The 71,499-nt window shown below is 36.5% G+C and overlaps 5 protein-coding genes and 1 long non-coding RNA gene across 7 annotated transcripts; 4 read left to right on the plus strand and 2 right to left on the minus strand.

The window, feature by feature from the left end:
- Positions 1-4,850: 4,850 nt before the first annotated feature.
- On the plus strand, positions 4,851-7,689 carry LOC112750118 (uncharacterized). The gene is made up of 4 exons (XM_025798675.3): positions 4,851-5,074; positions 5,223-5,376; positions 5,987-6,295; positions 7,288-7,689. Exons 1-4 carry the CDS (start codon positions 4,977-4,979, stop codon positions 7,402-7,404), a joined length of 678 nt encoding a protein of 225 aa, XP_025654460.1. The 5' UTR covers positions 4,851-4,976; the 3' UTR covers positions 7,405-7,689.
- Positions 7,690-8,588: 899 nt separating this feature from the next.
- On the minus strand, positions 8,589-13,150 carry LOC112750117 (serine/threonine-protein phosphatase PP2A-2 catalytic subunit). The gene is made up of 6 exons (XM_025798674.3): positions 12,212-13,150; positions 10,672-10,786; positions 10,041-10,149; positions 9,888-9,965; positions 9,240-9,431; positions 8,589-9,138 (listed from the first exon to the last, which is right to left on the minus strand). The coding sequence occupies exons 1-6, from the start codon at positions 12,462-12,464 to the stop codon at positions 8,965-8,967; spliced, it is 921 nt and encodes a 306-aa protein (XP_025654459.1). The 5' UTR covers positions 12,465-13,150; the 3' UTR covers positions 8,589-8,964.
- Positions 13,151-21,507: 8,357 nt separating this feature from the next.
- On the plus strand, positions 21,508-25,031 carry LOC112750119 (uncharacterized). The gene is made up of 6 exons (XM_072218991.1): positions 21,508-22,000; positions 22,798-22,890; positions 23,044-23,259; positions 24,241-24,348; positions 24,527-24,586; positions 24,683-25,031. The coding sequence occupies exons 3-6, from the start codon at positions 23,173-23,175 to the stop codon at positions 24,686-24,688; spliced, it is 261 nt and encodes an 86-aa protein (XP_072075092.1). The 5' UTR covers positions 21,508-22,000; positions 22,798-22,890; positions 23,044-23,172; the 3' UTR covers positions 24,689-25,031.
- A 2,514-nt stretch (positions 25,032-27,545) lies between these two features.
- On the plus strand, positions 27,546-28,335 carry LOC112748227 (delta(3,5)-Delta(2,4)-dienoyl-CoA isomerase, peroxisomal-like). Its single transcript, XM_025796440.2, is given in 2 exon segments — positions 27,546-27,746; positions 27,749-28,335. Coding segments are annotated over 2 exon segments (777 nt in total). The 5' UTR covers positions 27,546-27,556.
- Positions 28,336-34,061: 5,726 nt separating this feature from the next.
- LOC112750120 (DNA-directed RNA polymerases II, IV and V subunit 12) lies at positions 34,062-37,510 on the minus strand. 2 transcript variants are annotated; one of them, XM_072218993.1, is made up of 5 exons: positions 36,692-37,042; positions 35,827-35,918; positions 35,330-35,444; positions 35,082-35,174; positions 34,062-34,216 (listed from the first exon to the last, which is right to left on the minus strand). In XM_072218993.1, the coding sequence occupies exons 3-5, from the start codon at positions 35,367-35,369 to the stop codon at positions 34,194-34,196; spliced, it is 156 nt and encodes a 51-aa protein (XP_072075094.1). In that variant the 5' UTR covers positions 35,370-35,444; positions 35,827-35,918; positions 36,692-37,042; the 3' UTR covers positions 34,062-34,193. The 2 variants fall into 2 exon arrangements, with proteins under 2 accessions (XP_072075094.1, XP_025654464.1); XM_025798679.2 differs by lacking the exon at positions 35,827-35,918 and having other exon boundaries at positions 36,692-37,510.
- Positions 37,511-38,289: 779 nt separating this feature from the next.
- Positions 38,290-38,866, plus strand: LOC140179646 (uncharacterized). Its single transcript, XR_011873362.1, has 3 exons — positions 38,290-38,431; positions 38,525-38,578; positions 38,798-38,866. It is a non-coding gene; the product is annotated as an uncharacterized lncRNA (long non-coding RNA).
- Positions 38,867-71,499: the final 32,633 nt, after the last annotated feature.

Here is a 71,499-nt window from a genome sequence, read left to right on the forward strand (position 1 = left end):
GATCTACTAGAGAGTGCCATCCTTCTAAAAAATACTCTCCTTATGAGTATGTGATGAACATTGAGACTGGGGAGCCAGAGAGCTACCAGGAAGCTATGTCTGATGAGCATAAGGAAGATTGGTTGAAGGCCACGCAAGAAGAAATAAAATTCTTGTATGAGAATCATATGTTTGAATTGGTAATGCTACCGAAGGGTAAGAGAGAATTTAAGAATAAATGGGTGTTCAAATTGAAAGCAGATGAAAATGTCTCATGACTAAGGTACAAAGATCGATTGGTTGTGAAAGGCTTTGAGCAAAAGAAAGGTATTGATTTTGAGGAAATTTTCTCTCCAGTTGTGAAGATGTCCTTTATTCGAGTTGTGCTTGGATTGGCAACTAGCTTGAATTTAGAGGTTAAGCAACTTGATGTGAAGACTGCATTCTTTCATGGTGACATAGATAAATAAATTTATATGGAGCAATCAGAGGGTTTTGAGATTAAAGGAAATGAGCACCTTGTATGCAAGTTGAACAAAAGCTTATATGGGTTGAAGTAAGCACCAAGGCAGTGGTACACAAAGTTTGATTCCTTCATGGAAGGTCATGGGTATAGTAATATTTCTTCTGATCATTGTGTGTATCTTAAGAAATTCTTTGATTGTAATTTTATAATTCTCTTGCTTTATGTTGATGACATGTTGATTTTTGGTCATGATACTAAGAAGATTGAAAGTCTTAAGAAAGACTCGAAAAATCCTTTGCTATGAAGGATTTGGGTCCTGCAAAGAAAATCCTTAGCATGAGTATCACTCGTGATACTCCACTTGCTAGTCATTTCAAGCTTCGCGGCAATCTCCTACAAATGAGAAAGAGAAAGCATAAATGAAGAAGATTCCATATGCATCTGCAGTTGGCAGTTTGATGTATGCTATGGTTTGCACCAGACCAGATATTGCTCATGCCGTTGGAGTTGTTAGTCGATTTCTCTCTAATCATGGCAAGGAACACTGACAAATAATGAAGTGAATTCTCAAATACCTTGATGGTACTTCCAGAGTTTGTTTATGCTTTGGGAGTAGCCAACCTGGTTGGATGGTTATACAGATGCGAATATGGCTGCGGATCTTGATTCAAGAAAGTCTACTTCTGGTTATATGATGACTTTTGTAGAGGGACTGTGTCGTGGCAATCTCAACTTTAGAAATGTGTTGCTTTGTCTACTACAGAGGCAGAATACATTGTTGTTGTTGAAGCTTCTAAAGAACTCTTGTGGATGAAGAAATTTTTACAAGAATTAGGCATCAATCAAGAGAAATTTGTGTTATTTTGTGACAGTTAGAGTGTTATCCATCTCAGCAAGAATCCGACGTTTCATTCCAGATCGAAGCACATAGAAGTGAGGTATCATTGGATATGTCAAGCGCTTAAGATGAAGTCATATGCACTTGAGAAGATCCATACTTATGATATAATGGTTTAGATATGATGACTAAGAGTTTACCTACAGTAAAGTTTGATTCCTACAAAGAGAAGGTGGACTTCGTGGAGCAGCCTATCCCCACTTGAGTTGGTGAGGGAAAAATTTGTTGGTGGGTCCCCAACTAAGTGGGGCTACAAGTTAAAAACAAAAACAAAAATAAAATAAAATAAAATAAAAAGTGGCATATAACCACGGGAAGGGAGAGAGAGAAAATGAAATCTCTCTTTTTTTGAAACAAAGCAAACAGAGAGAGGAGAGAGTTTTCATCGACGAAAGAGGAGAAGAAAAATAGGGGAAAAGAGCATGCCATTTTTTATTTGATTAAATCAGTAAACTTGCTCTATTTTTTATGAAATTTTAGTATGTTATTTTTTGTGTAGAGATGAACATTAGGTTATAACTTGCTAGTTGTATTGTCTTCTCTTTTGTCTGATTTGAGATACCTACTTTGAGGAGGGTTTATGTTGATTCCATCAGTTTTGATGATGTATTTTGTTGATTGTTGAGATGCCCTAGTGCCACTAAGAAGACTGATTGTGTACCCATTATTTGATAGTGGAAGATTTTACTGGATTAGGTCCGTGGGTTTTTTGTCCCTCTTTAGGGGGTTTTCCACGATAAAATTCTGGTGTCTGATTATTTAATTTCTGTCATTATATTTGTTGTTTAGAGTATTTTTGGTATTACCTATTTAATCACACAGATTGTGAAAAAATTATTTTTAGTGCTTTTACTGTTAAATAGATTCTTATTGAACCTCAATTTTCCCAACAGATGGAACACAGATTCCTATGCCATTGATGGGGATAGTATTATCAGTTTGATGTGCTGAAAAGGGTTCATAGTTTTTGGTTCACTAGTTCTAGCTGTTGTAGTTGAGGGAGTAGGATCTAAAATGATAGATTCTGTAGTGCGAGTGTTGCCTGGAGCAGTAGGGATACTTTTTGAATATGAAATATTGGTGAATCTACAATATCAACATTAGAAGTTGTACATATATTTTGAGAATTGCTAGAGAACATATCTAAATATGAAAATATTGACCCATTAAATATAACATGTCTAGCTAAATACACCTTACCAAACAACATGTAATAGCAATTCCAAACAACATGATCATTGCGGCTACATAATTGCCATTGGATTCTTGAATTATTATCATTGTTGTTGAAACCATATATATCTGCCTCCTTTCTGATTGTTTCGTCCTCCACGTCGATGCCGGAAATGATTATTTTTAAAATTCTCAAAGGATGGTGTTGATTGTGCTAGATGTGCTACTGACATTCCTGATGCAGGTCTCTTAAATCATTCCAACATGTCTTCAAAGGAAATTAAAAATGTTTCTGCCTCAACTACTTTGATTGATCCTAATATTGACATGATAGAGTCAATGTAGACTGAATATTCTTCAGTAAGACCATTAATGATGGATTGAAGATGATCTGCTGGTGGTACTTCATAGCCAATCGTAAATAGATAATCAACGATTTTGTAAATATTAGTTAGATATTTAAATGATGTCTCAGTTTTCTTGCAAGATCTGAGTTAGAATTTGAGACATTGTTCTCTTGCAGTCGAAACTGTTTGAAAATACTCATCAATCTTGAACCAAACCTCATGCAGACTATGAAGGTGTACAACTTTATTTTTAAGAGGTGTAGCCATGGAAGCTACTAACCAAGTAGTGAGAGTGAGGTCTTGAAGTTTCTATGTTTTGAAGGTTTCTAATTGAGTGGTGATTTTCTTGGCTTCATCATGTATGAATTATTGAGGAATCTTGGTTGCATCAGAAAAAGAAATGTATCATCATTAGTTATCAGTAATAGTACAACTCTCTCTTTTATACTAATACAGACCTTCTATGCAATACTAAATCAAAACTAAAGGATAAATACTAGTTAAGATCAGTTCATAACTAACCGAAACCACTTGCACCTAACTAACAACTAATAGCCTAATCTAGGGATATGGAGGCTAGTGTTGAGGAAGCAGACAATGGCCTCCTAAATTAAAAATTTTAATGTATAAGGTTATTAATTTTTATATTAGTCCCTTTTAATTTTAATTTTTTCTTTTTCTAAAATTATATTTTTATATTGACTCCTTCTTAAAAATTGTTCTAATTTCATTTTTGGCCTAACCAAATATATCTTTAATAGCATAAATAATTATGTTATTATAGTTAACAATACATGTAAATATTATTATTAAATTTTATATGAAAAATTGACAAAAAAATAACTTATTTTCTATTTATTATTATGAATGATTTAATTAGTATTTTTTTAGAAGCTAATTAGTTGAGATCAAAATCTTGCTAATTTTACTTTGTCATTTTACTCTATTTCTTTTAAACCGATTTGTTTTTCTTTTTTTTTTTTTATTTCTATTTCTAAACTCCTTTCGAGTCATTTCTTATGTAAGAATAAAAATCATATATGATGAATTGATGATACACCACATTTGTGTTTTGGTTTTTTTCAATTATAGAAATGATATCCTCCATAACACAGATAATATAAATATAGTTTAAACTATCTTCTCCGACTCCACTCATATATATTTTACGATTTATTAGCTGTAGTAGTGCTGTACATTAATTAACCATTAAAATTAATTATTAGTATAAAATATATATTAAAAATAAATTAAATAACTATAGTTGTAAAAATCGGATCGGATCGGTCGGTTCGATCGAAAAACCGATACGAACTGATCGTCAGCATGCGGGTTGGAAAATTTAGAAAAATACATTGCAGTGTGTAGGAGTCAAACTTGGGTCTCCTGAAATACAAACCAAATTGACAAGCACTGCACTAACCCGTTTTTTTAGTATTTCTAATGCTTTTTTTACATAGAAATACTTAACTCAATATTTTTTAAATTAATTATTTTTTAATTGAAGTATAAATTAATTAATTTTAAAAATAAAAAATAATCATGAATATAAAAATAAAATAAAAATTATTTATTCTGAGAAAAAAATTAATTTATATAATTATTTAATTATATAAAAATATTTAGACCTTGAAATTATTCTTTGGATATAATTCATAGATTGTTATTTTTATTGTGTCTAATTAAGATACTATATAGTAGTGTGAACTAATTATATGTCTATTTTTGTATTAGTTATTTATAGAATTCGACTTAATTGTTCTTAAAATGTTAGTAAAAATATGTATTTTTCAAAATTTAATTTTAGGTTTTTGACTATTTTTATTTTTTATTTGCATAGTACCGAGTCAACCGGTTTAACCAGTGACCCACCAATTGAACCAATGACCCAATAACTTAATCGGTTCGATTATCGGTTCGGTTCTGACAACTATGTAAATAACATATAATTTATACATAAATACATAATTATTGATTTTATTAGTTTATTTTAAAATATAAATAATATTTTTGTTTTAGATTTCATAAAAAAAAAAGCAACAGACAATGCGTTGCAAACAAAACAGAGGAGAGGGGAGGGAAGTAGAAGAAGAAAGACAGGGCACTGAAAGCAATGAATTCTGCAAATTCACCATTGGTTCTTCCATTCCTCTTCTTCCTCGTCACCTCTTTCTTCCATGATCCTCCCTTTCGCGCCTCAGCGCAGAAAACGTAAGCTCTTATATTTTTTCCATGGTTTTTTGCTCGAAGTGCGCACACACCCTAATATACCCGATATTGTTGATTTATACAATTGCTTTGATATATGATCTAATTTTTGCTAAAGCTGGAAAGTTTGTTTTGTATTTGAATTGGCTAGGGATTGGATCAACAAAGAGAATCAAAATGGGAATGAGTTTGGGGAGCGAAGAGGTAGAGTTCTTATGAGCTTCAAAGAAAAGCCCTCAGGAAGTAACGTTACCTTTGAATGCACTCCTTCTGGTCCCTGCGTTCCATGCCTCTACTCCGAAAAGGTTCCGTTTTTTCCATCTTGATCTTATATAAGATAATGATTTTCTTTTCCTTTTCAATTTTGTAATATAGTTGTTGTTGTTCTTAAATAGAATGTCATTTTTTTAAAAAATTTTATCAAATTGAGGGGTTAGGGTTTCTGTTTGTCTTCTGGATTTAAAATATTTTCTGTGTTATTACAATAACAGTTATTTCATTTTGCAACTAGATATATAATGAAGCTGTCTAATTGATAAAGGCTATGTGAAAATTATGAATAAATATAGATCTGGCTTCAGTTTCTGTTTTGTTACTACCTGGTTTTATGTTGATTTAAGACTATTTGAGGAGATTGTGTGTATCGTTTTGTACACGTTTGTTCATGAAAACTTGGGCCAAAGCAAAAGTAGGGTCAGTGGTGAATGTTTATTCAAGTTCATAATCTTCAGTGTTCCTCATCCTAAGAAGTTTTATGAAGCTTTCAAAAGAAATAAGATTCTTAGGATTTCCAACATGTTGTAACCCCGTGGTTAAGTTTGATTGTAGCTTTCTTCATGGATAGCCTTTTTCCTTCTTGTTACCTATGGGCCTCTTTGATTTTGTTTTATATGGAAGCTCTTTTGGGGATTGCAGGGTGATGAGAAATATCGTTGCGGTGAAACTGGCTACCGTATTCCATTCAAATGCTTAGAAATCAAAGACACAACTAAGGGAAAAGAGAAAATAAATCCCCGTGAAGGTCGGTCTTTGTTTGAATTCTCCAACAATATCGAAATGTCAGACGAACTGTCACATGCTTCTGGAGAGTTTACTACTACGCAATCACATAGACATTTGCTAGATGATTCGTCGGCTTCAGATAATAAATCACAGGCTTACATCACTTATAGAAGCTGTATACCCCCAGCTAGTGGAGAGAAGTTGTCAGTTCTAAATTTTGAGGTAATGTTCAGTTCTAGCTCTCCATTAACGTTGAATTTGATTAATAGCTTCTGAACTTGGTTGATTGGAAAAATTGAATCGTTTAGTTAGTGGAACTAGTATATCAGATAATCACATCCAGTAAAGGAAACTAAGATGTTACATGGCTAACCTGTGCTGTTTTGTCTGCTGCTAAGTGTTTGTACCTGCAAATTCATGTGTTCGAAATGAATAACAAATTATCAAACAATAATCATTATCCTTGAGCTGCTGGAAAAGCTGTCAGTCATGAATGTCTTTTTTATGTGACGGATTCAAGTGGTAAATGTTTGAATTTTCCAATCAAGGGGCTATTCTTTAGATCATAAGATGCATCTTTCAGGTTCTACTGCCAAATAATTCCGTCTGAAGTTTTCCTACGTGTTTATCAGCCCTAAGCACTCAAGTAAACATCGTGTTCATTGCTTGAAATTACAATTATAACCGCAGTCAAGGATTTTATGCAGCATATTTGCAAAATGTCCCATTTGATTAAAAAACTATTATGACTCGTTGACATATAGCAATAGTTATTTATCAGAATTCAGAACTTTTGGGGATTATCAATGTGCTGTCACTGCTGTGATTCATCTCATTTTCTTAGCCATCAATAGTCTCTTGGCTTTAGAATTACCCCTTAGTGATTCATCAATGAAATCAGATCTGAGCTGCAAATTTAAGTCATTTTACCACGATAAGGTTTTTTTCTTTTTTTCCTATATGCCACCTTATTTAGATTTTCTTATCGGGACAAATTCAACCATGTCTTTTGAATGCATAATGCCAAACAAAATGCAAGCAAACGGCCTCCGAATTTGAAAAAAGATGGTTGTTCAGCCACATTTACTGCAATGTAGATATTGAACAGTAGTAATTTGTTTGTCACTTATATTTATTGCTTTGCATTTTTACTTGTTGAACAACATATGATGAACATTAGCGGATCATGCTTTTTTTTTGTGTAAAATTGACAGGCGATCATGCTTTTTTTATTGGCCATTAGTGGATCATTCATATACCTGAGAAAGAAGAAGGCGGTTTCTGTTTCTGGCTATACAGCTGTAAGGTCTCAAACAAACTCGCGCTTTTGAAATAGACAACTTCTGTATCATGATTCATGAGATTTCTTCCCCACTGAATCTTGTTATTTTTTGCTCATTTTTCTAGTCAAAATGTATGATATTATTATTGATATAGGCTAAATGTTTGGATTTAGCAGCAACCAAATATATTCATTGTATTTTGTAGCTATTCAATGTGGTACAGTTTTAGGTTCTGTTTCTTTTTTTTTATTAAATGGGCATCTTTGCCTGTTGCCACTATAGTCGAAGACTCAAATGTCATTGAAAGTTCCTAAATATTCTATTATTGCTAAATATTTTGATTCATTCCAACTTGATTACTAAGAAAAGAATTATAAAGCCTGGTTGTGAAGTCAAAATAGAAGCTATAGTAGATATAGTTATAATATTGTATTATGAATGAGATATGTTTACTTTATTCGCACTAGGTACTAAGATAAGAAATATGACGATGTCAATGGGAAAATATGTTGATGCCTTGATGGCGCATCAAAATAACAAACTCCGCATTTCTGTATTAAAAGTTTTCACATCCGTTATTGCCTTTCATAACACTCAGTCTCTTCGACATTGTAAAATGTAAAGACTCTTTCTCATGATTCTGCTTTCAGCATGATCATGTTCTAAAATGGGTATATATATTTTTAAATCGAATCCTACAAATATTAGGCAACCTCCACCCATTGGGAACTCTTGTTTTAGTTTTACAAGAGAGGCTAAATTCCTGTCCCCAGGTGAGGGGTCTCTAACCACCTAAAGTGGTACCAACCGAACTAATTGACATCCATTAGGAACTCTTATGACCGTTGATTTTAGAAACATAATTATGACTATATTACAAGAGTCCCGAAAAAACCCAAGACGAAAAGGTTCCATGATAACTCAGCTCAAGCTTATAAGTGATCATTTCAGCTGCTGTCATTATAGGGTGATTCCGTTATTGCAATAAAATTGGGCAGAAAATGAAAATATGGGAGAACATTTATCCTATTTCACATTTTCTTTTAATTACCTTTTAATCTTCTTGACTTTGAACCTATTTTCCGAAGTTTCTCAACATATTTCAAATAAATTCAAAGCAAACTAGTACACTCAGCATTCTAACTTCTAAATGAAGAAAGCAAGTTCCGTCTCGATGCAACGTCCCTCTCAAACCCCTAGGCAGTAAGCAGAGGACTCGTGATATCATTCGATTATGTAAAGATAAACACCTGCACTTTCATTTGTCACCATCAACTATCTCAAATAAACATGATGGGATATTGGACAGTCAACCCTCAAAAATCTCCCTTCCCTAACTTAAGATTTAATTGCCAAAAAAAAAAAATGACAGAACAAGATATACCAAGTTATTGCCGCTAAAAAATATACAATACCAATTGGAAGCTTGTGTCAGTTCTATAGGTTTCTTTGTCCAAATAAGATGGAGGTAGCAGCAGCAGCAAGAAAGCTCCAGTAGAAAGAATTATATTGTCGATAACCTCCACTTAACAGTGAAACTCCCTTTTTCCTTAAAAGACACATCTACAGTAACAGCAGAGCAGTAACTACAAACAGAGAGATATAAAGTCACAAAAAATAGTCTGGGGTCTTCCGCGTAGTGTCGGGCTCAATTTGCCTGGGAGCTGGATCAAACTGCAGAAAATTCTGATCCATGTTCTCTCCAATTTCCAGTATGGCTGCCATATTCCCACATCGGTAACAGTAATTTGGAGCGCTAAAAACGGTCACTACATTCTTTTCCTTAAAGAGTCATCAAAACAACAGTCAATACAAAGAATGCGACAGGTTATGTTTAAACATAAACACACTAATCACACGGAATCAAATACAATGTCAATCACCTGGCACCAATTGTACCCTTCCATGACAAGCTGGTGAGCCCTAGATATCAGGGAGAGACCATTGGTATGATTGAACTGAGCAGCAATATCCTGGCCAAATGTGTATCCAGCACCACGTGGAGATATTCCCCAACCACAGCGATCATCTGGATCAGACCACAAGAGGTCACACATTGGTCCTTCATGCGGAACCTATAATGCATGAAGACATCTGTCAGTCAACTGATGAAGCAATCTAAGAGCCTAACCACACAATGCTGAAGTAAATACTTAATGTGTGACCAAAATGAAGTGAAACATTTCCATCACAATACAAGCTTATTATAAACCACAACTAACAGTTACAAAATCACATAGGAAGAATTTTAAGTATACCAGGTACACCAGTGTTCCAATAATTTTAACCATTGATCTCAATTATAAAAAATATATACAATATATATTAATTAAAATCAACGGTTAAGATTATTAGACCGGTGTTAGGGTACATTTGAAAACTTTCCAATCACATAATCTATAATTTATACCAAATTGCTTTTCACAAAAGAATAGCTCTGAAGCTCAGAAACAAGCTTCATCGAAAATGTTGTCATACCAAATAAATCATGAGAGCTTGCAATTGCAATAGCCATTTAATAACACACAAACCTCCTGTATGCGGTCCAAGGCACGGATATTATCCAGCGTATCCAAAGAAGGTGACAGGCCTCCATGCAAGCAGAAAATCTGAAACATGCATGGAAGTTAAGTTAAACTGGCATAAAGAAATAGGAAACACTGTGCAAGATATTTAACTCAAACCTGACTCTCAATGAGGGCAGTTAGTGGTAAATAATCAAACAGGTCGGTAAAGTACTTCCAGACATTGGCATTCCCATATTTTCTCAAGCATTCATCATAGAAGCCATACCTGAAAGCAGGTGAGGTGAAACGTTATGAAAAACCATTAATAAATTGCTGTCAGCATGTGTAACCATGAATTTGGTATTTGCCGCATTCATAAGCACCCTATGCATGCACCAACGTTCTTTTTGGTAAGGTATGCATCATGGAGTTCACAACTCTTTTTACAAAGTAATAAAAAAAATATAGCTCTAGCATCTAAACTCAGAAACATGAAAACCATTAGCAACAAAGTACATATATCTGCACATCAAATTCATTTATTTTGATACTAAATAATACATCAGAATAATGATGAGAAACACAAAGATAAGAGAATATCATAGCGTCGTTACAAAAACCAAGTTGCTGATCCTAACCAAGACAATTAACATTTCCTTCACCTATGGCCAAGTTGTAAAAACAATGAATGCATGACGGCAGCAACAATTAACCTATTCTCAAACTTTTTGCAAGGTAATGTTAAAAACATGATCCATCACACAAGTTGCAGTGAGTTAAACATAAAAAGAGAGTAAAATGTTCTTACACTTGAGTAATTTGACGGCTTTCATGATTTCCCCTAAGAATTGTAATTCTATCTCTATAACGGACTTTTAAGATCACCAAAAGTGTAACCGTCTCCACTGAATAGTACCCACGATCTGCAAATAGCCAGCGCCATGAGGACTGGTAGCAATTCCAACATATGCAGAGACTATAATTTAAACATCATTAAAAGCAATGACAGGAAAGAAGGGGGGAAAGATGATAATGGCCAATGCAGGGTACCTTATTATAGCTAAAGCCTAAAACTTTTAACAGCCTAAAATATTAAAGTTATTAAGCACCATATCCTTCCCTAAAGACATTTCTATGACGCCGGATTTTGACCCCTCTTTACTAAAATGAACAAGTGCTTGGGATGTTCTGCTTCTTTTAAAGCTGCCAGCAATTTGTCAAATCTCAAAGGCCTGGTTCACTGCTCATGAACATTTACCCCATTAAATCTTTCCATGCAACTTATGATTTCATTTATCCATCACCATCAACAATTCGAACAACAACCTTTTTCCTTCAGTTCACCAGTCTTTTAAAATTCGAACTTAAAAATATTTAGAATAATCACAACTAGCAAGAATGATTGATATGCTTTTCCCCCCTACTTAGTCTTGCTATTTATATCTCCACAGTTTATCACCATTGTTACCCTACTCCACATATTTCATAAGATAATCTAACGGCTAGATTTTCAATTCCAAGCTTGCCCCATGCACAATCCTATCATGGATGCATCGCAACCACTCTAGCAAAAGAGAAGAGTGGAGTTACGAAGGATGCAAGTTTCACCAAGCATATATCGTTCCAAGTTCCACCAAGCATGTGTTAAGGCATAACTAAAAGGAACTAAAAAGATTGAGGTTTATATAGATTTCTACAGCAGTATCAATGCTATAAACACAATACGGTGCTTACAGATGGAACTAATCAAGTTTGTTTCATGCAAAGAACGCATCAAACACATTAACAAACTACCACAATATGCCAAAACAAGTATGAAATGATGGAAAAAGACTTGAAACTAGTTCAATTGCTAACTTAGAAGGAAAAGGAGAAGTAAAGCTCCCCTCGTTTTTCTTGCTGAAAAACAATCTGTCACAAACATACACGGTTGCAAAACATGAAAACAACATAACAGTTTTGAACAATCAGACGCCTCCAGTTAACAACGGATGTAACCTGCTATAAATTTCAAGAGGAATACCAAAAAAAAAAAAAAAAAAAAGAGAGGGGGGGGGGGGTCAGATCGCTAAGAAAGTCATCCCAAAATGCTCCAGAACCCAAAACGATGAAGCAGTATCCCAACACAAATCAAATAGGAAAAAATAAACACATAAAAGCTTTAAAGTCGAACCCAATATACAACAAAGCTATGAACCTCGTTATTTTCCTTAATCTCCATAAAAACCAAGGCTTAAAAAAATAAGTAAATTATTATATCAACCAGCAAACATTTCTTTAGGGGAAAAAATGACAGAACCAAAAACAGAAAGGGGAATTTTTGAAGGAGAAAAAAAAAAAAAACTGACCTACATAGTCGCCCATGAAAAGATAATTAGTGTCAGGAGCGCTGCCTCCTATCCGGAACAGCTCGATGAGATCGTAGAACTGGCCATGGATGTCACCGCAAACCGTAACGGGACACTTCACCGGCTGCACGTTCCACTCCTCCACAAGAATCGCCCTCGCCTGATCGCATAGTGCCTTCACCTCCGCCTCCCCCAGCGGTTTGCACTCCATCAGCTGCTCTATCTGCCGGTCCAGATCCGCGTTCGACGGCATCGTTCCTCTCTCTCTCTCTATCTCTCTCTCTCAGATCTGAAAAAGCTTTGAGATCTTCGATCGATCGGTTATTTTTGCGAAGAGACGTCGAATCGGTTTTGAGGGTTAAGCTGACCGGAGTGTCGCCGGCGGCGAGAGGAGGAGGAGGTGCTTCGGGGAAGCGGTTCCGAGGCGAAAAGCGGGGAGCGGAACGATACGTTTCGGAGGAGAAGGGGTTGGGATTGGCTTCTTCGGCCCCTGAATCATTTCATTTTTTTTTCCTTCGACCTCTCTGTTTTTCTTTTTCCTTTTTCTTTTTTTTTTTCTTCTGCGTGTCGCAGTTATTATTATTATTATTATTTTTTTTTGTGCTTCTCTTGAAAAAACAATAAAAATTAAAAGAAAGAAAAGCAGGAGAACAGAAAAGAGAAGTATTGGGGAAAAATATTTTTTATTTTATGATTATTTTATTATATTTTAAATTTACACTCAGAATGAAAGAAAGTAACGCGGAAATTGCCGGGAAGGTGGGGGAGCCTGGCTAGTGGCTGCCATAGCGCATAGGCAAAGTGGCGGCTGATATGAGTAGATGTCTCCAAATGACCTGCGACTTGCTGGTCGGTTCGGTTCGCTCAGAAAACTGAGATTTTGGTGACTAAACAAACCAAAAAAAAACAAAAAACAAAGAAAAACAAGCCAAATTAATTGGTTACGATCATATCTAAATTAATATAATATTGAAAATTCCTCTAAAATTGAAGCAACAAGAATCCTCGTCAGAAACAATTATTTTGGTCATTCAGTCCGTTACGTTATTTGCATCTGTTTTTTAAATTAAGACAGTAATTACTTTTTAATTTTAATTTATGATATTTTTAATTTATTTTTTAAATTTTATTATGGAATATCATTACTAGATATTTATTTGTTTATTAATGAAAGAGTATCTAAACAATCACTTTCACATAGTACTTTTCAAAATCTATTATTTTAAGATAGAAGTAAGTTCCTCCAAATTGTATATAGCTCTATAAAAAAATATTACAAACTTCAACTTTTTCGATGCAATCTTTTACCCACAACCATCAGAATTACAAAAAATAAAGCTAAAATCGGCTAAACTTTCATAAGCAGAAAAGCTAGCATCACAATTCAATTTAGTAGACTCGGCAGAAGGAAGAGTCCAATGCAAGCAAAGGGAGGGAGGGGACAAAGCTCGATGCATTGTGAAAATAGAGTGCAACTCTCTTACTGAGTTATGAGTCAAACCGGTCACTTTACTAGTACTCTAATGATCATCTGGACTAAATAAGTCATTATTCGTGCTTCTCCAAATTCACCAGATAGTCGAGTAGAAAATAAAAACATCCCAAAAGTAAGACCCAGCAAAGTTAGTGTCGTAAATTCAAGTGATCAGAATATAATCCAAATAAAGTCTAAATCTCTTTGGCACTGAGGCAATCCTGTAGATAATGAATAACAGTTTCAGGACTAAGTTTACATTGATGACAAGTATTCGACTGAGCTAAACCACAATCAAATCAAAACTCCGCCGTAGAGAGTACATTATGAAGACTAAGCTAAATCAAGAACTTGAACATCTCTGGAATATGAAGCCCCATACTTACAACCAATTATCATGCTCATTCCAACCAAACTTTTTCTTAGCCAACCAACTGTATTCACTATTAGCTGAATAAAGTCTAGAGGATGTTGGGTGCCAAATCTACCTAAGTTTCTCCCCCTCTTGTAAGTCAGGATTATACCCGTCTAAATGCTGTCTGACCTCCTCCAGAATAAGAGAAAATATCCTGAAAGTTCCATTAACCACCCCGCCAAACATCCTTAATAGTCAAATCAGAATTAGAAATATGCACAAAGAAAATATCATTAGTAATTGGACCCTCAAGACATCACTTATCAAACCAGAAAGGTTGATCACAAGATTTGATACACTAAGAAAAATCATCCTTGAGAACTCTAAAGGCCTTAGAAATACTTTTCCAAACATAAGAGGCATTACTTGAGAAAGGTCTGTCTAGAGCTCCATCGTTCCTCATGTACTTTGCCCTGATAAGAGCAACCTAAGGTTTGTCTTGACAGTGAAATAGTTACCAAACAAGTTTTTCAAATAAGGATATATTAGCACAAGCATGATCTTTAACACCTAGACCAACAAACTTCTTGGAAATGACCACTTTTTCCCAATTAACTAAAGAAAGACTTCTACCATTCACTTTATCCTTCCAGAGAAACTGTCGCATTATAGAGGATAATTTATCACAAACTCAGTGGGGAAGAGAGATACTTGCATATGATAAACCGAGATGGATGCCGCGATAGAATTAATTAAGCAAAGTTTACCATCTTAATTAATTGAGAAGTCTACCTTTCCAGTTAACTAATCTGTCTCTAACCATTTCAATCACCGAATAAAAAGAGACCCTATTAGCATGAGAATGATTGAGATTCACATCCAAATATTTTCCTAAGTCCAAACAAATCTAATGGAAGAAACCGTAGTAAAGACATTTCTTCTACGAGCAAACACATTCTTGGAGCATAAGGCTTTGAACTTCTCAAGGTTGATTTTCATTTCTGAGGCCTTACAAAAAGTGTTTAGGAAATTCATCACCATTTGAACCTGAGTCTTAGAAGCCTGATAAAAAAGAAGTAAATCATCTGCAAACATCAAATGAGAGAACTTCGGGCTACACATAGAAATAGAGACTGGCTTCCACATGCCTTCTTCCACCTTATGAGAAATATAACAAGCAAGTCTCTTCATACAAAGCACAAATAAATATGGAGACATTGGATCATCTTGTCTCAACCCCCTTCTAGGGGACAATACTCTCCAATTTATTACCATTCCACAAAATAGAGAGAGATGAAGCACGAACACAAGACATAATCAAACTAATGGTGTTCATAGAAAAACCAAAAGCAATAAGAATACTTTGTAGAAACCTCTAATCTAACATATCATAAGCCTTTTCAAGATCAATTTTGAAATCAAGAGTACTTTTTTTGGATTTTGTATACTTCATGAAGTGAAGGACTTCTTATACCACAATGATGTTCTCAGGAGCACCTCAGCCTCGGCCTGGAATGAAACCACCCTGAAGCGGACTAACAATATATGTCAAAAAAGGTCGTAGTCAGTTAACCAGGATTTCAGTGATAATTTTATAAATAATATTACACAAGCTAATACGCCTAAAGTTCTTCATGAAAGTTGGAACCTCCACTTTAGGAATAAGAACAATAAGAGTTTCCATGATACTAAGGTTCAAAATGTCGCCAGAAAAAGCCCTCTTCTGATAATATTCCAAATCTCACTACCCACTATCTCCCAATATTCTTTGAAAAAAATGCTTGAAACCCATCCGGACCAAGAGCCTTAAAAAGACTCATACTGAAGACTGCTGACTTCACCTCTATAAAAGAGACCAGCGCAATAAGCATGGCCCCCAGTCTCATCACTCAGAGAGGGTATAGGAACCTCTCACAGACAATCAACCTTAACCTCCTCAATTGTGCCAAAGAGATCCTTATAAAAATTAAGAGCCTCATGTTGGAGAAGATTTGGATCAATAGACCAAGAGCCATCCCTAATAAAAAGTCCATGAACTCTGTTATGATTCTTGTGTATCAAAGTCTATCGATGACAAAAATTTTGTATTTCTTTCCCCATGCTTAACCCACTGCTTCTAGATTTTTGGTACCAAAAGAGCTCCTCTTGTAACAACAATCTGTTATAGTCTTCTTGGTAGCACGAATCCTCATACCTTCGTACTGTTGTACCAGCAAGTGCACTGGGTCATCCAAGTAATACCTGAGAGAGTCAGGGTCGATCCCACGAAGATTGTGGTTTAAAGCAAGTTATGGTTATCTTGCAGGTCTTAGTCAGGCGAATCAAAAGGTTGATGGATAATTAATAATAATGTTGTATAATTTAAATTCAGTAATGGGAATGTAGTTGAGGGTTGGAGTTGCCTTGTCTTTCTGAATTAACTTTGATATTACTGTCTTCTTTGCTTGTGAGTGATTTCTTCAATGGCAGGATGTATGTGATTGACACTAGTTTGAGCAACTGCCAATACTCCTCCAGATCTGAACCCCAGATTTAGTGCGGATCCATTCTGATTGAGGGTGAAGCTCCTGTAGTTCATTCTCCTTAATGATCCTACTCAAAACGCCACAAACAAGGTCGAATCTTCCGGATCGGAGGATGCTGTGCCTTAGGTACCAGCCTCTACCACAGAGACCATAATCTCCCCGTAAATCGGCTGAACTGATGTCTCGAGAAGTCCCCAACGAAGTCGTGGATTAGCCGTCTGAGAGACATATATTCAAGCTGGTGGTTCATCATTGTCCGATGAAAGATGCACTCTGAACCCATGTAGAATGTGATAAACTTATGCCAGTTCAACGCATTCATATTGATGAAGAATGACTATACATCTTAGAATTAATCAAACACGGATCGAAGAGAAACAGTAATACTTTTATTAATTCATAGGATTCAGCAGGGCTCCTCCCCCTCATCCTAGGAGGTTTAGAAACTCATACTGAAAGGAAAATATAATGTGTAAACAAATATAGGGCTGTAAAGTGTGCGTGATGTTCTTATGATTATGTAAAATACACTTTAAATACTAAACAGATGACTAGTAAGGGTAAAACAGTCTATTTAGTTCTAAAATCCGCTTCTAGGGCCCACTTTGTGAGTGTTTGGACTAAGATTTGATGAGATCCACGTGCTATGAGGCTTCTAGGGCATGAAACGCTAGCTAGGGGGTCCTCTCTGGGCGTTTGGACGCTGGTTCTGCTCTTTGAGCGCTGGACGCTGGAAGGGGGCAGGAAGCTGGCGTTGGACGCCAGTTTTGGGCCTTCTAATCCGAAGCAAAGTATGGCCTATTATACATTTCTGGAAAGCTCTTGATGTCAGATTTTCATAGCCATTGAGATTGCTCCATTTGGACTTCTGTAGATCCAAAAAAGGTCTTCTGAGTGCAAGTAGGTCAAATCCGGACAGCATCTACAGTGCTTTCTCTGTCTCTGAATCAGACTCTTGCTCCAACTCCTCAATTTCAGCCAGAAATTACCTGAAATTGTACAAAAATACAAAAACTTATAGTAAAATCCAAAAATGCGAATTCAACACTAAAACCTATAAAAACTTAATAAAAACTAAACAAAATATACTAAAAACTATATGAAAATGATGCCAAAAAGCGTATAAAATATCCGCTCATCACAACACCAAACTTAAAATGTTGCTTGTCCCCAAGAAACTAAAAACACAGTAGGATAAAAAGAAAATTAAGATACAATAAATTTCAAAGTTTTTAATGAAGCTCAGTTACAATCAGATGAGCAGGATTTAGTAGCTTTTTGCTTCTGAATAGTTTTGGCATCTCACTATCCATTGAACCTTAGAATGGTTGGCATCTTTAGGAACATAGAATCCAAATAATATTATTAATTCTCCTAACTAAGTTCTTTTTTATTCTTGAACATGGATTTTTGAGTCTTGGCCGTGACCCTAAGCACTTTGTTTTTCAGTATTACCAACGGATACATAAATGCCACAGACACTTTAACTGGGTGAACCCTTTTGGATTGTGATTCAACTTTGCTAGAATCCCCAGATAAAGGTGTCCAGAGTTCTTAAGCACACTCTTTTTGCTTTGGACCACGACTTTAACTGCTCCGTCTTAAACTTTTCACTTGACACCTTCATGCCACAAGCACATGGTTAGGGACAGCTTGATTAAGCCGCTTAGACCAGAATTTTGTTTTATTTAGGCCCTCCTAACCACTGATACTCAAAACCTTGGGTCCATTTACCCTTTCCTTTTGGTTTAAAGGGTTATTGTCTTTTTTTGCTTGCTTATTTTTTTCTTTTTATTTTTTGCCACTTTTTTTTCTTTTTTTTTTTCGCATGCAAGCTTTTTCTTTTTCTTTTTGCTGCTTTTTCTTACTTCAAGAATCAACTTTTGGATTTTTCAGATTACCAATAATACTTCACTTTCATCATCATTCTTTCAAGAGCCAACATTCATAAATTTCAACTTCAAATATGCACTGTTTATTCATACATTCAAAAAACAAAAGTAATGCCACCACATCAAAATAATTGAACTATTCTTATTTTAAACTTGAAATTCATGTATCTCTAAATTCTTTTCAATAATTTTTTTTAAGTAAGGTGAGAGATATATTGAACATTTTACATCTTTAAGACATCAATGCAAATGATCATGCAATAAGAACCCGTACATGCGTTACACATAGCCATTCATTATGAATCTTTCGACGGAGTGCCTGAAAGTTGATCATCTTCTTTGTACCTCCGAAAATGCTCCGTTGTAACCATATAACATTATCTTTTGCCACTGGAATGTCTAATTTCTTAGACCATCCATTCTTATTTGGGTCCTTAACATTCGCATCTCTTGACGACTTTTCCACCTTCTCTTCCACTTTTCTTATATCTCTATATTGCTAACGGTTACCTTCTTCACCTTGTCTTGTGGATTCCTGCACTTCTTTTTCTTTGATGTCCTTTAGTTCAGATCTTCTTTTGTACATTGCTTCTGCTACGAAAATTCTTTTTCCTCTCAACACCATATGATTCATTTCTACAACAGCCTTCAAAGCTCCCCCCTTTGATAGTGGTGTTGAAGGATTGGTGATTGGAGATAAAGTAGTATTATAGTTGGAGTTAGTTGGATTTTATTAGAGGATAATTTAAAAATTTTAATATGTTTTTTGGATTTGGATAATTTTATCAATAAAATCCTGTGGGTATAAGGTTAGATTCATTTTCTCGTAAGTAGATTTGTAACATTATGAAATACCTTTGTGAGAATCTTGTACATGGATTTCACTGCATACTTTCTCACTGCGCGTCCAGCATGTTGCTGTAGACATAGCCTTTTAGATTCATACTGTGTGGTGTTGTGAGGTTCATGGCAAAAATGGCAGAGGAAGAAGGGCAGGAAGAAGCGAGACCGCCATGAATCTTTTGGTCGAAGCCGTGGGAGGCGAGAACGGAGTTGAGATTCTGCATGGCTTTTGAACAATGCGTTGGCATTGAGGTGGTTGTCATTGTTGTCAACGGTGGTGGTGAACTGCAATAGTAAAGGCGGGGTTGCGGAGGGTGCACATTTGACACGCGGATGGGTAGCACGAAAGATGACGCACGGAGCGATCGGACATTTGCGGAGATGCTTGGGCGGCGTCCATGGGCGGATGGGGGTGTCGGCTGGAGGTTGGGCGGCGTCAGATCGGAGAGAGGGGAGTGAAGCGGCTCTTGGGGGTGCCTCTACAGACCGAAAATGGTAAATAGAGGAAGGGGGTCAAATTTAAATTGAGTGTAACTGCGAATCCTTATTTTATTAAATTTCAAAATTTAAAATTAAAGATAATTAATTAATGATTTGATTTATAATTTTAATTTTTTTCTTTTTTTTACTCTATTGTTTATATTGTTTACTCCTTTAGGGAATTTGACAATGTGTATAGTGGACTGGTAATTTAGCCTAAATACATATAAAAAATAAAAAACACTCCATAAATTATCGAAATAAAAAAACTCACTCATTTATTTTTAAAAAATAACCATTCCAAACTCTAATTTATCAAAGCATTTCACTCCAATATCTTCTCCTTTTTCAACCGGCTGCTACCCCCACTTTTATCAATAATCATCCTACTTCACCGTCGCTACTTGACTTGCCACACACCGCCACCGACATCACTCATCCACAGTGAAAATAATCATCAATTTAAGGATAAAAATAATCATCCAAATATCTAATAAATTGAACATCCAACATATTTTAATTATATATAACTAAACTCAATCTAATTAAAATAATAATCTACATAACAATTAAAATAACCATCCGCATACTTATTAAAATAACCATCCTAAACTGGTCATTAAATTAATATAATCCGGAAGTAATCCAGGAGTAGAGGAAAAAATTATTGGTCCCATATCATCAACTCCAATCAATTCACCAATTTTTCATGGGTCAGGTGGATCCACCATCACTACTCCGATAGTAGTAGGGTGGTTAATCCAAAAAAGCTTCACATGCAAACACCTTAAGTTGGCAACAAAAAATTTTAAGAGACAGCATTTTCTTGGTGAGGGAGGATTTGGAAGTGTTTTCAAAGGATGGCTTCGTAGAGATTATCCTATGACTCTAACAAAACCTGAAATAAGGATCCGTATTACTATAAAATCTCTTAATCAATTTGGTCTTCAAGGCTATCAAGAATGGCTCGTATGATCACCATTAACTCCATGATGTAGCAACAATTCCACGAGAGGGTTGCACAACACCGCAGTAACGCGGTCAGGGAAGAGTGGTGCGAAAACTGCAGCAGCAGCGTTGGACTGAGCGCTGGAAGGCGAGGCGAGTCGGGTTGACCGACGGAGGTGGAGGTGGAGGCGGCGTCGGTATATTTTGCGGGGAGTGCAGCGGCGTGAGGTGAGGACCGGAGAATATGACGGTTTTAGACGTGTATTGGAGATTATGGTGAGATTAGAAATAACCGTAGTGTGAATGAATTTAAATACAAATCCTAATTTTTTGTTTGAATTAAAAAAGAGTAATTATTAAAAATTAATTGAACTAATTATTATATAATCCTAATTTTCTTTTTACTCCTATTATATATTAAAATTATTATCTCCCAATACTTTTTCATAAAGATATTAATGAACAAGTACCTGTAGATAGTGAGTTATTGTATGAGATTATGAGAGTAAGAGACTTTAGTTATAATTTTGAATTTTTATGTATTTTTGAATTTACAAAGAAGGTTTTTTTTACGACTGTGTTCATATTTATGATTTAATAATTAATATATTATATATCATTTTATTATAATCTAGTTATTCTAGTTGAATTTTGGTTAAACCTTTTGAATTGTTAAAACTTTAACCGCCCCGAACAGTTTGATGTCCAGACTATGGTTCTGAAAATCAAACCGATCTGCAAACTGACGACATAAATGGTTCCATCAAGTATACAAAACCATCGGAAAAAAAACCAATAATAAACTAGTGAACCAGGCGGGAATCGGCCGGTTGGATTGGATGGAAAACCGGCCGATTTGGTAAAAGTGGCGTCGTTTTTTGCTTAAACGTTTAAACAAACTAACCCTAGCTGCACATCTCTCACTCTCTCATTGAAGATGTAGACCTCTGAATCACTCCCCCTTCTCCAGCCCTAGCTGCTGCCGTCGCCAGTCTGTCGATCCACTCTCGCCGGCCGTCCGTCCGTGTAGCCACTGCCCCCAAGTCTCCAACCCCTGCTCTCTTCTTCCGCGAACTCTCGGGTCTCTCACTCTCCTCTCTTCCGTGATACCCCGCACATGCCGCTCCCCCGCCGTCACTCTCGCATGGAGGAAGACATGTCGCTGTGCTCGCACGGAGGAAGACACGTCGCCGTCGCGCTCATATAGAGGAAGAATCATCGCAAGCGCCATGTTTCCTCCTCCTCTCTGTCAAGCCATCATCTGCTTCTCAGGTGCGCCGCTGTCTGCTTCTAAGCCGTCCTCCTCGCCGCAATCGTTGTCGTCCGCGACCCTCATACCGCGTCCTCCATCTTAGGGTTTGAGTCTCCTCTTGATTAGAAATTTGTGGTATGTTAGGTGGCAGCTTAGATTTAGGCGGTGATAGCTTTGAGCCTGCAGCTATGGAAGAATGAGGTTTCGAACTTCTAGTTTTTGTTAAATGATGTGGACTGTACAATTGCTACTTCGAGGAACCTTTATTCTTTTTTTTTTTGTTGACGAAACCTTCATTCTTTTTCTTTGTTGTTTGGACAAATTTAAACCAAAGTTAGAAATGGTTTGATATGTTTTCGATGTAATTGTTTTATTGATTAATGTCATCAAAGCAAACATTTATAGGATGAAGAAAGGATTTTGATTTCTCTTATAGCAAACTTTGAAAGCAAAAGTTTCTGTTCATTAAAATATATAAGTTTGTACTTTATCTAAAGATCTTAAGATTGTGGTTGATGACATTTCATGTAATGTTTTAAATTTAAAAGATATTTTAAAGTTTATATAGACTATAATTATATTTTAGAATGTTTATTTATAATTTATTTTTTATTTTAATATAAAACCGATTTTTTGATTGGACTATAGTTGAATTGGTTTAACCATTAAATCAATAAACCAGTAACTAGAGTGATTTGATAATCGGTCATGTTGGTCCAGACTAGTTTTCCAAACCTTGATTCAGATATTTGCATCTCTTATCCTTCTAACTTTCTCAGCTTCTCTCTTTACTGTAGCATTGTTTTATTTCTTTCAGAGGCAAGGTTCTTGTCCTAGAATCCTAGATTGCCGATTCCAATATTTATTGGACTGAAGAATCATCTTTCGACACAATGGTGATGTTGATATAGTGAGTAGTTTTGAATCTGTTGGTTTGGTCTGTATTGCGTTGTTTTGGAACATTGATGAGCACAGATATTGCAAAATCTTTCTACAAACAAACAAAGGAAAATCATCATCTTCCTTCCAAATTCCAATTTCCTTTCCTTTACTCTTGTTTCAGTATTTCCTTTAAAACAAACAGTGTCAGTGCCTCATTTCTTTCTTCATAATACCGAACCATTAGAATCTAGCCTGACTTAGGGATAAAGGAAAAGAAAAAGAGAATTCCATCAAACCCCTTGCTTCCTTGATGGTCATGGCTGCGATTCGGAGTATCAACACAGTGGCAGAGGCTATGCCCCAACTCACCAGATTCTCTCTTCAAGCCCCAAAATTGGTTAGCACTTCTTCCCCTTTTAAATCAAAGAGGAAAATTTTCAATTTTTATTTGCTATTTTTTTAATATTGTTTACTGCATGATTGGGTTAGAATATGAAAGTTTGTTTCTTAGCTTGCCTTGAAAAAATGTACATTCCTTTTTTCCAAGAATAGAGTAGATTTGAATTTTTCTTATAAGTCGGAGTTTAGAAGGAAAATTTAGCTACAAATATAAGAAAATGTTACTTAATATTAGTAAAATATTCCTGTAATTTACTAATTTATTTGACTTATGCACCTTTAATTGAATCCCGAAGGAGAGAGACTATGGAATATTGACTGTTGTTTTGTTTGGGTTTTTCATGGCTTGAACACTTTTGGTGACCAAATATATTAAAGGTTCATTTGATTCAATATATGAAGGCCTAAAAGAGAGAAACAAATCTTTTTGCCATAGTGCACTATACACCATATCTGAAGTATTTGGTTGGAGTATAATTCACCATGGGATAGGATGAGTTGTTTGGCCTCTATTTGGTGTAAAGGTCATGAATTTTTTGAATGTGTTTCTTTCACAGACATGTTGAGAGATTAGAGATGTACACACTGTAAGTACTAAATGATATTCTTCTTATATATAGAAAAAAAAAGTAGAGAAAAAAAGAAAGAATGTTCTGTATTTAACTAGGGTATAACTGGGTTTAGTATTGTATTATTTGGGTTTCAAAGGGTGTTTTATGTTGTATCATCATTACACAATTGGAAGCTGTAGAAAAGAAGGAAAGCATTATTGTTTTGTGTTTTGTGTTTTGTGTTGATTACACTAAACTCTCCAAATGTTACTTGGTGTTACACTCTACACACGACACGTAGTGGTTAAAGGCTTTGCTTCTGTTGTATTCTTACTTATCATATTGTTCTTGCATCTTGAAACATCTTTCTCTTGGAGAAATTATGCTTATTTCCCCTACCTTATCCATGATTCCTGGACTGTTCTCAGGTGGAGGTGGAATTTGCCAATGGTCGTGTATTCAAGTTGTCGGCTGAGTTTCTAAGAATAAACAGTCCTGCAGTTGATGGAAAAATCAGATCAATTGGAGGTGAAAAGGTACTTGCTTTCTGCAACTCAGAATGCTTTTTCAACTGCACCATTTGGAAACTCTATCCTGGGTTTTAGTACACTTTGATAATTGAATCAATGAGATCTCTTGTCTGATTAATCTTCCTTGTTACTTCTTTTTCTGTTGTTTTGATACGACTACATTCCAATTGATCCCTCGAACCAGGTAATATCGGGGAGACGGCATGTGGGAATCATGTCTGCAGAACCAGTAGTCAACTACGGGGTAGGGTACATCAAACTTAGACATTAGATCTAAATTTCAATATCTAAATCCCTCAAACTGAAATGTGATGCATAGTTGCTGAATTGGATTGTTCAGGCTTAATTTTGATGACTTGCACAAAACCGGAAGCTATTCGTGGGATTATTTCTATCACCTGGGAAGTAACAAGTTTACCCTCATGAGAAATTACATCAAAACACTGAAGAAATATGGGCTAAGCCGGGATCCACGCAGAAAAAAATGATGCAGGCATCCGCTTCTTGATTGGCCAAAACTGGTTTGAAATTGTGTCAGTTGACATCATGAAACTTGTGCTTGTCGTTGGATAGCTTCATCTGTTGAAATTGAAAAACTGAATTTTGTATTAGGTGAAGAATAGTGTTTCAGGGAAGTATTCACTAATTATCAAAGGATGAAAGAAATAAAGGAGTGTTCTTCTTGACCCTTTTCTTTTCTTCCATTACAATTATTTGCTAGAGTCATCTGAACCCTGCCAAAATCCCTATAGCGTTCATGTTTCTTATTCTGCATGACTATTTCCGTAAAATTGTCGTTATAATCTGTTCAAAAAAAAAAAAAAAAAAAAAACCAATTAAACCAGTAATCATTACACGAAGATGAAGGTGGAGAGTTTAATGAATTTTCAAATCCAAAAAGAATTCATGATAAGTAATGCATTTTCTGTACTGCCTTAAAAGAAAAATAAGAACAAATATTATTTGCTCATTAGAATATCTTCTATGTTAGTTCTAGTTTTAATTTTATTTTAAATCTTACAAGATGACACATAAACATTTGTAGGATCATACGTCATAAATAGTAGATTTAAAATTAAAAGTAAAATTTGCCGTTTTATAAATAGTAGATTTAAAATTAAAAGTCTAATGCTTTATCTTAAGGTGAATATTCCCATGACATCTTCACATGAAAATAGCATTGTGGACCATTAGATGAGTTGATATGTTTGGCTATATATTTGATTAACTATCTAAGGGTTCACAATGTCATCTTCATATGAAGATGTCAATTTTCATATGAAGATGTCATCATGTAAGTATTTCTCTTATCTCAATTCAATTAGAATTTTATATTAGGGATAAGTATGATTTTGGTCCCTAACGTATGAGCTGAAAATTTTTTTCGTCTCTCGCCTTTTTTTCGCTCTAAAGTGGTCCCAAGGTTTCGGTTTGTTTTAAAATTGTCCTTTTTACCAATTTTATTTTTTTATTACCAAATTACCTTTTATTAAAAAAATTTTAAAATAAAATAAAAAAAGGAAAGGAGGATACAGAAGCGAGTGGGAGGGAGGCCAAGAAAGAAAGAAAGGGGGGGGGGGGGGGCGAGAAAGGTGGGGGGAGGGTGGAGGGTGGAGGGGAGAGAGAAGAGGGACGCCATGCCGCCGCATCGCCGCTTCTTCTTCTTCTTACCGCCGACCCCACCGCTGCACCGCCGCCCGCGGCCGCCGCTTCTTCTTCCCGTCGCCGCACCGCCGTCCATTTCTTCTTCTTCTTCTTCTTCTTCTTCTTCTTCTTCTTCTTCTTCTTCTTCTTCTTCTTCTTCCCGCCGACCCCACTACCGCACCGCCTCCCGCCATCCGCCGCTTATTCTTCTTCTTCTTCTTCTGTTAATTGAATTTTTTGTGAAATTTTTGGATTTTTTGTGAAATTTGTTGTAGAATATTGTTGTTGCTGAAATTTTGATTTTGGAGTATTGTTGTTGCTGAGTTGAGTTTGAGTATTATTGTTGTTGTTGTTGAAATTTGTGAAATTCTGGATTCTTGGAATATTATTGTTGTTGCTGAAATTTGATTTTGGAGTATTATTGTTGTTGTTGCGGAAATTTGTGAAATTCTCGGTTCTTAATGATGATGATGATTTTCTGAGTTGAGTTTTTGTTTGTCTAAGTTTGAATTCTGGACCTGAGTCCTGGGTTTTGATGAGGATGAGGATGATGATGTTGATTTTTTGAGTTTTGGTTGGTGTGATGCAGATGGTGATGGAGTGGCAGTGGATGAAGGGTGGTGGTGGTGGTTGTTGTAGTGGTGCTGGTGCTTTGCATGATGATGATGATGATGATGATGGTGGTGGTGGTGGTTGGTGGTGGGTGGTGGTGGTTGTAGTGGTGCTGGTGTTTTGCATGATTTTGGGGAAGAAGGGATAGAAGCATTTTGGTTTGAAGGACGGTTTTAAAACAAACCGAAATTTTGGGGACCATTTTGGAGCGAAAAAAAGGCGAGGGACGAAAAAAATTTTCGGCCTCTACATTAGGGACCAAAATCATACTTATCCCTTTATATTACGATCAAATAGTCATTTCTGATCATGAAAAATTGAGGCGTTGTCCGTGTTAGTTATCATTTTAGGTGGTTGTCAACTGTCCAACGTGATAGGTAATGATCCAACATGTCAATACTTTGTTTTAATTTAAAAATTAAATAATTATAAGTGAAATTTACATATTTAACCTAGAGTAAACTACCATTTGTACCCACGAAAGTTGAAAACGCTGACATATTTACCCATAGAAAAAGAAAATTACCATTTGTACCCATGAAATATGGATTTCGCATAACAAAATTATCCAAACACTAAAAAATTACTTAAAATCCCTAAATTACCCCTATCTCCACCACCACACCACCTCCTTCACCCAATCACCTTTCTAACCCTAACCCTCTTCACCCAGCCACCACCCCTCTTTCCCTTTTCAATCTCAAATCCCACCACCACCCTCTTCACCCAACCACCACCCCTCTTTTCCTTTCTAACACACTCTCACTATTACTTCCCACTCAGTCCCCACCACTGCTCCAATGGCTCCTTGCCACACCCTCCTCTCTTTCATCCTCACAGTCACAGCAACACTTGCTGCCGCTTCGCCGGAGAAGAAGAGCACCTCAGCAGAAAGAGTTTCAACGACCGCGACCTCGGTCCTGTTCCTCCCAACTGGAAAGGAAAATTAGGAAAATCAATGGCGGAGGAGAAATACAAAACCCTAGAGGTAGTAGAGAAGAACCCCAAATCAGGGGTGTTCCACCTTTACTTGAATCGTCCGAGACAACGCAACGCTCTGACGCATGATTTCTTCACTGAGTTCCCCAAAGTCCTGTATGCCCTGGACCACAACCGTGACGTCAACGTCATCGTGTTACCCGGCGCCGGTTGAAATCTATCACGTAGTCCTACCACGATGCCGGGGAGAGTATCCGTCGGCAGATCCTGGCGATGCAAGATTCCGTCACGGTGTTGGAGCGGTGCCGGAAGCCAGTGATTGCTAGTATCCATGGCGCTTGCATCGGTGGTGCAATTGACATCGTGACAGCCTGTGACTTAAGGTATTGCACGGAGGACGCGTTCTTTTCGGTGAAGGAGGTTGATTTGGCCCTGGCTGCTGATCTCGGCACTCTTCAGAGACTGCCATTAATTGTTGGCTACGGTAACGCCATGGAGTTGGCCTTGACAGCTCGCCAGTTTTTCGGTTCTGAGGCTAAGCAGTTGGGCCTTGTTTCTCGCGCTTTCCCTTCCAAAGATGACCTCGATCAAGCTGGCAGCTGCGTCGCTGAAAGGGACTTCCCCGCCGCCTTGTGCAACAGAAAGATTATTGGGGCTCGCTACTTCTCCGCCAGCTACGAGGCCACCAACGGCAAGATGAATGACACCCTTGAGTACCGTTTTCCCAGGGACTCCGATGGCCATGGCACCCACACCGCTTCCATCGAGATTGAGAGAGAGAGGAGGGGGAGGAGATGATAGTGGTAGTGGTGGAGAGAGGGGGTAGTTTAGGGATTTTATTTAATTTTTTAGGGTTTGGATAATTTTGCTTGTAAAAATTATTTTTCATGGGTACAAATGGTAATTTCCTTTTTCTATGGGTAAATATGTCAGCGTTTTCAACTTTCGTGGGTACAAATGGTAGTTTACTCTTTAACCTAAGAAGAGAAAGCTTTAAAACATAAGAGTTAGGGGAAGAGTGGTTAGGTGCAAAGAGAAGAGAGAGCTTCCCAACAATGGCGATTTCCATTCCAATCAATCCAACGGAATTGTCGTTTTGAACCGTCATTCGTCGTTTTGCGAGTCGGGTTTATGCAGTCGTCAGAGGCCACTTGCGAGAAGGGAGAACAATCGCAGGGGAGCAAGAGCCACTGATGGAGGAGACAACACTTGTGATTATGTAAGATAAGGTCTGAAATTTCATTCTCACTTGATTATGTAGTTCGTTTGAGTGATTTTCTACATGCTCTTCATCTATGCATGTAATCGGGGTTAGGATTTGCATTGTTATTGTTCCTGATCCTCATTGCTGTATATTTTTTTGTCTATTTTTAGTTTGTGATTAACGGCATAAAGCACCTCCCGTCGACCTTATTCTCATTCTTTCTCTTCACAGTTGAATTTCTATCGACACTGAAACTCGCATATGATGCAGGTGAGTTCGTCATTTAGCACCTTGAAATTTTCTCTTCAAAATTATCTATGGTCTCTCTTTAATCTTCTATCCCTCTGCCTTCACAAATTGGGGCTTAGGGTTTAATTTGGGTGAAGAAAATGAGAAGAAGAAAGAGTTCTTTCGAAGAAGGAATGAAGAGGGAGAGGGTTTGTATGACATTGTTAACATCATCTGTCACGTTGGACACTTGACAGTTACCATGGATCATAACTAATGCCCTCTCTCACTGGTTTAACATTTGGTTAGAAATGTCTGACGGAGATAAACGTCGACAGTGACAACCTTTTATATTATTATTTAAAATGAATATTCAATATGATCCTGACAATTATTTCGAAGGGATTACGAAATTTTCAAACAAAAAAAAATATCCAACCAAACTCCTGATCTTTATTTTTTTGGAACTGATTAGCCCTTATCCAAAAAAAAAAAACCACCGACACAGGGACTAATCAGTCCGATAAAAGTAAAGCTCAGCAGTTGAAAAAGTATTATTTTATTAAAAATCTCGTTGTTTTTCGAGATAATTATAAGGATCATTTATGATTTTTCTCTATTTTTTATTATTTCATATGCTTATACGAATAACGTCTTTTTATTAATTTAAAAAAAAATAATATTACATTTTTAAGGTGATACTAGTTTTATTTTTTCAATTAATTTTAATATAAATTTTAATTTTAAATAAATTCACTTTTTGAGAATATAAAAAATATACTTTAAAAAGTAAAAACACTCGGTGGATTCTTTGGTGTAGAATGGAGGAACAGTTCTACACATGTAAAAATATGTTGGATTCTGTCCTTGTGCAACAAGTGTCTCAATAGAAGACAGTTTCTGACGCTACACAGTACCATTGTCCGGTGTATCACGTGATGAGTTTAGGTCAGAATTTGTTAATTTTGCTTAAATCTGAATAATTAACCTAAGCTAATTGTTGGGCTTATAACGTTGGCTGTTTGGGCTATAATGTTAGAAGGATGAGGTGTTTTTAGCGGATTGAAATGCCTTTTAAGAATATATTATCTCATGTCCCAAAAAAAAAAGAATATATGTTTTTTTTGGTTAATTTTGGGTCTTGAGATATAATAGCCTATGTGAATAATATGTGAACACCCAACGGCTGGAGGTAAGTTCTTAGTGGTATATATTATTTAGGTGGATTGAAAAATGCCCTCTCAAGTGATAAGTAAATTTTTCAGTTTAAAAAATAGTATGTTTATACTTGTCTATACATATTTAATTATTAGTAGTTTAATATTTAAAATGAATTTTGAGTATGTAATCTAAATAAACCATGATTAAGACAAATTTATTGAATAAAGATTGACTAATATTAATAGCTCATCCTTAAAAGCTCGTTATCAAATAAAGAGTGCAGCACATTAATTTTTTATTTATTATATTTTATATTAATAACTTAAATTTAGGATTTAAAATTTAGTATTTATGATTTATGATTTAGATTTTAATATTAAAAATTTATAATTTAAAATTTAAATTTTAGTATTCAAGAAGCATATTTTCTATTGAACGGATGAAAGTATAAGCATTTGTCAATATTAACCAATTAAAATTAATGAATAAAGTGACAAGTAAATTTTTGAGAATTTATAGTTTTGATAGATTAGTTTTTTTAAAAAAAAAAATATTAATAAAATATTTTATAGTAGTAAATTTAGAACAGTATCTTTAAATTACCACATATGGTTGAGATAAAAATTTTAATTTGAACTAACTTATCTATATTTATTATCTTAAAAAAATTTATTAATATTTTTTTAAGACTAATTTATTCAAAATATAATTTTTTAGAAGTTTATTGTCACTCTATTCAATTATGTATGATAATACCTGCTTGCACTTAGTTTATTTGTCACTCTATTTAATTAATTAAAGTATGATAATATCTACTTGCACTTAGTTTTAGTGGTACTCTATTCAAATTTAATAGTATTTATCTTCAATGAATTTTGAGTATGTAATCTAAATAAATCATAATTAAGACAAATTTATTGATTAAGACAAATTTTGAGTATGTAAATTTATTGAATAATTTTGCAAAAATGTATAAAATCATTAAATGTGGCTAATTGAATGTAAAATAATTATAAGTAATTTAGAAAGTGGTTAAATCATATTATTTTTAACCATTCTCTAAATTACTTATAATTTTAAATTTCTCACTCTTTAAAATACGTAATCAATTTTATCTTTATTCAATAAATTTGTCTTAATTATGATTTATTTAGATTACATACTCAAAATTTATTTTAAATATTAAACTACTAATAATTAAAATATTTTTTAAACTGAAAATTTACTTATCACCTGAGAGAGGCCTTTTTCAATTCACCTAACTCATATATACCACTAAGTACTTACCTCCATCAATTGGGTGTTTACATATTATTCACAGGCTATTACATCTCAAAACCCAAATGTAACCCAAAAAAAAAATATTCTTAAAGGACATTTCAATCCGTCAAAAACACCTCATCCTTTTAACATTATAACCCAAACAGCCAACCTATAAACCCAACAATTAGCCTAAGTTAATTATTCAGACCTAAACAAAATTAATAAATTCTTACCTAAACCCTTCACGTGACACACTGGATAAAGGATACTGTGCAGTGCCAGAAACGGTCTCTTACTGGGACACTTGTTGCACAAGGACAGGATCCAACACATTTCTACATGTGTAGAACTGTCCCCCCATTCTACACCAAAGAATTCACCAAAACACTCCCTTAAAAATACTCTTGTATCTATTTTCTTTTTATCAATCTTAAGTTATATCTTTCTGTTGTTTCAGTCAATAACATGAGAACGTATTCCTGTACAAATCCATAAATGCACATTACAATTGGGAGTTGGAAACAATTATTAAAATTAGACGTTATCTAATTTAGACATGGCAAATTAAAATATTGGCATGACAAGATATAGTTTACCAACATTTAACCGCCAAATGATCACTTAAACATAGTAAACAAACAACAAAGAATAAAATAGATCCTTTTTAAATTTTATTGGGATAAACTCTTATCTTGTATGCATTTTATTATTTTTGATTTGGTTATTTATTTGGCAGAGATTATATGAGCAAGGTGCAAGGAAATTTGAAATTGCGGGAATTGGTGCAATTGAATGCTGCCCTTCAAATAGGCTTAAGAATAAAACAGAATACTTCTCGGAAGCCAATTATTGGGCACTTAAATATAATGAAGATCTTAAAACCTTGTTGAAGAATTGGCAATTGGAGAAAAAGGACATAAGATACTCCTACTTCGATACTTATGCTGCTATCCAAGATCTCATTCAGAGCCCAATTTCTTTTGGTATTGTTATCACATGCATACTTATAAATCATAATGACAAAAAAAAAAAAAAAACCTCATTGCATATATTTCTTTTTAGTATAGCATATATATTGGAAGTTAGGATTAGGACACTAGGAAAATACCTACAAAAATATAATTTCAATCTTTTTCTTTTAAAAAAGAAAAAAGTTAGTAACAAAATAAGAGAAATAAACAACACAAAACAACAGTAACCGCAATTGGTACTTATCAGCTCCTAATCATTTCTGCGGATTTAATGAGTATTTATTTAAACTTTGCCATATCAAATCAATTCTAAATTTTGTAAATTTTCTTAGATTGATTTATATAGTAAGATGTTAGAATTTAACAGCTCGATAGATAAAATTTATCGTGCATAAGAAATTATTCAATTGTGTAACTCAACAAAACCTACATTGAATATAAATAAATATTATATATATATATATAATTTTAAGCTTTCTTCTTAAAAGACACTTTAATTTCTAACTCATTAAAAAAGATACTGAAGTAATCTTGAATGAATTTTGGTGAAAAAAAATGTAAAACTCTACAAGTTGTTGTCCTGTATGAATTTGTGAATTTTGATTCTAATACCCATTAAAAGAAATAATGTTCCAAAATTTTAAAAGTATTTAGATTTTATCCCTAAGTTTTATTTTTAAGAGAGTTCATATGTGCCATTTTCGAGATTTACAGAAATAAAAACTGCTAGTGAAATTGGTAAGTTGAATGCTGAATTTCCATGTTTCCCAATTTCTATTATTTGTTCCAACAGACAACCACCTTTTCTGGGATCCTGTCCATCCTACGGAAGCTGCTACTCGCATCTTTGTCGGTAGACTTTTTGATGGACCTTCAAAATATGCATCACCTATTATCATAAGACAGCTTGTATCTGCTTGAATTTCTTTTTTTTTTTTTGGCATTTTATATCTTAATTTGTCCTCACAATTATATAATGTTTTTTTTATCGTGTGATTATCAAGTAGCTTAAAAAGTTAAAAAAGGCTGACGAAAAGGAAATAGAAGAGAGTGAGTGGGGGATTGAAACAATGATAAAGACTAAAGAAGAAACATAGTTTACGTGTATGTGTAGTCTTTATAAATTTGGGTAATGTTGATTTTTTATTCTATTTTTTTTTTGTACTTTTTCTTACCATTCCATATAGTAGTAGGCTATGATGCAGGGACACTGACACGACACGGGACACACGCGAATTTTAAAATCTTACATAATACGGAGACACGCATATATATAAAATATAAAGTATTTTTTAGATAAATTGTAATGATATTTTGATATTTTATTGATATTAAAATATAAAATAAAATTTTTAATTATTTTTAATGTCTTATTTTAATTATATCAAGTATTTAAAATATTTTTTATTTTAATAAATAATAATATATACTATATCTAAATTTATTTTAAAAATATATGTTAAGAATAAAATTGGACACGCGAACACGTGATGATATTTAGGTGTGTCCAAGCGTGTTCGGAAAAGAATTTTTTATTTTTTATTAAGACACGGTTGGACACAGCAAACACGCGTGTCGGATGAGTATCGGTGAGTATCGTGTCCGAAATATGTCTGACACGTGGACACGATAACTCAGCGAAGTGTCCGTGCTTCATAGATAGTAGGTGATCCATTTGTTCAAGACTCGAAGGATCATTGATGGTTAAGTTTCAGTTTCATAAGACTTCAATAAAACTGTAAACAGAACAGCACATTCACATCACAATTTCATTACAAGTCTATAACGGTTGCATTGGAAAATACTTGCCAACGCCACAGCAGTTTTCGTCAACGTGCCTCATACTGGACAACTGCATAAAAACCAAAGAAAGAAAGATGTAAATGAAAAGTGTAGATAAATTGCATGTATGTCTTAAAGTAGTGCATCAAATGCAAGCATGTCATTCTCAGAAGAATCCCAGCCATTAATAATTTTCCATTTTTCAGTAACCTAGGCACAGCGAAGATGGTTAGCATTCAACACTAACATATGATGTTTTTGATTGACCTATTTCATTTCACATTGGATTTTGTTCTTATTGTGTTATATTTGAAAAAGGAGCCTTGGAGCAATGCTTAAGTTGTTTAGGGTTCAGTGCTTCCACCAAACTCTCTTAGATATAACTTATCAGATGAGCAACTACTCAAAATGATGAAGAAGAACAAATACTTGTTGACATGATTGGTTAATTAAACTCCTAGACCCTCCGTAATTTTCTTTAAAAAAAAGCATCAAATTCGAACAATACATAGTTGTTAGGTATCAGGCAAGAATAAGTCATGTTACTACTTCTAAATACGAGTACTTGTTATTGTACTAACTTCTAAGGAGGTAGAGACTCAAACCCTATGTCAAAAATCAAAGGTCAATTCTGTTGACTAGTTTGGAGCCTATACATGCAACTACATTTTAAAACCTAAGAGAATTTAACTATAAGAATGTATTTCCGAGTTTCATTCGGGTATGGTGTTCCCAATTTTACCCGTAACCAAAATTAGGGTTACGATTACCTCTATAATTCAAAATAAACCATCCAAACAAAGTGCACGTTTCATGCATTGAAAAATTAGGCATCCATGAACAACACATTACATAAACTAAAATTATGAGAAAACAAGATAGGAAAATTGAGAAACAGGGATTATGAAATTCAAATTGTAAAAGAGAGGGCTTACTGCGACGAGTGCGCTTCTTGTAAAGGATACGGTAACCGCACTCTCTGCACTGTATAACATCACCTGGTTTCAGCGTATTCTCCATACCACAATCTGCACAACGAAGAAACAAATGAAAAAAGAAAACTTCAAAAGAACAAATTGTCTTTCAGAACCCTAGAATCCAAAACCACTCATAGGCAGAAGAATTATCGAAAAAACAAATATGAGACTGAGAGATGAGATGAGATGAGAGGAGAAAGAGAAACCTCCGCAGATGTAGCTAACTGGCTCAGCTTGAGGATCCATCGATGGCGCGGGTTTCTGAGTGATCGAGAGACTCAAAGATTTTAAGTTTCAGGTTTTGGTGCAGCCAGCAACACACTATAAAAATAGGGCAGAGAGATACGTTTTAGCCAAGGTTCTGAAAACCGAACTGCTCATTGAACCACTATAATTATTGGTTCATTAATATATTGGTTCAACCGGTTTAACCATAATTCAATAGAAAAAACCATTTTTAATAAAATAATAAATAAATTATAAATAAACATTCTAAAATATCATTACAATCTAATATAAACTTTTAAATATCTTCTAAATTTAAAACATTTCATGAAATGACTTCAACGAAAGTCTTAAAATCTTAAAAAAAAGTACAAATTTAACAGTTAAATAAAAATATATCTAAACATAAAATGCCAGCACAAAAATTTGTCATCAATCATCGTAAGTTAGTAAGGCTTGGACCATTGTTGGAGCATACAAATTTTACTCCCGAGAGACATGAGGAGGAATGATAATGTTTTCGAATCTTGTGGGAGAAAGTAGTAGTTCGATTTCTACTAAATCCAACACCTGAATATATAATACATTTAATCAATGTAAAGATAGAAAAATGCTTGTATTCATTAATGCAATTGCAATGCTTTGGTTTCAGTTACATGAAAATTTTCATACTTGTGCAACCACAATTGTCATTTTCTTTTACCCTGTTGCTGTCAAACTTATACGAAAAATATCTCAGATACACCACAATATAAGCTTTCAATTTCAACAAAATAAAAGCTATAGATTATAGAGAAGAATACAATCAAGATTGGAGAGTATTTGTGAACTAAGAACCATAAGGAGCGGTTGTATTTATACTTAATCTGACAATTCCTATCTGTAGTTTACATTTTAGAACTAAACTAGTCCATCCAAGCCATCATTTAATCTAATCAGAAGTGAACCACAAAATCATTTGACAAAATGAAATAGCACTTCAACTGCTCTTGTCATCTTTAGGATTCCACTTTAGCTTCCTCAGGCTGGAAAAATAAATAAATACATAAAAAGAAAGGAAAAAACCCTCCAAGTTTTATAACATGTTCTGTGTTCTGAAATTAATTAATTGTTAAAACTTAGGTCAATACCAGTTAACAACGCTTGAATTTTGATACAAACTGCAAATCATTGGTTCCAATCCAATTCCAACTAACTTCCATGCGAACAATATATTAAAATTAATCTCATAAATAAATAAATCTGATCCAAATAATCAATAATCTCGGTAAATTAAAATCAAAACACACAAAAAAACAAAAAAAAAAACAAAAAAAAAAGAACAAGCGATGATTGCCACTGACCTTCGAAGACGATGCCGACAGAACGTTGATTGACCAGACGACGGCGGAAGAAGAGAGCAGGGGTTGGAGACTTGGGGGCAGTGGCTCAACGGACGGACGGCGGCACTGGCTTAACGGACGGGCGGCGGCACTGGCTCGAAGAGAAGAGAGGCTAGGGTTGGAGAAGGGGGAGTGATTCACACTTCAGAGTTCTGGCTTCTGGTCGAGTGAGAGACTGGGAGGCATGGTCGAGTGAAGCAGTAGGGACGACGGCGGCGGTAGGACGGTGGCGGTGACACAGCTTGAAGAGGAGAGTGACGGAGGCTAGGGTTTTCTTTGAGAGGGGGAAGCAAATGCGTGAGAGACACAGAGGGTGAGGCTCGTTTTCTTTATCTAATACCCAAAACGGTGACGTTTAAGGCTGGAAGGTCAAAACCGGCCGAATCCTGGTTCGGTTCGACCGGCAATTTCCGGCCGGTTCATCGGTTCTACAAACACGGACATTGCAAAATCTTTCTACAAACAAACAAAAGGAAAATCATCATCTTCCTTCCAAATTTCAATTTCCTATCTTTTACTCTTGTTTCAGTATTTCCTTTCAAACAAACACAGTATTAGGGCCTCATTTCTTTCTTCATAATACCGAACCAATAGAATCTAGTCTGACTTAGGGATAAAGGAAAAAAAAAAGAGAATTCGATCAAACCCTTTGCTGTCTTGATGGTCATGGCTGCGATTCAGAGTATCAACACAGTAGCAGAGGCTATGCCTCGACTCACCAGGTTCTCTCTTCAAGCCCCAAAATTGGTCAACACTTCTTCCCTTTTTTAATCAAAAAGGAAATTTTTTATTTGTTATTTTTTTAATATTATTTACTGCATGATTGGGTTAGAATATGAAACTTTGTTTCTTAGCTTGGCTTGGAAAAATGTACATTCCTTTTTTCCGAGAATAGGGTATATTTGAATTTTTCTTATAATTCGAAGTTAAGAAGAAGGAAAATTTAGCAACAAATATAACAAAATGTTACTTACTATTAGTACAATGTTCCTGTAATTTACTAATTTATTTGACTTATGCGCCTTTAATTGAAAGACTGGAATATTGACTGATGTTTAGCTTGGGTTTTTCATGGCTTGAACACTTTTGGTGACCCAAATATATTAAAGGCTCATTTGATTCATGATATGAAGGCCTAAAAGAGAGATTAATTTATGAGTTAATATTCAAATTTGTCCATGAAAGATACTCTGATCTCTATTTTAGTCCCCGAAAGATAAAATTAATCAAAAGAGTCCCCGAAAGATACCCAAGTTAATCACGTTTGTCCTTCCGTCAACTCCCTTGATGACCTGGCTAATGTCTGCTGACGTGTGACGTTAGCTGCCACCGTGGAAGAGGCCAACGTGTCATAAGCTATTGCTGACAAGGTAACTTTGGGAAAACAGTTCAAATCAGTCCCTCAGTGTTTAAAACATAATCCTAATTTCGACGATAAATACGTCGCGTTCAACAATCGGAGGGCCATATGTCTGGGCAAGTGTTGAAATTGCTGGTTTGGGGCGACGATGGAGGTAGCAAATGGAGGCCGTGGCAGTGGTGTGTTGTTTCCGTCGAATGGCAGTAATGGTTCCAGCGCTTCAATGCGAACCAGGAGAAAATCCATGAGGAATCATGTTTCTGTGGGTTGAAGGCTGGGATAAAAAATCTAGGACAGCAGAGAACCCAGATAGACAATTCCGTGCATGTCCAAGGTACCAGGTGAGTGTTATGGAATAAGTTAAAGGTTTTCCATGTTGTTTTGTGTTGTGGGGTTTTTTTCAATTTTTTGTTTTTTGATTTTTGAATTTGCAGAAAGGCCGTCATTGCAATTACTTTAAGTGGGTTGACGATGATGACTATGAAGGGGTGGGTGATAAACTTATATTTTATGATGTATTTTGTGCTCAAATTGAGTGTTTCTATCAATCCTTCACCCACTTATTCATGTAAATTGCATGGTTTTACTATTCCTTCCTTATTTTATGATATATGTGAAAACATGTTTCCTATGCTTTAAAAATATTAAATTTTAAATTATCCTTTATTATCATTCGATGCCGTGATCTGTGTGTTAAGTATTTTCAGGTTTCATAGGGCAAGAATGGCTTTGAGGACAGAAAGGAAACATACAAAAATGGAAGGAAAGCACAAAAATGGAGTTTTGAAGAAAAGGCATCGACGCGAATGCGTGGACGACACGGACACGTGCCTTGCGCGAAATGGCATCGACACGTACGCGTGGACGACGCGGACGCGTGCCTTGAGCAGAACGCAAATGACGCGTACGCATGACTGACACGAACGCGTGACAAGGAAGAACTCCAGACCACGTGAACGCGTGACAGACGCCACGTACAAGAATCTGCAGAAAACGCCCCCAGCGATTTCTGGACCCTTTTTCGGCCCAAATCCAAACCAGAAACACAGAATATAAGCCAGAGAATGGAGGAATCAAATAACAACTTACGTGACAGATACAATATTCATAATTTTAGGTTTTTAGATGTAGTTTTTAGAGAGAGAGGTTCTCTCCTCTCTCTTAGGATTTAGGAATTAGGATTCTTCTTATTTTATGGTTATTTCTTCATCACAGGTTCAATGTTCCTTTAATTTATTTTCTACTTTTATTTATTCTATTACTTTAATTGTTATTTATCTTTTCAATTTGGCTTATGATCCATTCATGTTAGGATTTTCTTAATTAATATAAATCGAGGTATTTCAGATATAAGATCAATTTATTCTATTTATGTTATTGATGCTTTCGATTTATCCAAATTATTTTCATTCGAGTAGATTTTCTTCCCTTTTGGCTTTGGTTGAGTAATTGGTAACACTTGAGTTATCAAACTCAGCTGTTGATTGAAATTGGAGTTGCTGATTGATTTGGATACCTCTAAAGCTAGTCTCTCCATAGAAGTTGGTTAGGACTTGAGGATTAATTTAATTAGTCCACTTGACTTTCCTTTGTTTAGTAAGGATTAACTAAGTGGGAGCAAAATCCAATTCTCATCACACATGATAAGGATAACTAGGATAGGATTTCCAGTTCTCATACCTTGCCAAGAGATTTTTCTAATTATTAATTTATTTTTCTTGTCATTTAAATTACTTGTTCCTTATTTAAAAAAAACCCAAAACAAAATATACTTTTTCCATAACCAATAAAAAATCATACTTCCCTGCAATTCCTTGAGAGACGACCCGATGTTTAAATACTTCGGTTATAAATTTTATTGGGTTTTGTTACTTGTGACAACCAAAACTTTTGTAAGAAAGGAATTCTTGTCGGTCTAGAAGCTATACTTACAATGGGAATTTATTCGTGAAAATTCTAGATCGCGCGAGAGTTTCGTTCTTCAAAAAATGGCGCCATTGCCGGGGAATTGCAAACGTGTGCCTTATTGTTGGTTATTGTAAATATTTCCTTTTACCTGTTTATTTGTTTTTATTTTTTGTTTTTAATTTTTATTAATTACTATGAGTTCTCACCCCCGTCGCTTTGAGTTTGGTTCTAATATTGTTGAAAGGAATGGAAGCTATAACAGGAACATGCATCAAGGTCAAAATAATCAGAGATGGAAGGAGCCACGAGGATCTGATCAACCCTTTAGGCAACAACACCCTCCAAGATACCATGAACCACGACTATTCCATAATGCATGTCATGACAATAGTTATGGTGGACCCTTTCGTGATAACCAACCTCCACCAGTGTACTACGGTCGAGAACCATTCCGAGGTGCATACCAAGATGATAGATATGGTAGACCCCCTTGTGGTTACCAACAATCCCCATCATATGCCTATGAACCACCTCCTCAATACAGCTTTGAACCACCATACTCACAAGCCCCCTACCACCATTCACCTCCCTATGACCCTAACCCGTATCCACCCTAATTCCAATCCAATTACTCCCAAGAACCACCACGTCCCTATGCGTCATGTCCATATCCATCGCCCCAAGAATCAAGGGAGCAACTCAAGGAAACAGTGGAAAAATTTCATGCCACCCTTCACCAATTGAATCAAGCGATAAATCGATTACCTTCCCGACGTTCGGACACTCAAGGAACCCCCATGGCTTCATGTGGACAACCTAATGAAGAACGCAGCATGAAGGAGATACTAGAAACCACACTGGGCAGTAAGGAGTATGACTTTGTACTGGAACAAGTGGAGGCAGCCAAAATTGTCGAAGAAGAAGAATTGGTTGAAGACTTAGGAGATGCTGAACCTCCATGGGAATCTAGAACTGTGAGGAATTCTGTCAAGAAAGTTACAATTGATGCTAAGGAGAATAGTGCACAACCCCCAAAGTAGGAATCTTATGAAGAACGGGACAGAACAACTCAAGAAGCGAGTTTCCTTGATAATGATAATCACGAGTCAAGTTCTCCTAGTAATGAACTTGCATCCGCAAGTGAATTCTTTGAGATTGAAGAATCTTCCCCAAATGAATACGAAGATGATGCGGAGGTAGACTTCTCTCAACCTCCAACTTATAACTTGAGTGATGAGGAAGATATCGAAGACTTTGATCAAGACGTGGTTGCAGTTGAAGAAGCTTGCAGAGAAGTGGAGGAATTCATAGAAGAATACAAGGGAGTAGAGCTTGCAAAACCATTGGAAACAACCATCCCAAGGCCATTACCGCCCAATACAAACTTCAAGTGGGTAAAATTCTTAGCCTTTATCTTTACTTTTCCACTTGAATATGGTTTGCTTGAAACAGATGGCCAGCTTAGAGCTCTGTGCGGCTTTAAGAGTAAAAGGGAAATGGTTCGTACTCAGAGCTGGTATGCAAGATTCAATAAGGTTCCACGCTTCAATTTGAAGTGCAAGGATTGGTATCAAGTTCGATTGAATGGGTCTAGGAAGATGTTTGGTCATCTTGGTGAGAATACAACTTCCAAACCGCCCGGCTGAAAAAATGTAGATTGAGAAAAAGGCGGATATAAAAGCAAGGTTTGGGATCCTGGAATCTATTCTAACATTCAACACCCCGGGAGCATTAAAACCTGTTTGAATTTGCTCAAGGGCTTTACATGCCTAGTTTGGGACCCCGGAGGCTGTTGGCATTCTAAACAGTGGTGGATATTTTTGGACGAATTCAAGCACAAGCCACCATAGCAGGAAACTCATCCAATGTCCAACTTAAGGACTTTAACTAAAAGTGCTAGGTGGGAGACAACCCATCGTGGTATGATCGTTCCTTTTTCAATCTTATTTCATTTTGTTTGTTTTTAAGTTTTATTTTATTCTATTTTCATTGAACCTGGAATTATTCATGGCATCCACATTAGCATTGCATTTTGCATCCTGCATATATAAAAAAAAGAGAGAGAGAAGCACCCCACGCAAGCGCGCAGGCCACGCGTGGGCGTCGATTAGAAATCGGCGTAAAGATCCAACGCCCAGAAAGTTGGGCTGAAATCATGCGGCTGTGGTGCATTAGGCACAAACTGAGCCACGCATTCGCGTCCCTGACAAAAATGCGTCACTTGCACTACACACACCCCACGCGAAAGCGTGAGCGACGCGTACGCGTCGCATGGATTTTATGGACCCTATTGGAAACAGAGAGTTGCGTCAAAACGACGCTGGAACTGTGCGTTTAGCACAATTCTCAGCGACGCGTTTGCGTGCTTCACTCATATGCGTCACTTACATTTTACCGGACTCACGTGATCGCGTCACTGACGCGTTCGCGTCATTTCCCTTTTCACCCCAATCATGCGATCGCGTGCTCCACGCGTTCGCGTGGATTCAAAATCACTAACACCCAACCACGCGAAACCCTACCCCCTCGCGTCACACTTCATCTTCTTCCTTCCTCCTCTGCACTCTCTCCGCCCTCCTCTGCAACCCACCACCGCCGAACCACCACCAGCACCGCCGCGCCGCCACCCCTGTCGCCTCAACCCCTCCTCGCGACACCCCCCTCTTTCTTCTTTCTCTTCTTCTTCTCCCCCACCTCTTTCTCCCCTCCACTCTTCCCACTGCCGTGCCGCCCCGTCCCCAAGCCGACCAGCGCCGCCGTCACCTCCGCACGACCAACCCCAACCCCACAACCCTCAACCCTCACCCATCCGTCTCTCCTTCCCATCCTTCACCCATCCGTCTCTCCTTCCCATCCTTCACCCCATACCCCTCCATATCCCACCAAACCGCCCTTGCCTTCACCTAGGAATGCCGCCGCGCCGCCACCCATCACCACCGCGTTACCAACACCACTACCACACTCCCACCATCTCTCTGGTCCATACATTTGTTCCTCTACACACCAGGTTCCGCCGAACACCGATTCGTCTATCAGTTAGTTAGTTAATTGTATATTTTTCAGTTTCTGTTCAAATTAGGATAGTTAGAGATGCATGATCGTAGTGGATTTTTTAGGTGGTTAGGTAGCTAGGATGTGGTTAGTGGATTTAGGCCTGATAATTGCGCCGTTTGTGCTACCTGTTTTTTTTTTCTGATTCACAATTCTGAATTTGCTGTGACGATGATTCTGTTCATATATTGTTCTTCATGTTTGATGCTGCTGTTATACTATTCTTTAATGTTCTTGCTAATTGTTATTCTTTTCAGCACTATTTAATGTCATATGAACTGATTTTCTTGCTGTTTATTACCCGGGAACATCCAATTTTAGCCGGAATGCTGCCCAAATTTTTTTAGCAAATGTTTTCACTCAACTCCCATTCATGAATTGGTTTTGGCGATTTCAAGTTTTGTGCTATTTGGTTTCAAGCTAGCCAATTCATGGATGAATGGGCTTGCATTCTCACTCTTTCTGGTTCCCGGATCACTAAATTGCATTATTGATGATTTCTTTTTCCTCTTGAAATTTTATAAATTATCATCAATAAACTGCAATCTTTGCTTGAATATGAGTTGATTGTTCTTCTAGTTTGTGAATTTATTGTTAACTAGAAAACCCATTATCATGCCACTTACTTTAACTTTCTAACTACTTTAACTTTCTAACTTTTCTTTTTACTTATTAACTACTTTAACTTTCTCACTCAAGGCATGATTACTGTTTTTCCTAATTAACAAGAATTCCACATATCATATATTTTGGATTGTGATTTTTACTCTCCGACTTTTCACTTGCATACAGTCCAAAATTTACTTATATTTAACTCATTTTATGCTTTTATTGCTCTTTTGCCTTTATGCTTATATTGATAAATCCTATTTGCTTACCTGTTTTCCTGTTTTAGTTCTTAAACTGTATCCTGCAACTTCTGCTTTTCAGGATGTCTGATCCCAAAAGTAAGGAAAAAGGCAAAGCAACTACAGGTAAAAGAAAAAGAGGAGAATCCTCTACCTCTATTTTGGACATCCTCCACGATGATTCCTGGCGGGAGAAGAACTTTACCCCGCAGGAAAAGGCTGATCAGTTGGTGCCTGCCATTGACCCAGTAAAATTTACCAACAAATACTGTGAGCTGAAGTATCCAGTTTTTGCCACTTCCAGGAACCTATACCTGGAAAGGACCCTCAAAATTCCAGAAGAACTCAAACAATACACTACAGATCAAATTAAACAGAGAGGCTGGTTCTTCTTGGAAAGAAACTTGACTGAAGTCAACTCATCCTGGGTCAGAGAATTCTGTTGCAACTACTTCAAAATATCCCTGGATGCAGTACAACTCCAAGGCAAGCAAATACTGGTTACTGAGGAAGCAATTGAAGAAATCCTCCAACTTCAGCCTAAATCAGATCAGCCAGACGGTTACCAAAAGGTTGAGGAAGATATGAGGTTCATGAGATTTGACTGAGACGCAGTCAAGAGGACTATAGCTCTTGATCCTACTGTCCCCTGGGTCATGGGCAAGTCCGCAGTGGCCCCCAAAGGAATTAAAATTATCTATATGAACGATGAGGCTTGGCTTTGGCAGCAAATTCTGGGTAACTACGTGATGCCGAGCACGCATGAGACAGAGGTGTCAGCTGCTATGATTACCCTCATCTGGTGTGTGATGGAGGGAAAAGACTTATATCTGCCCCGCTTTATCCGGTATTACATGGCCAGAGTCCATGTCAGAGGCACACTCCCATTCCCATACCTGATCACTCAGCTAGGCCACCGAGCTGAGGTGCCCTGGAAGCCGGCAGATGAGAAGCCAACCGCCGCAGACTGCAAGAAGATCATCCCTTACAACAGGAAGTTTCAGGCTTTGGGTTACAAACCTCCTTTTCTCATTGACTCTGCTGAGGCAGCCACATCTTCTGCTGCTCCTTCTACCCCTGCTGCACCAGCCACCACTACTGCACCCTCACCTGCTTCAGAGCCCATCTACAACCTCGTGCATCGCCTATTTGACCGGTTGGACCAGATGGAGCGCCGCAAAAAGCGGTGATATGAGAGATCTGAGCGTCGCAGCAAGCGACGCTATGAGCACTTAAAGTTGATAATCCGATCTGGCCACCACGACATCCCCTCCGAGCCTGACACCCCTTCTGAGCCATCTGAGGAGAAGGCGGGCGATCACGAGGAGGAGGCACATGCAGAGGCTGCGCAGGCAGGACCAGAGTAGGCTACACCACAGCATGAGGAGCTTCATCAGATACAGCTGGTTGATCCAGAGATCCCTCTGCAGACAGAGCCTTCACTTCAGCAGGCAGACCCTCCGACACTCATCCAGACTGCAGACCCTCAGACCACCACAGAGACACCTACTGCACATCCTTCCAGAGATGACACTTCTTCACACCCAGCTTGAGTGAGCATCGAGGACGATGCTATTATTTAAGTGTGGGGAGGTCGCCATCTCCGGCGAACTTTATTTTGGTGAACCACTTTTCAGACTCTCTTATCCTATTTTGTTTATTTTCTGTATTTTTATTTTTATTTTTATTTTCTTATCTTATTTATCTTCCAGTACTTGCACATTTTTCTTTTGCTGTATTTTTACTGTATTTCTGTATTTTGCACTTGCGTTTATATATTTATTTTAGATATCTAGTTTAGTTGCACTTTTAGCTTATTAAGTTGTGATATAGAATATATGGATTAATTATTTTAGTTTACCCTTTTAGCATACGATAATTTGATTTAATTGGAAATAAAAAGAGTAAAATAGAAACTTTAGTTTAACAGAATCATAACAATCCACACACTGTATATATATAGCAACAAATGTGAGTTAGTTAACAACATTTCTTCAAGGAAGAACACTAAGTTTTTAAGAGCCATCCTAAGATTCACATTGAGAATAATAGAAACTCTTGATTTCTACTTGCATGACATACATAACTGATATATGGTTTTTGAGCCAACGAACACACAACCCGTGAGTTTTTGAGCTTAATTGTATGGTTACATTCAACCATAAATTTCATTCCTGTGTGTTTCGCACTTCTTTTTTATGCTTGTAATCTTAACTTTGTTTCAATCTATATGTCCAATATAGAATGTAGATACATCCATACATGTGATTGAGTCATCATTTGAATTTTCCCTTACATATCCCAAATAAGCCTACCTCCTACATCACCTTTGTTAGCCCCCTTGAGCCTTTTAATTCCCTTTTGTTCTATAACCACATTACTAGCCTTAAGCAGAAAAACAAATTAAAAATTCCAAGTTGAATCCTTGGTTAGCTTAAGATAGAAATTGTGTATTCACTAAGTGTGGGGAAACATGGAAACATGGGTTGATAGGAAAGGATTAATTTAATAAAGAGTAAGAGAATTGGAAGCATGCTCATGTAAAACAAATTTAAATGAAAATACTATGTGCATTGATATATGTTGTATTTATGTTTCAATATATATATATATATAAGTAATTAAATAAGGGGACAGATTCGCCCCAATGATAAGTTTAATAAAGAAATCAATGCACATGAAGGTAAAAACAAAATAAACTTGATACATGACTATGTGACACAAAAGTGGGAAAATTGGGAAAACCAAGATAATTTTAAATTTTTATAGAGAATGTATATGTTAGGTGATACATGCGAAATTGTTACTTTGAGGTTGTAAAATTTGTTGTTCGTTCTCTCCCTGGTAATGGCGCCAATAACTGGTGCACAATACCATGGTCCAAGCATAACTTCACAACTTCGCACAACTAACCAGCAAGTGCACTGGGTCGTCCAAGTAATAAAACCTTACGTGAGTAAGGGTCGATCCCACGGAGATTGTTGGTATGAAGCAAGCTATGGTCACCTTGTAAATCTCAGTCAGGCGGATATCAAGTGGTTATGGAGTTTTCGAATTATAATAAATAAATAGAAAATAAAGATAGAAATACTTATGTAATTCATTGGTGAGAATTTCAGATAAGCGTATAGAGATACCTTCGTTCTTCTGAACTTCTGCTTTCCTGCTGTCTTCATCCAATCAGTCCTACTCCTTTCCATGGCAAGCTTTATGTAAGGGCATCACCGTTGTCAATGGCTACATCCCATCCTCTCTGTGAAAATGGTCCAAATGCTCTGTCACGGCATGGCTAATCATCTGGAGGTTCTCGATTATACTGGAATAGGATTTACTATCCTTTTGTGTCTGTCACTACGCCAAGCACTCGCGAGTTTGAAGTTCATCACAGCCATCCCTTCCCAGATCCTACTCGGAATACCACAGACAAGGTTTAGACTTTCTGGATCTCAGGAATGGCCATCCATGGGTTCTAACTTATACCACGAAGATACTAATAACTCGGACTCGGTCCCCTGTATTAGATATCTAAGAGATACTCATTCTAGCTTAGTTGCATGTAGAACGGAAGTGTTTGTCAAGCACGCGTTCATAAGTGAGAATGATGATGAGCGTCACATAATCATCACATTCATCATGTTCTTGGGTGCGAATGGATATCTTAGAAGCGGAATAAGTTGAATTGAATAGAAAACAGTAGTACTTTACATTAATTCATGAGGAACAGCAGAGCTCCACACCTTAATCTATGAAGTGTAGAAACTCTACCGTTGAAAATACATAAGTGAAAGGTTCAGGCATGGCCGAATGGCCAGCCCCCAAAACGTGATCACAGGATCAAAAATACAATCCAGGATGTCTAATACAATAGTAAGAAGTCCTATTTATACTAAACTAGCTACTAGGGTTTACAGAAGTAAGTAATTGATGCATAAATCCACTTCCGGGGCCCACTTGATGTGTGTTTGGGCTGAGCTTTAGCTTTCCACGTGCAGAGGCTTCTTTTGGAGTTGAACGCCAAGTTGTAACGTGTTTTTGGCGTTCAACTCTGGTTCGTGACGTGTTTCTGGCGTTTAACTCCAGACTGCAGCATAGAACTGGCGTTCAACGCCCTTTTGCGTCGTCTAAACTCGGCCAAAGTATGGACTATTATATATTGCTGAAAATCCCTGGATGTCTACTTTCCAACGCAATTGGAAGCGCGCCATTTTGAGTTCTGTAGCTCCAGAAAATCCACTTTGAGTGCAGGGAGGTCAGAATCCAACAGCATCAGCAGTCCTTCTTCAACCTCTGAATCTGATTTTTGCTCAAGTCCCTCAATTTCAGCCAGAAAATACCTGAAATCACAGAAAAACACAAACTCATAGTAAAGTCCAGAAATGTGAATTTAACATAAAAACTAATGAAAACATCCCTAAAAGAAACTAGATCCTACTAAAAACAATGCCAAAAAGCGTATAAATTATCCGCTCATCACAACACCAAACTTAAATTGTTGCTTGTCCCCAAGCAACTGAAAATCAAATAGGATAAAAAGAAGAGAATATACTATAAATTCCAAACTATCAATGAAACATAGCTCCAATCAGATGAGCGGGACTTGTAGCTTTTTGCCTCTTGAATAGTTTTGGCATCTCACTTTATCCATTGAAGTTCAGAATGATTGGCATCTATAGGAACTCAGAGTTCAGATAGTGTTAGTGATTCTCCTAGTTCAGTATGTTGATTCTTGAACACAGCTACTTTATGAGTCTTGGTCGTGGCCCTAAGCACTTTGTTTTCCAGTATTACCACCGGATACATAAATGCCACAGACACATAACTGGGTGAACCTTTTCAGATTGTGACTCAGCTTTGCTAAAGTCCCCAATTAGAGGTGTCCAGGGTTCTTAAGCACACTCTTCTTTTGCTTTGGACCTTGACTTTAACCGCTCAGTCTCAAGTTTTCACTTTACACCTTCACGCCACAAGCACATGGTTAGGGACATCTTGGTTTAGCCGCTTAGGCCAGGATTTTATTCCTTTAGGCCCTCCTATCCACTGATGCTCAAAGCCTTGGGATCCTTTTTATTTACCCTTGCCTTTTGGTTTTAAGGGTTATTGGCTTTTTGCTCTTGCCTTTTGGTTTTAAGAGCTTTTGGCTTTTTCTGCTTGCTTTTTTTTTTCTATTTTTTTGCCATTTTTCTTCTATTTTTTTTGCAAGCTTTTGTATTCACTGCTTTTTCTTGCTTCAAGAATCATTTTTATGATTTTTTAGATTATCAAATAACATGTCTCCTTGTCATCATTCTTTCAAGAGCCAACATATTTAACATTCATGAACAACAACTTCAAAAGACATATGCACTGTTCAGGCATTCATTCAGAAAACAAGAAGCATTGTCACCACATCAATATAATTAAACTAAGTTCAAGGATAAATTCAAAACTCATGTACTTCTTGTTCTTTTGAATTAAAACATTTTTCATTTAAGAGAGGTGATGGATTCATAGGACATTCATAACTTTAAGACATAGTTACTAAATACTAATGATCATGTAATAAGACACAAACATGGATAAGCACTTAACATAAAGAAAATGAAAAACAGAGAATGTAAGAACAAGGAATGAGTCCACCTTAGTGATGGTGGCGTTTCCTTCTTGAGGAACCAATGATGTCCTTGAGCTCTTCTATGTCTCTTCCTTGTCTTTGTTGCTCCTCCCTCATTGATTTTTGATCTTCTCTAATTTCATGAAGGATGATGGAGTGCTCTTGATGTTCCACCCTTAGTTGTCCCATGTTAGAACTTAGTTCTCCTAGGGAGGTGTTGATTTGCTCCCAATAGTTCTGTGGAGGAAAGTGCATCCCTTGAGGTATCTCAGGGATCTCTTGATTTGCAGTCAAATGTTCTACCACTGAGCTATAGACCCTTGAGATGAATCTCTCCATCTCCTATGACTTGGAGGTGGAAGCTTTTGTCTTCCCTTTTCTCTTTCTAGAGGTTTCTCTGGCCTTAAGTGCCATCAATGGTTATGGAAAAATAAAAAAAAAGCTATGCTTTTACCACATCAAACTTAGAATATTGCTCGCCCTCGAGCAAAAGAAGAAAGAATAGTAGAAGAAGAAGAAGATATGGAGGTGAGTTGATGGTTTGAATTTGAGTGGGTGGGTGTAGGTGGGTTGTATGATGGTTTTAAGGGAGTAATGGATGTGAGTGGTGAAGGGTTCTTGGGAAAGGGTGATATAGGATTATGAGGAGGTAAGGTGAGTGGAGGTATGTGGGGATCCTGTGGGGTCCACAGATTCTGAGGTGTCAAGGATTTGCATCCCTGCACCAATTAGGCATGTAAAACACCTTTGCATGCAATTCTGGCATTTAAACGCCGAACTGATGCTTGTTCTGGGCGTTCAGCACCCAGATGTAGCATGTTTCTGGCGTTGAACGCCAGCCAGATGCTTGTTTCTGGCATTCAGCACCAGCTCTTCCTCAGTGTGCATTTCTGGCGTCTGAACGACAGGATGCTGCTTGTTTCTGGCGTTCAACGCCAGATCCATGCTCTGTTCTGGCGTTGAACGCCAGCCAGATGCTCCTTACTGGCGTTTAAACGCCAGTAAGATCCTCCTCCAGGGTGTGATTTTTCTTCTGCTGTTTCTGATTCCGTTTTCAATTTTTATATTTATTTTGTGACTCCACATGATCATGAACCTAATAAAACATGAAATAACAATAAAAATAAATTAAAATTAGATAAATAAAAATTGGGTTACCTCCCAACAAGCGCTTCTTTAATGTCAATAGCTTGACAGTGGGCTCTCATGGAGCCTCACAGATGTTCAGAGCATTGTTGAGACTTTCCAATACCAAACTTAGAGTTTGGATATGGGAGTTCAACACCAAACTTAGAGTTTGGTTATGGCCTCCCAACATCAAACTTAGAGTTTGACTGTGGGGGCTTTGGTTGACTCTGCAGTGAGAGAAGCTTTTTATGCTTCCTCTCCATGGGTACAGAGAGAGATCCTTGAGTTTTAAACACAAGGTTGTCCTCATTTAATTGAAGGATCAATTCTCCTCTGTCCACATCAATCACAGCTCTTGCTGTGGCTAGGAAGGGTCTTCCAAGAATGATGGATTCATCCTCATCCTTCCCAGTATCTAGGATTATGAAATCAGCAGGGATGTAAAGGCCTTCAACCTTTACTAATATGTCCTCTACTTGTCCATAAGCCTGTTTTCTGGAATTGTCTGCCATCTTTAATGAGCTTTTAGCAGCTTGTACCTCAAAGATTCCCAGTTTCTCCATTACAGAGAGTGGCATGAGGTTTATTCCTGACCCCAGGTCACATAGAGCCTTCTCAAAGGTCATGGTGCCTATGGTACAAGGTATCAGGAACTTTCCAGGATCCTGTTTCTTCTGAGGCAATCTCAGTTGATCCAATGCATTCAGTTCATTGGTGAACATGGGAGGTTCATCTCCCCAAGTCTCATTACCAAATAAATTGGCATTCAGCTTCATGATTGCACCAAGGAACTTGGCAACTTGCTCTTCAGTAACATCTTCATTCTCTTCAGAAGAGGAGTACTCTTCAGAGCTCATGAATGGCATAAGGAGGTTCAATGGAATCTCTATGGTCTCTAGATGAGCCTCAGATTCCTTTGGTTTCTAAAAGGGAAACTCCTTATTGATCACTGGACGTCCCAGGAGGTCTTCCTCCTTGGGATTCATGTCCTCCCCTTCCTCTTTGGATTCGGCCATGATGGTTATATCAATGGCCTTGCACTCTCCTTTTGGATTTTCTTCTGTATTGCTTGGGAGAGTACTAGGAGGGATTTTAGTGATCCTTTTACTCAGCTGGCCCACTTGTGCCTCCAAATTTCTAATGGAGGACCTTGTTTCATTCATGAAACTTACAGTGGCCTTAGATAGATCAGAGACTAAGTTTGCTAAATTAGAGGTATTTTGTTCAGAGTTCTCTGTCTGTTGCTGAGTGGATGATGGAAAAGGTTTACTATTGTTAAACCTATTTCTTCCACCATTATTAAAGCCTTGTTGAGGCTTTTGTTGATCCTTCCATGAGAGATTTGGGTGATTTCTCCATGAGGGATTATAGGTGTTTCCATATGGTTCACCCATGTAATTCACCTCTGCTATTGCAGGGTTCTCAGGATCATAAGCTTCTTCTTCAGAAGATGCCTCTTGAGTACTGTTGGATGCAGCTTGCATTCCATTCAGACTCTGAGAAATCATATTGACTTGCTGAGTCAATATTTTGTTCTGAGCCAATATGGCATTCAGAGTATCAATTTCAAGAACTCCCTTCTTCTGAGGCGTCCCATTACTCACAGGATTCCTCTCAGAAGTGTACATGAACTGGTTATTAGCAACCATGTCAATGAGTTCTTGAGCTTCTGCAGGAATTTTCTTTAGGTGAATGGATCCACCTGCAGAAGTATCCAATGACATCTTAGCTAATTCAGACAGACCATCATAGAATATATCCAGGATGGTCCATTCTGAAAGCATGTCAGAAGGACACTTTTTGGTCAGTTGCTTGTATCTCTCCCAAGCTTCATAGAGGGATTCACCTTCTTTCTATCTGAAGGTTTGAACATTCACTCTAAGCTTGCTCAGCTTTTGAGGAGGAAAGAACTTGGCTAAGAAAGTCGTGACCAGCTTATCCCAAGAGTTCAGGCTATCTTTGGGTTGAGAGTCCAACCACACTCTAGCTCTGTCTCTTACAGCAAAAGGGAAAAGCATGAGCCTGTAGACTTTAGGATCTACTCTATTAGTCTTAACAGTATCACAGATTTGCAAGAATTCAGTTAAGAATTGAAAAGGATCTTCAGATGAAAGTCCATAAAACTTGCAATTTTGTTGCATTAGAGAAACTAATTGAGGTTTAAGCTCAAAATTGTTTGCTCCAATGGTAGGGATGGAGATGCTTCTTCTATGTAAATTGGAATTAGGTGCAGTAAAGTCACCAAGCATCCTCCTTGCATTATTATTATTTTCGGCTGCCATCTCCTCTTCCTGTTCGAAAATTTCTGTAAGGTTATCTCTGGATTGTTGTATTTTAGCTTCTCTTAGTTTCCTCTTCAGAGTCCTTTCAGGTTTAGGGTCTGCTTCAACAAGAATGTTCTTGTCCTTGCTCCTGCTCATATGAAAAAGAGGGAACAGAAAAATAATAATAATAGGGATCCTTTTTACCCAGGTATAGAGGTTCTCCTGTGTGAGTAGAAGAAGAAAAGAATGTAATGTAAAGAAGGGAAGTAGAGAAAATTCGAACACAGATGGAAGAGGGGGTTCGAATTTGTGTGAGATGAAGTGTTAGTAGATGAATAAATAAATAGAAGGAGATGAGAGAGAAAGAGGATTTTCGAAAATAAAATTTTGAAAAGGGGTTAGGGATTTTTGAAAATTAGAAAAAAATTAAAATTAAGATTAAAAATTGAAACAATTAATTAATTAAAAAGAATTTTTGAAAAAGAGGGAAGAGATTTTCGAAAATTAGAGAGAGAGTTAGTTAGGTAGTTTTGAAAAGGATAAGAAACAAACAAAAAGTTAGTTAGTTAGTTGAAACAAATTTTGAAAATCAATTTTTTTTTAAAAAGATAAGAAGATAAGAAGTTAGAAAAGATATTTTAAAATCAAATTTTTGAAAAAGATATGATATGAAGAGATATGATTAAAAAGATATGATTTTGAAAAAGATAAGATAAAAAGATATTTTTGAAAAAGATATGATTGAAATTAGTTTTGAAAAAGATTTGATTTTTAAAATCACATTTAATGACTTGATTCACAAGAAATCACAAGATATGATTCTAGAACTTAAAGTCTGAATCTTTCTTAACAAGCAAGTAACAAACTTAAAATTTTTGAATCAAAACATTAATTGTTGAGGATATTTTCGAAAATTATGAGATAAAATTAAGAAAAAGATTTTTGAAAAATATTTTTAAAATTTTCGAAAATAAATAAGAAAAATGAAAAAGATTTGATTTTTGAAAAAGATAAGATTTTTAAATTGAAAATTTGATTTGACTCATAAAAACAACCAGATTTTAAAATTTTTTGAAAAAGTCAATCCAAATTTTCGAAATTTATGATTGAAAAAAGGGAAAGATATTTTTTTTGATTTTTGAATTTTCAATGATTAAAGAGAAAAACATGAAAAAGACTCAATGCATGAAAGTTATGGATCAAAACAATGAATGCATGCAAGAATGCTATGAATGTCAAGATGAACACCAAGAACACTTTGAAGATCATGATGAACATCAAGAACATATTTTTGAAAAATTTTCAATGCAAAGAAAACATGCAAGACACCAAACTTAGAAATCTTTCATATTCAGACACTGTGAATGCAAAAATGCACATGAAAAACAAGAAAAGATACAAAACAAAAAAACATCAAGATCAAACAAGAAGACTGGCCAGGAACAACTTGAAGATCATGAAGAACACTATGAATGCATGAATTTTCGAAAAATGCATAAAATTTTTTAGAAAAAATACAATTGACACCAAACTTAAAAATTGACTCAAGACTCAAACAAGAAACATAAAATATTTTTGATTTTTTATGATTTTATAAATTTTTTTAGAATTTTAGAAATTTAATTTGAAAAAGAAAAATAAGGATTCCAAAAATTTTAAGAAGAATTCCAGGAATCTTTCAATATTAGCCCAAAGCTCCAATCAAAGGGTTGGACATGGCTTAATAGCCAGTCAGCTTTAGGATATAAATCAGGCATGCAACAGCTGATATTCAAATTAACTTGCCTCTATGCTGATGGTTGGAAGCCCCTATCCAAAAGAAGTAGACATGGCTTTGTAGCCAGCTAGGCTTCACATGCTTCATGAAACTCTAGAATTCATTCTTAAAAATTCTAAAGAAAAAAATATATATTTTTTTTGAAAATATTTTTTTTTGGAAAATTTTTTGAAAAATTTTTGAAAATAAAATAAGAAGAAAATTACCCAATATGAGCAACAAGATGAACCGTCAGTTGTCCAAACTCGAACAATCCCCGGCAACGGCGCCAAAAACTTGATACATGCGAAATTGTTACTCTGAGGTTGTAAAATTTGTTGTTCGTTCTCTCCCTGGCAATGGCGCCAATAACTGGTGCACAATACCATGGTCCAAGCATAACTTCACAACTTCACACAACTAACTAGCAAGTGCACTGGGTCGTCCAAGTAATAAAACCTTACGTGAGTAAGGGTCGATCCCACGGAGATTGTTGGTATGAAGCAAGCTATGGTCACCTTGTAAATCTCAGTCAGGCGGATATCAAATGGTTATGGAGTTTTTGAATTATAATAAATAAATAGAAAATAAAGATAGAAATACTTATGTAATTCATTGGTGAGAATTTCAGATAAGCGTATAGAGATGCCTTCGTTCTTCTGAACTTCTGCTTTCCTGCTGTCTTCATCCAATCAGTCCTACTCCTTTCCATGGCAAGCTTTATGTAAGGGCATCACTGTTGTCAATGGCTACATCACATCCTCTCTGTGAAAATGGTCCAAATGCTCTGTCACGGCATGGCTAATCATCTGGAGGTTATCGATCATGCTGGAATAGGATTTACTATCCTTTTGCGTCTGTCACTATACCCAGCACTCGCGAGTTTGAAGTTCGTCACAGCCATCCCTTCCCAGATCCTACTCGGAATACCACAGACAAGGTTTAGACTTTCCAGATCTCAGGAATGGCCATCCATGGGTTCTAACTTATACCACGAAGATACTAATAACTCGGACTCGGTCCCCTGTATTAGATATCTAAGAGATACTCATTCTAGCTTGGTTGCATGTAGAACGGAAGTGTTTGTCAAGCACGCGTTCATAAGTGAGAATGATGATGAGCGTCACATAATCATCACATTCATCATGTTCTTGGGTGCGAATGGATATCTTAGAAGCGGAATAAGTTGAATTGAATAGAAAACAGTAGTACTTTGCATTAATTCATGAGGAACAGCAGAGCTCCACACCTTAATCTATGAAGTGTAGAAACTCTACCGTTGAAAATACATAAGTGAAAGGTTCAGGCATGGTCGAATGGCCAGCCCCCAAAACGTGATCACAGGATCAAAAATACAATCCAGGATGTCTAATACAATAGTAAGAAGTCCTATTTATACTAAACTAGCTACTAGGGTTTACAGAAGTAAGTAATTGATGCATAAATCCACTTCCGGGGCCCATTTGGTGTGTGTTTGGGCTGAGCTTTAGCTTTCCACGTGCAGAGGCTTCTTTTGGAGTTGAACGCCAAGTTGTAACGTGTTTTTGGCGTTCAACTCTGGTTCGTGACGTGTTTCTGGCGTTTAACTCCAGACTGCAGCGTAGAATTGGCGTTCAACACCCTTTTGTGTCGTCTAAACTCGGCCAAAGTATGGACTATTAAATATTTCTGGAAAGCCCTAGATGTCTAATTTCCAACGCAATTGTAAGCGTGCCATTTTGAGTTCTATAGCTCCAGAAAATTCACTTTGAGTGCAGGGAGGTCAGAATCCAACAGCATCAGCAGTCCTTCTTCAACCTCTGAATCTGATTTTTGCTCAAGTCCCTCAATTTCAGCCAGAAAATACCTGAAATCACAGAAAAACACACAAACTCATAGTAAAGTCCAGAAATGTGAATTTAACATAAAAACTAATGAAAACATCCCTAAAAGCAACTAGATCCTACTAAAAACATACTTAAAACAATGCCAAAAAGCGTATAAATTATCCGCTCATCATTAGGTGAGATCTTAAACTAATTAAGGATTCAACTTATAGCTCACTTAGCCTTATATATACCCTTACCTTTACCTTGGCCCCATTACAACCTTGAAAAAGACCTCATGATGTTTGTATGTACACATTGTATATTTGTTGATTGGTTAGATGAAGAACAAAGCTTTAGAAAGCAGGAATAGAAAAGAATAGAGTGATTAACCCCAAACACTGAGTGACTAGAGAGTAAACACAAATCCAGTGAGGTTTCAATAGCTCATCTCCATATATCTCTGTTTATTTGTTAATTGTCTTGCAAGTCCGTAAAATATTTTAACCCAACTCAATTGTGAAAGTGCTTTAACATGATTTAGGCTTGGCTATATGATTCCTTGAAATTATGAATCAAATTAACCACATGTAAGCTCTATATATATAGGTGGATAGTAATTAGAATTGCATGATTCATTTAGGTAGTTTGCATTTAGAATAGATTGCATTGCATAAGATTCCACCATTCTACTTTTATTCTTTCTCTTGGATTTAGCATGAGGACATGCTATTGTTTAAGTGTGGGGAGGTTGATAAACCCATATTTTATGATGTATTTTGTGCTCAAATTGAGTGTTTCTATCAATCCTTCACCCACTTATTCATGTAAATTGCATGGTTTTACTATTCCTTTCTTATTTTATGATATATGTGAAAACATGTTTCCTATGCTTTAAAAATATTAAAATTTAAATTATCCTTTATTATCATTCGATACCGTAATCTGTATGTTAAGTATTTTCAGGTTTCATAGGGCAGGAATGGCTTAGAGGACAGAAAGAAAATATACAAAAATGGAAGGAAAGCACAAAAATGGAGTTTTGAAAAAAAAGGCATCGACGCGAACGCGTGGACGACGCGGACGCGTGCCTAGCGCGAAATGGCATCAACGCGTACGCGTGGACGACGCGGACGCGTGCCTTGAGCAGAACACAAATGACGCGTACGCGTGACTGACATGAACGCGTGACAAGGAAGAATTCCATACCACGCGAACACGTGACAGACGCCACGTACAAGAATCTGCAGAAAATGCCCCCAGCGATTTCTGGACCCTTTTTCGGCCCAAATCCAAACCAGAAAAACAGAATATAAGCCAGAGAATGGAGGAATCAAATAACAACTTACGTGACAGATACAATATTCATAATTTTAGGTTTTTAGATGTAGTCCTCTCCTCTCTCTTAGGATTTAGGAATTAGGATTCCTCTTATTTTATAGTTATTTCTTCATCACAGATTCAATGTTCCTTTAATTTATTTTCTACTTTTATTTATTCTATTGCTTTAATTGTTATTTATCTTTTCAATTTGGCTTATGAACCATTGATGTTAGAATTTTCTTAATTAATATAAATCGAGGTATTTCAGATATAAGATCAATTTATTCTATTTATGTTATTGATGCTTTCAATTTATCCAAATTATTTTCATTCGAGTAGATTTTCTTCTCTTTTGGCTTTGGTTGAGTAATTGGTAACACTTGAGTTATCAAACTCAGCTGTTGATTGAAATTGGAGTTGCTGATTGATTTGGATACCTCTAAAGCTAGTCTCTCCACAGGAGTTGGCTAGGACTTGAGGATCAATTTAATTAGTCCACTTGACTTTCCTTTGTTTAGTAAGGGTTAACTAAGTGGGAGCAAAATCCAATTCTCATCACACTTAATAAGGATAACTAGGATAGGATTTTCAGTTCTCATACCTTGCCAAGAGATTTTTCTAATTATTAATTTATTTTTCTTGTCATTTAAATTACTTGTTCCTTATTTTAAAAAAACCCAAAACAAAATATACTTTTTCCATAACCAATAATAAATCATACTTCCCTGCAATTCCTTGAGAGACAACCCGAGGTTTGAATACTTCGGTTATAAAATTTATTGGGTTTTGTTACTTGTGACAACCAAAACTTTTGTAAGAAATGAATTCTTGTCGGTCTAGAAGCTATACTTACAACGGAAATTTATTCGTGAAAATTCTAGATCGCGCGAGAGTTTTGTTTTTCAGTGGGCGAAGGTGGAACAAAGAAAGATTATGGGGCTGAGCTGCAGGTTGAAAGTGACTATGATGAATGAAGGTTAAAGGGGGCATGGAGACTGGGCAGCTTGGAAGCTGAAGTTAAAGCATTGAAACTGTTAATAGTTTTCCTATTTGTGGTAGTTGTCGTTAATGTGATCCTTTGTTGTTTGTTATGTAGTTCCAAGTAAACCAAATTCTGTTGATATGTTCTGTATTAATGAGATGAATCCCTTGAATGGGAATAGATGTTTGCATTTGGTTTTTTAAGATTAAGACAACACAATCCAATTCAAATGTTCCAAAGAAATTCGAAGCACTGTTACAGTAAGATGTATTAAGGAATGAACAAAATCAGTAGTCAAAGTACTCTTAAACATTGAGTTGCCATAGAAGGCTAAATGTCACATTGTCTAAAGGATAAAAACGACAGTAAAGTCATAAGGTTTTACATGAGGATACAAACTCAAAAAGTAGGCTAGACCAAAATAAAAGGGCATAGTACAACTTTCAATTACATAGATAACCACAATGTTGATAATGGAACTTCAATTGCCATGTGCAAAAAATATAAAGTTTCCTCACACAAAAAGAAATTCAAGCAGGAGTAGGAACGAAGGTCATAAAGTTGGCCAGCTTTTTAGCAGTGGCTGAACTAGTCCCCTTGATTGTCTAAGCAGAGATAGCTACTGGTGCGGCTACAATAGGTTTAGGAGAGGACCGAAGTCTGGCTTTTCCTTTAATGACCTGTAACTTGGGTGGCCTAGCTGTGACTTGTTCCTACATAATTTAATGGCAGATGCATTTGTTAGATTTAGATTATAACAGGAATCACATATGTTTAATAGTTGACTAGTCATTATACAACCTGTTGTGTTTCTTGGGTTGGTGGTATGCTTTCAGATTGGCTAATGTCAATCACTGTTGGAGGCGGTGGTGGTGATGGAGCTATATCTGCTGGAGCTAGATTATGTTCATGTGGGATGGAGTTTACTTCAGGTTCAGCACCATCTGCAGCAGGGTTAACCACAGCTAGTTACAGCTGCAGCTGCCTGGCATGCTCCTCAACTTCCGTAGCTTTCTTCTTTGCACAGCTTCTCTTGTTGTGTCCTATCTCACCATAATACATGCATATGATAGGGTTATACTTCCTCTTCATCTTTGTCTTTGACCCAGTTGGTTGCTCCTCTTTGTCCCTTCTCCTTTTCTTCGTTGGTCTTCCAGGCTTGGCCTTAAATAGTGGTGGGACGGGAGTTGGGTGTGGAGTTTTTTCCCACAGATCCTGTCCTTTCACTGGATTGACATTGAAGCAATAAGTCTTCCTGTAACAGTTTCCACCAAGTCTGTGTCTGTGACTAACCTTGTCAACCCAGATGAAAGGAGAACTCCATGATCTTTCCACCAACAGTTTCCAGCTTCAATGTAACCCAACTCCCTATAGTAACCCCTTACAAAGAAGACATCAAGCGTGTCTCCATCAACCCCCATCAACACCTCTGTATTATCAAGTTCATATACCATATCTCCTTCCACATTCTTTTTAAACAATCCACCATGGTGAAACATAAAAGTCATTGGAGGACCTTCCATCTACAATAACAAAAAAGAACACACCCTTAGCCCACACAGATTGCCACTACCTATTCTCAATCATAACATAACAAACCCTAACCCCAAAAAAAACATGCAACAACGAAAAATAACCATCATTAAAATGAAAAACCCATAACTAAATATCATCACAACGGCAGTCAAAGCAATGCATTCTGTCACACTCAAAATCTTTAACAACAGTCACACAAACCCTTAGCCTCCCTCAAAACCCTACCCGAATTCAGAAAAAAACATACAGCACGCCACTTCAAAGACATCAGGCCACAAAATGACTCAAAAAACATGAAAAATCTTTCATTCTTACCTCTAACCATCACGATTGCTTCTTCCACAATCAATGTTGCTAACAGAGACGACGAACTCTGTTCTCAGTAGCAATGCCTACTCTGCTTTGATCGTCAACCAACACTGACAAACGTGGATGGTGACGTTCGAATGCAAGGTGAAAGGCTTAGGGCATGGCTTGAAGGAGACGAAACATTTTGGAGCCAAACATGGAGATAGTTGTTATGGAATGGGGTAAGACTCTGCAACGTTTTGAATCTACTCTGGCCACAAAATGATGCCGAATCATGACTACCAGGGCATTCAATCAAAACGACGTCATTTTCGTTGTCTGCCACCGTGGCAGTTAACGTCACACCTCAGCAGACGTTTGCCAGGTCATCAAGAGAATTGACGGAAGGAAGAACCTGATTCAGTCATATATCTTTCGGGGACTCTTTTGATTAACTTTATCTTTCGGGGACTAAAATGGAGATCGCGGTATCTTTCAGGGACGAATTTGAATATTAACTCATTAATTTATATAGTAAGATGTCAGAATTTAACTGCTCCACAAATAAAATTTATCGTGCATAAGAAATTATTCAACTATGTAAGTCAACAAAACTTACCCTGAATATAAACAAATATTATATATATATAATTTTAAGCTTTCTTCTTAAAATACACTTCAATCTGTAATGCATTTAAAAAAAGATACTGAAGCAATTTTGAACGAATTTTGGTGGAAAAAAATGTAAAACTCTACAAGTTTGCTGTCCTTTTATAAATTTGTGAATTTTAATTCTGGTACCCATTAAAGAAAAATAATGATCCAAAAAAAATATTTAGATTTGATCCCCATGTCTCATTTTTAAAAGTTCATATGTGCCATTTTCAGGATTTACAGAAATAAAAACTACTTATTGTGGTATTGGTAAGCTGAATGCTGAGCTTTTATGCCTCCCAATTTTCATTATTTGTTCCAACAGACAAGACCAACTTTTCTGGGATCCTGTACATCCTATCGAAGTTGATAGTTGCATCATTATCGACAGACTTTTTGATGGACCTTCAAGATATGCATTCCTATTACCATGAGACAACTTGTAGCTGCTTGAATTTCTTTTTTATTTTCATTTTATATCTTAATTTATCCTGAATAATACAATATGCCTTTCTACTTTAACTTGTGATTGTCAAGTAGCTCAAATAGTTAAAAAAGGTTGACTAAAAGAAAATAGAAAAGAGGGGGCAACAATAATAGAGTAAAGAGGAAACACACTTTACATATATGTTTAGTCTTTATAAATTTGGGTTATGTTGATTTGTTATTTTATTTTTTTGTACTTTTTCTTATCATGCCATATAGTAGTAGGTGATTCATTTGTTTCAAAAAGTAAGAATAATTTTAATAGTTCAAGATTCGAAGGATCATTGATGGTTAAATTTCACAAGACTTCGCCAAAACAGAACAACACCTTCACATCACAATTTCATTACACGTCTATAACGGTTGCATTAAAAAATACTTGTCAACGCCACAGCAGTTTTCATCAACGTGCCTCATACTGGACAACTGCATAAAAACCAAAGAAAGAAAGATGTAAATGAACGGTGTATATAAACTGCATGTATGTCTTAAAGTAGTGCATCAAATGCAAGCATGTCATTCTCAGAAGGATCCAAGCCATTAATAATTTTCCATTTTTCCGTGACCTAGGCACAGCGAAGATGGTCAGCATTCAACACTAACATATGATGTTTTTGATTGACCTATTTTATTTCACATTGGGTTTTGTTGTTCTTATTGGGTTATATTTGAAAAAAGGAGCCTTGGAGCAACACTTAAGTTGTTTAGGGTTCAGTGCTTCCACCAAATTCTCTTAGATATAACTTATTAGATGAGCAACTACCCAAAATGATGAAGAGGAACAAATCATTGTTGACAAGATTGGGTTAATTAAACTTCCAGACCCTCCTTCATAATTTTTTTTTAAAAAAAAGCATAAAATTCGAACAGTGTATAGTTGTTAGGAATCAAGCAAGATTACCGAATGCTCGGATGAAAACTTGAATATCCAAATAAACACAAAAATAAACATGTTACTACTTCTAAATACGAGTACTTGTTATTGTACTAACTTCTAAGGAGGCAGAGAGTCAAACCCTATGTCAAAAATCAAAGGTCAATTCTGTTGACTAGTTTGGAACCTAAACATGCAACTACATTTTAAAATTTCAAAGAGCTTAATGGTAAAGATATATTACCCGAATGAGTTAATGAGTTACTCATTCAGGTAAGGTGTTCCCAATTTTACCCACAACCAAAATTAGGGTTACCATTACCTCCATTATTCAAAATAAACCATCCAAATAAAGTGCACGTTTTCACGCATTGAAAAATTAGGCGTCCATGAACAACACATTACATAAACTAAAATTATGAGAAAACAAGAAGGGAAAATTGAAAAATAGAGATTATGAAATTCAAATTGTAAAAGAGAGGGCTTACTGCGATGAGTGCGCTTCTTGTAAAAGATACGGTAACCACACTCTCTTCACTGTATAACATCACCTGGTTTCAACTGTATAAGTCAAAAAAACTTACCCTAAATATAAACAAATATTTTATATATAATCTTAATCTTTCTTCTCAAAATACACTTCAATTTGTAACGCATTTAAAAAAAGATACTGAAGCAATTTTGAACGAATTTTGGTAAGAAAAAGATGTAAAACTCTACAAGTTTACTGTCCATTATGAATTTGTGAATTTTAATTCTAGTACCCATTAAAGAAAAATAATGTTCCAAAAATTAAAAAAATATTTAGATTTGATCCCCATGTCTCATTTTTAAAAGTTCATATGTGCCATTTTCAGGATTTACGGAAATAAAAACTACTTGTTGTGGAATTGGTAAGCTGAATGCTAAGCTTCCATGCCTCCCAATTTCCATTATTTGTTCCAACAGACAAGACCAACTTTTCTGGGATCCTGTCCATCCTATCGAAGTTGCTACTCGCATCATTATCGATAGACTTTTTGATGGACCTTCAAGATATGCATCTCCTATTACCATTAGACATCTTGTAGCTGCTTGCATTTCTTTTTTTTTTATTTTATATCTTAATTTATCCTCAATAATACAATATACTTTTTTTCTTTAACTTGTGATTGTCAAGTAGCTCAAATAGTTAAAAAAGGCTGACTAAAAGGAAATAGAAAAGAGGGGGCAACAATAATAGAGTAAAGAGAAAACATAGTTTACATATATGTTTAGTCTTTATAAATTTGGGTTATGTTGATTTGTTATCCTATTTTTTTGTACTTTTTCTTTTCATGCCATATAGTAGTAGGTGATTCATTTGTTTAAAAAAGTAAGAATCATTTTAATAGTTCAAAACTCGAAGGATCATTGATGGTTAAATTTCACAAGACTTTGCCAAAACGGAATAGCACCTTCACATCACAATTTTATTACAAGTCTATAACGGTTACATTGGAAAATACTTGTCAACGCCACAGCGGTTTTCATCAACGTGTCTCATACTGGACAGCTACATAAAAACCAAAGAAAGAAAGATGTCAATGAACGGTGTAGATAAACTGCATGTATGTCTTAAAGTAGTGCATCAAATGCAAGCATGTCATTCTCAGAAGAATCCCAGCCATTAATAATTTTCCATTTTTCCGTGACCTAGGCACAGTGAAGATGGTCAGCATTCAACACTAACATATGATGTTTTTGATTGACCTATTTTATTTCACATTGGGTTTTGTTGTTCTTATTGGGTTATATTTGAAAAAGGAGCCTTGGAGCAACGGTTAAGCTGTTTAGGGTTCAGTGCTTCCACCAAACTCTCTTAGATATAACTTATCAGATGAGCAACTACTCAAAATGATGAAGAGGAACAAATCATTGTTGACATGATTGGGTTAATTAAACTCCTAAACCCTCCTTCATAATTTTCTTTAAAAAAAGCATAAAATTCCACTAGTGTATAGTTGTTAGGAATCAAGCAAGATTACCGAATGCTCGGATGAAAACTCGAGTCTCCAAATAAAAACAAAAATAAGCCATGTTACTACTTCTAAATACGAGTACTTGTTATTTGATGAGCGGATAATTTATACGCTTTTTTTGCATTATTTTTAGGTAGTTTTTAGTATGATTTAGTTAGTTTTTACTATGTTTTTATTAGTTTTTATACAAAATTCACATTTCTGGACTTTACAATGAGTTTGTGTGTTTTTATGTGATTTTAGGTATTTTCTGGATGAAATTGAGGGACCTGAGCAAAAATATAATTCAAAGGCTGAAAAAGGACTGCAGATGCTGTTGGATTCTGACCTCCCTGCACTCAAAATGAATTTTCTGGAGCTACAGAAACCCAATTGGTTCGTTCTCAATTGCGTTGAAAATTAGACATCCAGGGCTTTCTAGCAATATATAATTGTCCATACTTTGCCTAAGTTTTGAAGACGCAAACTGGCGTTCAAACGCCAAGTTCCTGCCCTATTCTGAAGTCAAACGCCAAAAACAGGTTACAAACTAGAGTTAAATGCCAGAAATAGGCTACAACCTGGCGTTTAACTCCAAGAGAAGTCTCTACACGTGTAAAGCTCAATGCTCAGCCCAAACACACACCAAGTGGGCCCAAAAGTAGATTTCTGCATCATTAACTTATTTCTGTAACCCTAGCTACTAGTTTAGTATAAAAACTACTTTTAGAGACTTACTATGTATCTCATGACATTTTTACACTTCATATTGTATTTCTGACAGCATGAGTCTCTAAACCCCATGGTTGGGGGTGAGGAGCTCTGCTGTGTTTCGATGAATTAATGTAATTACTACTGTTTTTCATTCAATCACGCTTGTTTCTATTCTAAGATATTCACTCGCACTTCACCCTGATGAATGTGATGATCCGTGACACTCATCATCATTCTCACCTATGAACGTGTGCCTTACAACCACCTCCGTTCTATCTGCACTAGCTTGAGTGTGTATCTCTTAGCCTCCTAGTTCATGATCAGAGTCTTTGTGGTACAGGCTAGAATTATTGGCGGCCATTCCTGAGATCCGGAAAGTCTAAACCTTGTCTGTGGTATTCCAAGTAGGATCTGGGAAGGGATGACTGTGACGAGCTTCAAACTCGCGAGTGTTGAGCGTAGTGACAGACGCAAAAGAATCAACGGATTCTATTCCAACATGAGTGAGAACCGATAGATGATTAGCCATGCGGTGACAGCGTATTTGGACCATTTTTACTGAGAGGATGGATGGTAGCCATTGACAACGGTAATCCACCAACATACAGCTTGCCATGGACGGAGACCTGCATGCGTGAAGAAGAAGACAGTAGGAAAGCAGAGATTCAGAAGACAGAACATCTCCAAAACCTCAATCTGTTCTCCATTACAGCATAACAAGTATTATTTATTTTATGTTAATTACTTTTCATAAACCCAACCATTTTTATTATTAATTTCTTGACTAAGAATTACAAAATAACCATAGCTTGCTTCAAGCCGACAATCTCCGTGGGATCGACCCTTACTCACGTAAGGTATTACTTGGACGACCCAGTGCACTTGCTGGTCAGTGGTACGAGTTGTGAAAAGTGTGATTTACAATTCATTCACCATTATTGTACTAACTTTTAAGGAGGCAAAGACTCAAACCCTATGTCAAAAATCAAAGGTCATTTCTGTTGACTAGTTTGGAGTCTAAACATGCAACTACATTTTAAAACTTCAGAGAGTTTAACTGTAAGGACATATTAGCCAAATGAGTTAAGGAGTTACTCATATGGGTAAGGTGTTCCCAATTTTGCCCACAACCAAAATTAGGGTTACGATTACCTCCATTATTCAAAATAAACCATCCAAACAAAGTGCACGTTTTCACGCATTGAAAAATTAAGCGTCCATGAACAACACATTACATAAACTAAAATTATGAAAAAATAAGAAAGAAAAATTCAAAAATAGGAATTATGAAATTCAAATTGTAAAAGAGAGGGCTTACTGCGATGAGTGCGCTTCTTGTAAAGGATACAGTAACCACACTCTCTGCACTGTATAACATCACTTGGTTTCAACTGTATAAGTCAACAAAACTTACCCTGAATATAAACAAATATTATATATATAATCGTAAGCTTTCTTCTTAAAATACACTTCAACTTGTAACACATTTAAAACAAGATACTGAAACATTTTTGAACGAATTTTGGTGGGAAAAAAGTGTAAAACTCTACAAGTTTGCTGTCCTTTATGAATTTGTGAATTTTTCAAAAGTTGTTCTTAGCGTTCATCGTGATTTTCAAAGTTTTCCTGTTTGTTTCCTTTGTTTTGATTTAAAAATTTAAGTTTGGTGTTATTTTTACTGTTTTTCTCTTTCTTCATTAAATTCAAAAATATCTTTTCTCTTTATTTTAATTAATTTTCGAATTTTCCTTTAAAATTCAGATTTTTATTTTAAAACTTTCTATTCTATCTTATCTTTGTTTTGAAATTTCAAAATTCAAAATCTTTTTCAAAAATCATATCCAAAGTTTTTCAAATCTTCTTAATTAAGTAATTATTTTCGTTTTCAAACTTATTTTTCTCTTGGTTTTCGAAATTTACATTTTAATTTCTAATTATTTTATTTTATCTTATTATTTTTATTTATTATTAATAATTTGATTTGTTTCTACTTAAATAAAATAAAAACAAAAATATTTTTTGTTTGCAATTCATATCAATTCTATTTTATCCATCATGGACCTAAATGGAAATGAACAGTCCAGAAGGACTCTGGGGTCATATGTTAACCCCATTACTGCTGCATATGGGAGTAGCATCTGTATACCTCCCATCAAAGCAAGCAGTTTTGAGCTAAATCCTCAGCTCATTGTCATGGTGCAGTAAAATTGTCAGTATTCCGGTCTTCTACAGGAAGAACCTATTGAGTTTCTGGCGCAGTTCTTGCAAATTGCTGACACAGTACGTGACAAGGAGGTAGATCAGGACGTATACAGGCTGTTACTGTTTTCGTTTGCTATAAAAGATCAAGCTAAGAGGTGGTTAAATAACCAACCCACAGCAAGCATAAGAACATGGAAACAGTTATCAGACATATTCCTGAATCAATATTTCCCTCCAAAAAGGATGACACAGCTAAGGCTGGACATCAAAGGCTTTAAACAAGAGGATGATGAATCCCTTTATAACGCATGGGAGAGGTACAGAGGGATGCTAAGGAAATGCCCCTTTGAAATGTTTTCAGAGTGGGTGCAATTAGACATCTTCTACTATGGGCTTACAGAAAAAGCTCAGATATCTCTAGACCACTCAGCTGGTGGATCTATACACATGAAAAAGACTATTGAAGAGGCTCAAGAGCTTGTTGATATAGTTGCTAGAAATCAGCATCTGTACATAAGTAATGAGTCCTCCATGAAAGAAGAAGCTAAGACAGTATCAACTGACTTTAGTCCTCAGGAACAAGTTGCTGAACTCAATCAGCAACTTTCTTCTATAACAAGGCAGTTAGCAGAATTCAAGGAGATGCTACAAGAAACCAAAATTGCTAACAATGATATGGAATCACAATTGAATCAGACAAAACAGCAGTTATCAAAACAGATAACAGAGGAGTGCCAAGCAGTTCAACTAAGAAGTGGAAAAATATTAAATATCTCAACTCAAATCAGCAGAAAGCCAAGAAAGGAACAGCTGACAGAGGATGAGCAACCTGCTACCCAAAATCCCTCTGAGGACAGTAAGAGCCCAGAGAGAAATAAGTCTGGCGTTCAAACGCCAGAAACGGGTAAAAAACTGGCGTTAAACTCCCAATCCATGTCCAGTTCTGGCGTTCAAATGCCAGTGAGGGAGCAGACACCTGCAAGTGATGACAATAACTCCCTCAAGAAGGCTTCTCAACCTGCCTCTGTAGGAAATAAACCTGCAGCAACTAAGGTTAAAGAATATAAAGCCAAAATACCTTATCCTCAGAAACTCCGCCAAGCGGAACAAGATAAGCAATTTGCCCGCTTTGCAGACTATCTCAGGACTCTTGAAATAAAGATTCCGTTTGCAGAGGCACTTGAGCAAATACCCTCTTATGCTAAGTTCATGAAAGAGATCTTAAGTCATAAGAAGGATTGGAGAGAAACAGAAAAAGTTTTTCTCACTGAAGAATGCAGTGCAGTCATCCTAACTAGCTTACCAGAAAAGCTTAAGGATCCCGGAAGCTTTATGATACCATGCACATTAGAGGGTACTTGTACCAAGACAGCTTTATGTGACCTTGGGGCAATTCTCAATCTAATCCCTGCATCCACTATCAGAAAGCTTGGCTTGACTGAAGAGGTCAACCTAACCTGGATATGCCTTCAACTTGCTGATGGCTCCATTAAATATCCATCAGGCATAATTGAGGACATGATTGTCAAGGTTGGGCCATTTGCCTTTCCCACTGACTTTGTAGTGCTGGAAATGGAGGAGCACAAGAGTGCAACTCTCATTCTAGGAAGACCCTTCCTAGCAACTGGACGAACTCTCATTGATGTCCAAAAACGGGAAGTGACCCTGAGAGTCAATGAGGATGAGTTCAAGTTAAATGTTGTCAAAGCTATGCAGCATCCAGACACCCCAAACGACTTCATGAGCATTGATATTATTTACTCTCTGGTGGAAGAGGTTAATATGACTGAGAGTCTCGAATCAGAGCTAGAGGACATTTTTAAAGATGTTCAGCCTGATCTGGAGGAACCAGAGAAAACAAAAAAACCTCTGAAAACTCCTCAGGAAGGGGAGAAGCCTTCTAAACCCGAGCTCAAACCTCTACCACCATCCCTGAAATATGCATTTCTGGGAGAAGATGACACTTTTCCGATAATCATAAGCTTTGCATTAGAGACACAGGAAGAGGAAGCACTAATTCAGGTGTTAAGGACACACAAGACAGCTCTTGGGTGGTCCATAAGTGATCTTAAGGGCATTAGCCCATCCAGATGCATGCACAAGATCCTATTGGAGGATAATGCTAAGCCAGTGGTTCAGCCACAGAGGCGGCTAAATCCAGCCATGAAGGAGGTGGTGCAGAAAGAGGTCACTAAATTACTGGAGGCTGGAATTATTTATCCCATTTCTGATAGCCCCTGGGTAAGCCCTGTCCAAGTTGTACCCAAAAAAGGAGGCATGACAGTGGTTTATAATGAAAAGAATGAACTGGTTCCTACAAGAACAGTTACAGGGTGGCGTATGTGTATTGATTACAGAAGGCTTAATACAGCCACCAGAAAGGATCATTTTCCTTTACCATTCATAGACCAGATGCTAGAAAGACTAGCAGGTCATGACTATTACTATTTTTTGGATGGCTATTCAGGCTATAACCAAATTGCAGTAGATCCTCAGGATCAAGAGAAAACAGCATTCACATGTCCATATGGAGTATTTTCCTACAGAAGGATGCCATTTGGTCTGTGCGATGCACCTGCAACCTTTCAGAGATGCATGCTCTCTATCTTCTCTGATATGGTGGAAAAATTTCTGGAAGTCTTCATGGATGACTTCTCAGTATTTGGAGATTCATTCAGCTCCTGTCTTGATCATCTAGCACTTGTTTTGAAAAGGTGCCAAGAGACTAACTTGGTTTTAAACTGGGAAAAATGTCACTTTATGGTGACTGAAGGAATTATCCTTGGGCATAAAATTTCGAACAAGGGAATAGAGGTGGATCAAGCTAAGGTAGAGGTAATTGAAAAATTACCACCACCCACCAATGTTAAGGCAATCAGAAGCTTTCTGGGGCATGCAGGATTCTATAGGAGGTTTATAAAGGATTTTTCAAAAATTGTAAAACCTCTGAGCAATCTGCTAGCTGCTGACATGCCATTTGTGTTTGACACAGAGTGTCTGCAGGCATTTGAAACTCTGAAAGCTAAGCTGGTCACAACACTAGTTATTTCTGCACCAGACTGGACATTACCATTCGAACTAATGTGTGATGCTAGTAACCATGCTATTGGTGCAGTATTGGGACAGAGGCATGACAAGCTTCTGCACATCATTTACTATGCTAGCCGTGCTTTAAATGATGCGCAGAAAAATTACACAACCACAGAAAAGAAATTGCTTGCAGTGGTTTATGCCATTGGCAAGTTTAGATCTTACTTAGTAGGATCAAAAGTGATTGTGTACACTGACCATGATGCTCTAAAATATCTCTTCACAAAGCAGGATTCAAAACCCAGACTCATAAGATAGGTGTTGCTTCTGCAAGAGTTTGATGTAGAAATAAGAGACAGAAAAGGGACAGAGAATCAAGTAGCTGATCACCTGTCTCGGATAGAACCAGTAGCAGGAGCGTCCCTCCCTCCTACTGAGATCTCTGAAACCTTTCCGGATGAGCAATTGTTTGCTATTCAGGAAGCTCCGTGGTTTTCAGACATTGCAAACTATAAGGCTCAGTAATGTCAAGCCATTGACAGTAAAGAAGCGCTTATTGGGAGGCAACCCAATCTTATTTATCTATGTTAATTACTTTTTCATTTCATTTTCCATTGTTATTTTATGTTTTCTTTAGGTTGATGATCATGTGGAGTCATAAAAACAGCTGCAGAATTAAAGCAGAATCAAAAATAGCATCAAAAATAGCACACCGTGGAGGACAGACTTACTGGCGTTTAAACGCCAATAAGAGTAGCAGAATGGGCGTTTAACGCCAGAAAGAAGCAACAAGCTGGCGTTTAATGCCAGAACAGAGCACCAAGCTGGCGTTAAACGCCAGAAAGGGAAGAAAAGTTGGCGTTAAACGCCAGAATTGCAATCTAAGGGCGTTTTGCACGCCTAAATAGAGCAGGGATGAGAAGTCCTTGACCCCTTAGGATATGTGGACCCCACAGGATCCCCACTTATGTCACCATTCAAATTCAAACCA

The sequence above is a fragment of the Arachis hypogaea genome, chromosome 15, assembly GCF_003086295.3.
Source record: "Arachis hypogaea cultivar Tifrunner chromosome 15, arahy.Tifrunner.gnm2.J5K5, whole genome shotgun sequence".
In the NCBI taxonomy this organism is placed as follows: Eukaryota; Viridiplantae; Streptophyta; class Magnoliopsida; order Fabales; family Fabaceae; genus Arachis; species Arachis hypogaea.

What these genes read in the sequence shown, in the direction of transcription:
- LOC112750118 (XM_025798675.3), top strand. Translation starts at nt 4,977, where the DNA reads ATGAATTCTGCAAATTCACCATTGGTTCTTCCATTCCTCTTCTTCCTC. An exon ending in CGCGCCTCAGCGCAGAAAAC is followed by an intron (nt 5,075 to 5,222) that starts GTAAGCTCTTAT and finishes TGAATTGGCTAG; the next exon opens with GGATTGGATCAACAAAGAGA. An exon ending in CATGCCTCTACTCCGAAAAG is followed by an intron (nt 5,377 to 5,986) that starts GTTCCGTTTTTT and finishes TGGGGATTGCAG; the next exon opens with GGTGATGAGAAATATCGTTG.
- LOC112750119 (XM_072218991.1), top strand. Translation starts at nt 23,173, where the DNA reads ATGGTCATGGCTGCGATTCGGAGTATCAACACAGTGGCAGAGGCTATG. An exon ending in CTCTTCAAGCCCCAAAATTG is followed by an intron (nt 23,260 to 24,240) that starts GTTAGCACTTCT and finishes GACTGTTCTCAG; the next exon opens with GTGGAGGTGGAATTTGCCAA. An exon ending in GATCAATTGGAGGTGAAAAG is followed by an intron (nt 24,349 to 24,526) that starts GTACTTGCTTTC and finishes CCCTCGAACCAG; the next exon opens with GTAATATCGGGGAGACGGCA.
- LOC112750117 (XM_025798674.3), bottom strand. Translation starts at nt 12,464, where the DNA reads ATGCCGTCGAACGCGGATCTGGACCGGCAGATAGAGCAGCTGATGGAG. An exon ending in AGCCGTCAAATTACTCAAGT is followed by an intron (nt 10,150 to 10,671) that starts GTAAGAACATTT and finishes ACCTGCTTTCAG; the next exon opens with GTATGGCTTCTATGATGAAT. An exon ending in CTGCCCTCATTGAGAGTCAG is followed by an intron (nt 9,966 to 10,040) that starts GTTTGAGTTAAA and finishes TGCATGTTTCAG; the next exon opens with ATTTTCTGCTTGCATGGAGG.
- LOC112750120 (XM_025798679.2), bottom strand. Translation starts at nt 35,369, where the DNA reads ATGGATCCTCAAGCTGAGCCAGTTAGCTACATCTGCGGAG. An exon ending in AGTTAGCTACATCTGCGGAG is followed by an intron (nt 35,175 to 35,329) that starts GTTTCTCTTTCT and finishes TTCGTTGTGCAG; the next exon opens with ATTGTGGTATGGAGAATACG. An exon ending in CAAGAAGCGCACTCGTCGCA is followed by an intron (nt 34,217 to 35,081) that starts GTAAGCCCTCTC and finishes GTTTTTATGCAG; the next exon opens with TTGTCCAGTATGAGGCACGT.